This window comes from Neltuma alba, unplaced genomic scaffold (genome assembly GCF_004799145.2).
Source record: "Neltuma alba isolate B1F8T4 unplaced genomic scaffold, ASM479914v2 tig00000917_pilon, whole genome shotgun sequence".
In the NCBI taxonomy this organism is placed as follows: domain Eukaryota; kingdom Viridiplantae; phylum Streptophyta; class Magnoliopsida; order Fabales; family Fabaceae; genus Neltuma; species Neltuma alba.
In genome coordinates this window covers 93627-159661 of record NW_021632256.1, presented here as the reverse complement: position 1 = coordinate 159661, position 66035 = coordinate 93627, and the positions used below count along the sequence as shown (strand labels likewise).

The 66035-nt window shown below is 32.5% G+C and overlaps 3 protein-coding genes and 1 long non-coding RNA gene across 4 annotated transcripts; 3 read left to right on the top strand and 1 right to left on the bottom strand.

Moving 5' to 3' along the window:
* The first annotated feature begins 16505 nt into the window (after window positions 1-16505).
* LOC114748349 (protein NUCLEAR FUSION DEFECTIVE 4-like) lies at window positions 16506-23564 on the top strand. The gene is made up of 3 exons (XM_028936725.1): window positions 16506-16941; window positions 21451-22370; window positions 23081-23564. The coding sequence occupies exons 1-3, from the start codon at window positions 16633-16635 to the stop codon at window positions 23562-23564; spliced, it is 1713 nt and encodes a 570-aa protein (XP_028792558.1). The 5' UTR covers window positions 16506-16632.
* A 7424-nt stretch (window positions 23565-30988) lies between these two features.
* Window positions 30989-32722, top strand: LOC114748357 (uncharacterized). Its single transcript, XR_003740462.1, has 3 exons — window positions 30989-31065; window positions 32194-32273; window positions 32704-32722. It is a non-coding gene; the product is annotated as an uncharacterized LOC114748357 (long non-coding RNA).
* A 9437-nt stretch (window positions 32723-42159) lies between these two features.
* On the bottom strand, window positions 42160-44163 carry LOC114748344 (putative F-box/FBD/LRR-repeat protein At5g52460). The gene is made up of 4 exons (XM_028936711.1): window positions 44144-44163; window positions 42904-43648; window positions 42659-42802; window positions 42160-42540 (listed from the first exon to the last, which is right to left on the bottom strand). The coding sequence occupies exons 2-4, from the start codon at window positions 43636-43638 to the stop codon at window positions 42160-42162; spliced, it is 1260 nt and encodes a 419-aa protein (XP_028792544.1). The 5' UTR covers window positions 43639-43648; window positions 44144-44163.
* A 10244-nt stretch (window positions 44164-54407) lies between these two features.
* On the top strand, window positions 54408-54937 carry LOC114748335 (putative FBD-associated F-box protein At3g50710). The gene is made up of 2 exons (XM_028936700.1): window positions 54408-54820; window positions 54922-54937. The coding sequence occupies exons 1-2, from the start codon at window positions 54408-54410 to the stop codon at window positions 54935-54937; spliced, it is 429 nt and encodes a 142-aa protein (XP_028792533.1).
* The last annotated feature ends 11098 nt before the right edge of the window (window positions 54938-66035 follow it).

The window sequence follows — 66035 nt, the reverse complement described above, 5'->3', positions numbered from 1 at the left end:
AAACTGAAAGGTTGAAGGGTCGTGACTTGAAAGGGAATGGAGCATTACGACTAAAGAGGAGACTGGAGGAAGGGCCGTGTGATTTTACAAGAGGGATTTAGGGTTTTGGGTCCTTGGAACGAACAAGGCTGGAATCTAGGACAGGTTTAAGGGGTAAAAGGTAATTAGGGTAGTAATAAGGTAAAGAGGTGAACTCAAAAGAAAATCCTAACTTTTCATGTCAGGCCGCCACTTGAAGGATGTGAGGTCACGACTTCAGCAGACAGAGAGGGATTTAAGGTTTCAGAAAGGCTCTAGGTCCGACCTGAAGGAAGCAAGGTTGCGACCTTAACTTATAGAGAGCCTTTACCCAGTTTCTTGTCCAAGTCATGACCTGATAAAGCAAGGTCACGACTTCAGCTCACAGAGAGCTCCTCTCCTTAAACTAACCTCCAGGTCACGACTTGAAAGCAGCTAGGTCACGACCTGGGGTCACAGAGAGGTTTCTGACACTCTAGGTCCTGAAAAACCTCAAAATGAAGACCTCATACCAAAACCACTTACCAAAATACCTATTAAAACAACCCAACTTAGCAATCCATCACCAAATTCTCAATAATTTAACACTAATCTTCAAAAACAAGTGATAGAAGATTGGGGAAACCTCAAAGGTTTTAAAAATTTCTCAAAAATTTTGGCAAGTTTCCACAAGAAATACCTATGACAAGGAACAACCCAACAAACAAAACACAAAACCACTTTTAAACCTCCCTCCCCCATACACTCTAAGTAATATCCGCATTGCAACATAGAGTTACATACCAAAACACAAAGCTAAAAACAAAAGTATGAACATAGAAGTTGTGAAGTTTAATTCAAGACTAAAGCAACACATAACCTGTCTAGAAAGAAGAAAAGAGCTAAGTGTAAGGATGGGAAAACTAAAGAATGTAATTAAGTGTGTGGTGATGACAGAGTAGAAGCACAATCACAACCACATCAAACTTAAGGCCAGGGGAGATTATTCAAAACACTCAAAACAATAGAATTTAAAACTACTTCTACCGAGGACATCCCTTTCACAATCTCAAACAGTCATAGCAAGATAATTTAGGTATAAGTAAATTTATGTGAATAGTAAGAGGTAAAGGAAAAGGACGACCTGACCTTAAGAAAGTAGTGCGACCTCTTCATAGAGCTTAAGGAGGTGACCGTTGCACTAGAACTTTTCCCGTCGCTTCCTCCCTTAGCTCATCATCCTGAAGTCATGCACTTTTATAACAATGTATGGTCCATCTCAGCTCGTCTTGAATTTGCCCTTCTTGAATTTGAATCGATCTTGGTATCTTAAACACCTTGTCACCCTCCCTAAACTTCTTCCTCAAGATGTTGGCATCATGAGCAAGCTTGGTTTCTACTTTTAGATGTTAGAGCTGTGGTAGGCATCTAACCGTATTTATTTAAGTTCTTGAATTTAAAGGAGTCAGTTCAGGCCAGCTTCCTCCAAGTCAGCATTACAGCTCTTAACCGCCCAGTATGATCTGTGCTCTAGCTCTACCAGAATGTGATAGGACTTCCCACAGATAATTCGGTACGGAGACATTCCTATTAGCATCTTGGAGGTGGTGCGGTAGGCCTATAGTGCATCATTTAGTCACAAGCTCCAGTCTCTATTGGAAGGTTTGACAATCCATTCCAGGATGTGTTTAATTTCTCTATTTGATACCTCAGCTAGGCCATTGGTTTCAGGGTGGTATAAGGTGGACACTCTGTGGGAAACCCCATATTTAGCCAACAAGTTATTGAGTAACTTGTTGCAGAAGTGAGTTTCTTGATCACTGATTAGCACCTTAGGCACTCCAAATCTACTGAAGATAGTAGACTTCAGAAATTTAGACACCGTAGGTGCATTATCCTTTCACGTGGGGATGGCTTTGGCCCACCTAGAGAGGTAATCTACAGCTAGAAGGATGTAGGTGTAACCGTGAGAAGGTAGAAAGGGGCCCATAAAGTCTATTCCCCAAGCATTGATGATCTCACAGAATAGGATGGGTTGCTATGACATTTGATTCCTTCTACTAACCCCCCCAAATTGTTGGTATTTATCACATACCTTACAAAAAGTGAATGCGTCTCTAAACAGGGTGGGCCAATAAAAACCTACATCTAGCACCTTCCTGGCTGTTTTTCTAGGACTAAAGTACCCCCCACAATAAGGTATCATGGCAAGCTTTTAGGATAGGCCGAGCCTCTACTTTAGGAATGCACCGTTTAATCACTTGGTCAGCACATATTCTCTATAGATACGGTAGGTCCCAAATATAATAAGAAGCTTCGCTCTTAACCTTTTGAGCCTAAAAAAGTAGTCAGGTAAGAAGGGATTAAACCAATAGCAAGCTAGTTAACTTAGTGAGCAACCCATGGCTGAGAAACAGATAATGCACAAAAAAACTAGTCAGAGAAGGAATCACAAATGATGTCAGAATCTAATACTCCCCTTGTCTCTAGTGGTAGCCTGCTCAAGTGATCTGCTACATGGTTGATATTACCAGCTGTATCTTTCACTTCCACATCAAATTCTTATAGCAGCAACATCCACCTCAAGAGCCTCAGCTTCAATTGAGGTTTGTTGAAGAGATATTTCACTGCTGCGTGATCTATAAATACAACAACCTTGGAATTTATGAGATAGGGTCTAAACTTATCAAGTGCAAAATAATTGTAAACAATTCCTTTTTAGTAGTGGTGTAGTTTTTTGAGCTGTATCTAGAGTTTTAGAGCATAAGCAATTACTTTAGAAATAGAATTCTCCCTTTGACCTAACATTGTCCCCACACTCAAGTTCGAAGCATCACAAGAAATTTTGAAAGGCAAATCCTAGTTGGGAGAGGTCAAAATTAGAGGAGTAACTAGCCTATTCGTCAATTCATCAAAAGCAAGCTCACATGCATGGTCAAATTGAAAATCAACATCCTTTTACAGTAGTTTAAAAAGAGGTAAAGTGATTTTACTAAAATCCTTGATGAACCTTCTATAGAACCCCACATGTCCTAAAAAGGACCTCAACTCTTTCAAGTTGGGTAGAGTAAGGTAAAGAAGATATCACCTCCACCTTGGCTTTATCTACCTCAATTCCTTTTTCAAAGATCAAATGTCCTAGCACGATGCCTTAGTTAACATGAAATGGCATTTCTCGTAATTCAAAACCAGCTTTTTCTCAATACATCGTGCTAAGATTTTGTCATGGCTTTTCAAGCAATCTTCAAAAGAATTCCCATATGCAATAAAATCATCTATGAACACTTCCATGTATTTTTCAATAAATTTAGCAAAAATGGATAGCATACAGCGTTGGAATGTGCTAAGCATTGGAAAGACCAAAAGATATTCTTTTGTAAGCATAGGTTCCAAAAGGACAAGTGAAATCATTCTTATCCTGGTCCTTAAGGTCTATAGGAATTTGAAAATATCCAGAATATCTATCTAAGAAGCAATATTGACTCTTCCCTATTAACTATTTAAGCATTTAATCAATAAAGGGCAAGGGAAAGTGATCTTTCCTAGTGGATTCATTCAGTTTCCTATAGTCAATGCAAACTCTCCATGAGTTTTGCACCCTAGTTGGGATGAGTTCATTGTTCTCACTTTTAACTATTGTGATCCCACTCTTTTTCGGCACAATTTGTACTGGTGATACCCATTCGCTATCAAATATAGCATAAATAATTCCAGCCCTCAAGAGTTTATCTACTTATTTCCTAACCACATCAGAAATTAAAGGATTCAACCTCCTCTGGCTTTGTTTAATTGGCTTGAAATCCTCAGTCACTAAAATCCTCTAGGTACACACAGTAGAGTTAATTACCTTAATGACAACTAGTTGCCAACCCAAAGCCTCCCTATTTCTTGTAAGGACTCCCATTAGACTAGTCTCTTCATGTTCAATGAAAGAACTAGAAATAATGACAGGAAATTTATTCTCAAGCTCAAGATAAGCATATTTGAGGTTGGGAGGTAAATCTTTCAGTTCTAAAGGTGGGGGTTGAACAATAGAGGAAATTAGAGTAGGAAAATCAACAAAGTTAGAGAAACTCCCCTTTGTAGACCCTTATGAAATGCACTCACCAGTATTACTTGGATCCACTATGCTTGCTTCAGTCCTGTCAGACGTTGCACCAAGCTTGAGTTGGTTTACAACAGCAACAACCTTAGGTTGGTTCACCTCCGTACCTATATCATTATTAGAGATTAGATCATTCAAAAATCATAAGGTATGGGGTGTAATTTTAGAATGTGTATGAGTAACAATTGAGTTAGAAAGTGTTGGCCCTTTAACCAAAGTCTCCAAGACATGAGGTGGTGGTGAAGCAATTGAAGTCTGAAGTTTAGGAAGTGAAACAGGGGGCTCAGGTCACGACCTAACATTTCCAGGTTGCAACTTCACTTCACAGAGGCTACACTCTTGGCATGCTTAGGTTGAAGTCGCGACTTGAGAACCCTCAGGTCATGACCTCATGTCATAGAGTCTCTTATCCTCATATTTTGATCCACTCTTAGCACCGACCACATCTTGAATACTTGCATCACTAGTTAACATACCCTTTCCAAGGATAACATCAGTTGTAAACGTGAAGTGGTATCAAAACTTGATGGGAAAGAAAAGTCTTGAGAAATAGAAAGCATGCTATCAATTTCTAAAGAATGAATGCATGGTACTTCATCTCCACAAGAACTAGAAAATGAGTAAACAGAAGAGAGAGAATTGAAATATTCATTATTCGCACTCAAAGACGAGTCAAGCTCATAAGATTCTTGTGATGGTGCAGCAGAAGAATCAATCAATTTAGGTGAACACATATCATAACCATCATGCATATGTAGCTCATGCTTATCCCTAGCTTGCTCGACAGCTAAATCAGTGGCATTTAAACCCATGAATGTAGAACTATCAAAGGGGTAACGCATGGCTTCATTCATATTAAAGGTTACAACATAATCCCCTACATCCATTGTTATACAGCTATACTTCATGCTTATAATGGTTTTCAAAGTTTATAAGAAAAGTCTTCCTAGAATCAGAGTACTCTCATTTGCAAGCTCATTTGACATGTCCAAAACATAGAAATCAACGGGGAATACTAAGTCTTTAACCTAAACTAGAATATCTTTTATGATTCCTTTGGGTACCTGATAGACCTATCTGCTAGTTAGAGTACTACGCTTATGTCTTTGATGCTATTTATCCCTAAAGCCAAATAAACCAACCAAGGCATGACATTTATAGCAGCTCCTAAATCTAACAATGCTCCCTTAATGTGAACATTTCCTATCATATAGGAGATGGTGTAAGATCCAAGATCTTGGCACTTAACTGGTAGTTCAGCTTTGAATAAAGATGACACATTGGCACTCACTTGAATTCTCTCAAGAGGCCTAAACCTTTACTTGCCATTACACAGTTCCTTTAATAGTTTAAAGTATTTAGGGTTTTCTCTCAAGAATTGAATTATGAGCACATTAATTTCTAGCTTGTTAAAAAGAGTGTAAGCATCAGTGGCAAACTCAGCATCAAACTTTTTCTTACTAGAGAAATAAGCTTGAGGGAAAGGGAGATCTTTAGCACTTACCTCCTTACCTGAAGGCTTAGAGGCTCCTTGCATGCTTGTCTCTATCTTGTCCTCTTTCTGTTTGCCTTTGTAAGTGGGGCTCTCCATAATATTTTCATCTTCTAGCACAGCTTTCTTGAATTACTTGGCCATGTGCTTGAGTTGACTTCTCTTCTGGACCAGTTTATGCTCTTGCCCTCTTCATGAGCTCTTCTTCTTTTGAGCTTTTAGACTTGCCAAGTCTCATTAGGGAAAGTAGAGGGCTTACTACATCTTGATCACTTTCAGCCCTATCAGTTCTTTCACTTTCAAAATGAACCTTCCTACCACTTCTTAGGGTAATTGCATTGAGGCCTTTTGGGTTGATCACTATATTAGAGGGAATGCTTCATCCACTCTTGGCTTGTATGTCATTAACCATGTTAGACAGTTGGGTCAAATGACTAGTGATATCAATGTTCTTCAAAGTGAGCTCCTCTAATTTCTTGTGCACACCCGAGTTATCCTTCTGCATCCCTTTTAAGATGGTGGTTATAGAGACGAACTTATCATCACTCTCCTTGGTTCGCCCCTCTATGTATGTCACCGAAATAGCTATACTCTTGAAGAGTCAAGAAGTGTCATCCCCTCTTGGCGATGGTTGAGATACCATAGTGTTTTGTGGAGTTGTCACTACTGCCCTTAAAGGATCTTGAAAATTGCTTGAGGAAGCTCCAGCATTGTGAAACTGATTGCCTTAAAACTGATTTAGTCTATTTGCTCCTCCTTCCTATTTTAAGTTTGAGTGGTCTCTCTAACTGGGATTGTACATATTCGAGTAGGGGTCCTTTTCTGATATTGCCTCTCTCTACCTTGGTACATAACATTAACTTCTTCAACAGGCCTAAGACTGAGTGGTATGCATTAGAGAGCCACAAACCCCACAACTTGTAGCTACCAAAGTAAGAGACTGTGGCTTTTTGGAGCGGAGGCTTTCAACTATATTTGCAAGCTTAGACATATCTTGGGCTAGCTTGACCAAAAGTGGATCTCTCTCAAATTTGTGGTCCCTTGAATCCCTTGAGCTCACATGTTGTCTATTAAGACCAAAGGTCCTTATTAACTCCCATGCAGCCCTTGGTTCCATATTCTCCACAGATCTATTCGCAGCAGCATCCAAGACTTGGGCATCATAGGGCAACAATCCATTATAGAAATACTGTACCAAGTGCTCCTCAAGGATTTGATGATTAGGGCACCGGGTAAGCATTTCTTGAAACTGGCTCCAGAATTTGAAGAATGACTCGAATGGTTCTTACTTAGCAGCAGAAATTTCCTTCTGGGCAGCTGAGATCTTGGTAGAGGGAAAATATTTGTCCAAAAATGCTCTCTTCACACTAGTCCATGACTCATAAGCATTGTCCATATAGAGTGGCAAGTTCATGTACCATTCTTTCGCTTTTCCCTCTAAGGATAAGTGAAACACCTTCACATGACATCATTGATGCTTACCCCCACTGGCTTCATGGACAAGCACTGCATGTAGAGAGTCCGGAGATGAAGGAACGGGTTTTCTCTTACAAGACCATGAAACTTAGGTAATGAGTGGATCAATTAACCTTTAATTTCAAAATCTGTATTAAAAGTAGGAAAAGCACCAGGTTCAAAATTCCCATCACACTGAGTTAATTCCTTAATAGTTCTACCCCTAAGTTGTCCAGGGATCCTATTCTAGCCATTATTCTCTCCCTCCCCCTCATGACCACCATTATTAGGTCTATTATGTTTGCCATTCCCATTTCCACCATTCAAAGGTATTTCAGCCATGATTTCCTATTCTACTTCCTCACTCTCACTAGATGAATGGGATTGGTCTTGTAAAAGAAGTGGGCTACGGGATCCTGTATGTCTACCTCTCCTACCTTTACCTGCTCTAGGCATGCACAATTACTCAAAATCAAGCACAAATAGAGTGAAAGAGAAAAGTAGTGTCAAAACTTTGATATTTACCAAGTGTATATTTTAAAACTAAGGCAAACTCAATGATTTCAAACAATGCTTAGGGAGTTTAAGGTGTCTAAAGTGCTATACACTCTTAAAGTATGTGCAAAAAGCAAAGCTATGCAAAAGAGCAAGTCGGGACACTCAGAAAAAACTTTTAGTGCAAAACCAGCTCAGGTTACGACTTGAGGTCACAAAGAGCAACCTTGAAAGGAAAAAGAACTAAGGTCGCAACGTGAAAGAGTCCAGGTCATAACTTGAATGGACTGAGAGAAACACCAGAAAACAGAAGGTTGAGGTCGTGACAAGCCACAAGTTAGGTCGCGACTTAAGCACTGAGGTCGTGACTTCAAAGATTTGAGGTCGTGATTTCAAGTCACAGAGAGCTACTTTCACAAAACCTTTGAAAAATTCACTAAGTTTTTTAACTAGATTCTCAACAAACTATGTACAGAGTTCAAAACTTCAAGTGATTGGCCATAACACCTAGGATCAAGTCAGAACAAAATACAAAATACGGTGCAAGAATGCAAATGCCAAAATATAGAAAAGCAAGATATTTGTTTCTATTTGTAAAAATTTGTATGCTATGAAATGCAGAAGCTAAGTTCAAAAACTAAAACTCAATGAGAATCGACCCAAATCATAATGGTATGGAAAACCAATTACTAGGAACAGCGCCATTGATCGGACCGAGATATCACCTTCCGGGTCATCAAAAATTGTGATTGCACCAGATAATGTAGTATAGGGTGCAACCAATCAGAGCGTTTTATTGGAAAACAACTTAATCTAAATTGGTAATAAAAAACATGATAATTTGGGTAAAGAAAAATGGAGCTTTCAACTATTTAAGGGTGGTGCAATAAATGTAAAATGCAGAGAATTAAATGTTTTTGGTATTTTAATTGAATAAAAAATGTTTTGGATTAAAAGAGAATTATGGTGAAACAGTTTCTTAATGATAAAAACTCAGTTATCACTGCTCTTTAAAATGATTAGGAGTTTTAGAAAGTCTCTAAGTCTAAAGAAAAACCCAAGCAATCACTTAGGTCCAATGTCTTAATTAATGAAAACTCACTTTAATTAAAGTTAATTAACATCTCTTAAAACATTGTTAGAAACCACTTAGAGTGTATATGAATAGATGATGCAAATGTCCTTAGAAATCCAATCAACAATCATTAAATACCACGCACACAAATTAATCACCAATGGTCACTAACAATTAAATGAACACAAGGATTCAAAACTGATATAAATAAATATATGAATGATCCAACATTAACAACATCCAATCCAAATACATTCAATAGTCTAAACACAACATTTACAATCATAAATCAAGTCTAAAACAGATACAGAAATTCCTAAATCTAGAAATCTCTAACACAAAATCAAACACAAGTTTAGACTGATAATTACCCTATTAGGTCCTTGAGCTCAAACTTTGTCTTCCATCACTAAGACGCTAAGGGTTTAGCCTCTCATGTCTTCAAACTAATCACAATCACTCCAGGAATGAACAGCCATGGTTGATGCTAAAAATGGGGTTGGAAAAATGGAGAAGAAGGTGGTTAAAGTGGTTTAATCAATTCAGAAATGCAGAAAATGATGAAGAGGTGAAGAAAAATGGAGGTTTTAGGTGTAATATCAATGGAGACTTGAGAGGATATGATGGTGGCTCAGCCCTATACAAATCTATAGAATGGGAGACTACCTATTCGTGGTGGCTTCCCCCTATTAGGTGTAGAAGCTCATAAACCTATTCCAAAACGTACAGCTTCACTTAACACACTCAGGTCGCGACCTTAGGAGTGTCAGGTAGCGACTTGGGGGACCCAGGTTGCGACCTCAGAAGTTTCATGTCACGACTTGGGAAGACAGAAAGCATTCAGTCTTGACTCAAGTCCAAAACGCGTAGTTTCATTAAAAGAGCATCCAGGTCACGACCTCAGCAATCCATGTCATGACCTGGGGAGGTAGAACATTCCAAACTCTTGTGTTTTGGTCCTTGTAACATTGTGACTCCATGAATGCTTTATCTTAGGTCTTAAGTCCTCCCCCAATTGTCTGAAAATCACAACAAGGGAGCTTTGTAAAGACTAAATTACAGATCAAGACAATTACAATTAAGGAAGGAGAATTGACCCTGTTTTTTTACCCCTTAAATAGCAAAATGTAATGCATGAACCAATGTAATCAAAAAGCTATAAATGCATGCATAATGAGGGTAAAAGTGTTGCAAAACATCAGAAAATACTTGAGAAAACCATATAAAGATAGAGTTCTATTAGTCACAAAATCAGGCCTTCATTAGGCTGAATGTGGGGCTCACAAATAGTCTAGGCTGGCCAAAAAGGATGGCCCATAAACCAACTCACAATCCTAAACCATTTTGAAACTTTATTGGTTACTATTCACTAGTAACGTTCCATAATTTTTCTAGGCCTTGAAAAATTCATTTCTCTTCATGAAAAATTCCTTTTTCATATAATCATATGATCTGGAAATTTTCAGAATTTGTTTCCAGCTCTAACTATTTATTTTGAATTTTTTCCGATTAGGCCTCTGTTGGTGTAATTGCTAGAAAATAAATTTCTTAAAATTAATTCTTGAGCTCCCAAGGCCTAAAACCAATTTTATAAATTCAAAAAAATAATTAGATAATTTATCCATATTTTTCTCAAAACTATTGAGGCCTCTCACTAATTAAAATAGTTATTTTCCTCCAATTTTCCACTATTTTTCCGGAAAACCTCTGTTTATGAGAAATTTCATAATAATTCATTTCTCTATGATTTTTACCTTTAGGGCCTCCATCAAGGTTCCAAAACCTCTAATTTATTTTTTTCCTATTTCTGTAGAATTTTCTAAAAATTTTCTCAAATTTTCCCATTTTGCCCTTTCTAGATCAATAATTCTGAATTGCCGGCCCAGGTCCTATCAGGGTTTCACATCAAAAGTTGTTTTATTTCTCGATCTACTTTCTATATTAGCTCTCATCCCAATTTTTAATTTCCTATGTCCACATAAAATTTCTAAGATGTGACATTCACTATACCCCAAGATTGAATGGGCTATTAGCGCCACAGTACAGTAATTGAGCTCACTCTCAATCTCTTCCCCTTACTTCCTGCAAGGTTATAATTCCCTCAAGAGTCTCACACTCTTGAGTCACTCACTGAATTGAGTAAAAGAATTACAGACTCTCTCTTAGACTTTATTATATTTTTAAAGCAAAGGTGCTAAGAAATGAGACGAAGGATTTTGAGATAACTCAAGAAGGGATCCTGAAATGTAAGGGAAGAACTTACATTCCCCCAAATTCAAAAGTTAAGGGGCAAATTTTAGAAGAGACACACAAGAGTCGATACACTATACATCCAAGTATGACTAAGATGTATCGAGATCTTAAAGGATCCTTCTAGTGGCCTGGTATGAAAAAGGATGTGACAGACTACGTACTTAACAATCCACTGCTATAGTGTATCAGGTTCTATAGCAGGTTGGAGTCTCACAGGAGCTGTCACTACTACAAAAAGTTCCATTTTTGTCTCCTATTTTTGTTTGAAATTGAAAACAGGTGAATATAGGGGCCCATACTCGTCTGTTGGGCTAAAACAGATGCATTTGGGCCTCTATATTCGTTTGGTCAGACAACCAGATGAAAATGGAGGCCCATATTCCTCTGGTCTACCCCATTCTCATACTCCTTAGATGTTCTCAAAGTAGTCATCCAACTACGATCCATGGCATGCTGACTATGTGAAATTGTGAAACTATGAAAAACAGAACACGTGATAGGGTTAAGTTTAAAACTTTCCATGGCAATTATTAAGATAACCACCATGGAAAGTACTTTTCATAGCGATTATTCTTCTTAACCACCATTAAAAGTACTTTACACAGTGGTTATTTTAATAACCGCTGTGGAAAGTTAAATGTCAAGCAATTTATTTACAAAAATACCACCGTCTTTTGTTCCATGGCATTTTTCTTTTTAACAGCCAATGTTCCCTGATGTTATATGCCTTTTTTTGTAGCGGTGGCAAACTCAAGAAACCTTTCAACCCCATCCTCATATTCTTTTCCAATTCTCCTAACTTTCATCTAACTATGATCTATTGTTTTTCATAGTCAAGGAACATAGTTGTGAAGCTTAACTCTAGCTACTTAAGTCAAATATTCAAATAAATCAAATAATAAGTATTAGTCGATAAATTAACTTGACTAATACCTAATTTTCAAATACAACGAATGCCTTTTTTATTTTATAAAAATTTTGGTAGAAGGAATACGAAATAATTTACACGATTTTCAAATCAACCGACCAACCAATCAAAAATATAAATCAACCAACCAACAATATAGTGAATAAGATAAAAAGGCAAATTTCAGCAATCATAACTGACAAAACAAAAACAACAATCTCAAATCAACATATAAAGTTCACTAAGACTAACTTTTGAATCTAAAACAAGACTAATCAAAGTTCCTAACCAAAAAAAGATTTGGCCAAACATTCAACATATTATTCATAACAAAAATTTGTCAAAAAATTTAGAATGAATATATGCAAATTATGAAAAAATTACAAAATTGAAAAATAATCAACTATAAAAGTTTTCACAAGCATCTCATGATGTGTATAGCAAGCAATTAACTATAACAAATAACTAGCAAACAAACATAATCCCAATGAACCCCGAATTCGCACACAAAACTCTCTAACAATCAAACAACTAAATACAATCACTCTAACACTATAATAAAAATACCTATTTGATTAATCATTGTTTTCAATAACCAAACATGCCAAAAGAATGGAAAAAGAAGCATCAGAAAGAAGAGGAAGAAGAGAGAAGAGAGAGCTTACCATGTAATGACGAATAGACAACATCAAAACAACGCAAAACAATGACAATGATGATGTCGAGAGTGATGAAAGATAGTTGTTTGGTCGAAAATTTGGTGGAAACGTCAAATTTTTTTGGTGGAGCAACTTTCTAGTGGGATTAAGGTTGGCGACCACGATGACAGAACAATGGGGTAAAAGTGAAAAGTGAATACATGAGCTACATTAAAATATTTTTGGAAAAAATTCATGACAGTTTTAGCAATAATTATTGTGAAAAATATTTTCCACGATGTTTATTTTCTTAATTGCCATAAATCGTATAAACCATGGCGTTTTTCCACATGTACGCTGTAAAAAGTTGAAGGTAACGTTGCTTTTTTACCTGTAATGCTTGAACATTTTACAAACGTTTTTTATATAACCACCATAAGAAGCAAAAATTACTCTACATTAATTACAAAAATGTCACCGCCTTTTCTTTTTTTACGTTTGTTCTTAAAACCGCTATTAATAAGCGTCGTTAAAAGCTTATTTTCTAGTAGTTCATATTCCATTGGCTTCTAAATTCTACTTTTATCTTCTAAACCTTGAATAATGTATTTCATCATCTCTCTCAAATAAATTTCATCCTAATATAATTTCAATATTGAAAAAACCTCTTCTTAATACATAATTATAAAACTATTTTTTTTAAAATGATAACCATGGTAGGAAAAGAATTGAGTTAGAGTGTTAAAATGCTACCATGGTTATAAAGAGTTTGACTTATTTCGAAAACATCCCAAATGGCTCAGGATACATAAAACACCCATGGGTTTAACAACGTAGAACAAAGCCTCAAGGCACAGTAACTGCCCACAAGCCCAACATAATATTCATCCCACAAAAACTTAAAGCACAAGAAACATAGGGTGCTCAACCCAGCCCACAAGTCATACACATAAGAATATCACATATAGCAGAGTCTTATGGCCTTTAGCCATTTTAACAGCATTCTATCAAATACAGTCATCCAAACAAAAGAAAATATATGTCAACACAGTTGTGGGCTCTAAGATGGCAATATACATAACATTACATGCCTAAACCAAAAGAGGACTACTAGGCTATGCCCGCCTATGCCTCTGGTTGTTTCCCTTCACGTCGAGCCAAACTAGATGGCTCTCCTGAAAAGTATTGATGAATAGCAGGGTGAGACGTAAAGTCCCAGTAACCAAGTATTAATTTATGACATATACAAGTAGGATGGCAAGTTGGTGAAGTAGTGCTTAAATATAGTTTAAGAAATAAATGGTACTTTAATAGATACAATCACATAAAAAGAGTATATCTCTCCATCCACAACACATTTCATATAAAAGTACATATATGCAACAACACAATGAAATATGTCCTCCCATCACCTTACTCCTCCTTATGACTCCTTGACAAGGACCCGGGCTTTCTGTGCTGAGTAACCCGGCCAAAGGTCGCCCCACTCACATCAAGCAACGGGCCCCTCCTGTACCTACACCGCCCAAGAATGGACTATGGTGCAAGAGGTGTCTACCCAAGAGTTCATTCTCAGTTCCGGGCCAAGGAAAAGGAAAAACTACAAGGGATCTAACAAAAAGGCCAAACACTGGGATCAATAGTGTAGGCATGCCGCGCGGGCTTCAAGAACAATTATTCTCCACATAACAAAATCCCAACCTCCACATATGACCCCATGCATAGTCACAATATAAATCAAAATATCATAATCTTCAAAGTAAGATGATATAATTTCAAACAAAGTACGACACATTTTCATCATTTTTTTTAATAACAAAATATTAGTATATTAAATTCAGCACCACAAGAAAACAAAATTTACAATAAAACCCAACTCAAGCATACTTAAATCAACATACTTCCCACTTCACCAAAATTTGTCATATAAGAAAATATACACTTTATTCACAGGCATAATTTCACAAATTAACTTGAGAAAACATAATAAACACCTTACAATACAAAGCATGTATATAAAATAAATTAACCCCAGTTACCTCTACTCCAAGCTTAATCTCACAGCTTGAGAAATAAGAGCACAAATTATAAACTCCGAAGTACAAGATAATCTACAAATAATATAGATACAATTTAATTTATATACAAATAATTAACTTAAATTACATAGAATTTATTATTAATAATATCTATACATATATTTACTATCCAAAAATTCTTACTTCAAATAACAATTTTTCTCTACCCAAATAACTCATTTAAATTATAAATATTTATAAAATATTGTTTTTATCTAATATTGTAAGAATCTCAATTTATAACTTAAGTTTCTAGTTTCAAAATTTTTCTAATAATATAGTCTTAACCTATTTTACATTTTAAACCGATTAAAATATCAATAATATATTAAGTAACCCAAGTAAGTTATTTAACTTAAATTTAATCGGTAAAAAACATTCTATATATCTTGAATGATACATTTTCCAACCAAAATCTTAGTTTAAAATTCTCAAAACAATCAATAAACAACTATAAACCGATTAAAATTTCAATAATATATCAAACAACCCAAATAAATTATTTAACTTAGTTTTAAACGGTATAAATATGATATATATCATAAGTGACAGATTTTTCAACAAAATAAATTTGATTTTAAATACCATAGGTAATAAATGGACAAATCTAAACCGATTAAAATTTCTTAATAATAAATCTTTAAATTCCTACGGTCAAATATTTTCGAAACTCAATACTTACTCTATACCCAAATCACAAAATTTTCTCTAAACATTATAATGATACTACTAATATAAAGCTCTAAATATATAGGAAATATTCATAGAGAAAAATTTAATAGAAAGAAGTGTTTAATGTACCTATATGATCCCCAAATGCTAGCACGTCCTTGCAGAAATCTTCACTCAATCTCTTGTTCTTTGTTTTTCTTCCTGCGTCTCTCACCTCTCTTTCTCTACTCTACACAAAACTCACACTCTTTTATTTATCCTTTAACATGCCAACCATCCTTCCTTAATTTTTCTTCCTTCATTTATTATTCCTCCCCATTTTTCCTCCTCCCTCTTTAATAACCCGCGTCAAATTCTTCTTCGCCTTCAATTCACCCTGCTTTTCCACCGACTTAGGTGGAAAAGTTGGGGTGTGTTATTTTTTTTTTAATATTAATAAAATATTATTATTTAATACTAATAAAATATTATTTTACATTATTTAATTATTTTTTTGAATAATAATTTAAATTTTTTTTATAATAATATTTAGGATGTTACAAATATGATGAATAAAAAATGAGATGTTACATTTTCTGCACTCATTATTTGTGAATAGACTAAGTGCATCCAATACCCTAAACTAATTTTTAAATGCATTTAGTATCTAAAAGTATGTTGTAGTTTACCTATCATCTTGAAATATTTCTTTTAAAGATATGTCCAGCATTCTAAAGTACTTTTTCATTTGCATTTGATATCCTAAAATAAATAATGAAAGGATGAGATTGCACCAAATTTAAAAGATCATGGGCTAAACCGCACTACCAAAAAATTAGGATGCTGGATATACCTAAGAAATAAGATTGAGATGCTAGTTGCTACTTTTTTTTTTTTTTTCTGCCAACCCTACTTTAAGTTTTTATTTTTATGTTGGTAACAAATACTATTTATTCTATCATTTTTTTTTTAAATTTTGAATTTTGTATTTTGTGACATCTTCTCCATCCATAGTGGTCCTAGCTAATTAATAATTTGTGAGGATAAAAAGTAAAGACTAATGCCTATAATTGAAAAAATTAAAGGAATAAAATAATTAAATAATCTGATTAAAAATCAGTTAAAACTATAAGAACGACAAATTATTATTTTTATTTATAAACAATGAATAATTTATTTTTTCCAAATGATTTTGTTTTTACAAAATTTCGTATTCCGTGTATTGAAGTTATTAACATGATATCAATCACCATCACTTGAATATGACCAGAAAGACGCCATCAAACAAAGCAACAAACATTTCATAGGAAAATTGAAAAGGAAAAAAAAAACTATATAGGCGTCTTAAAAGGTCTTGCAATTTCTTCTCTCTTCTCATTCCTCCCCAAGCTGTAAACAATTCCCAGCATCAAATCCGCAAGATATATGAATTGAACACGACGAGGAGGAAGGTAGGATCAGATCAACATCAAGAACTCGCTATAGTATGGGTGAAGAATCGAGGAAGTGGATCCTACTCATAGCGTCGATATGGGTTCAAGCATTCACAGGAACTAACTTCGACTTCTCGTCCTACTCGTCGGATCTGAAATCGGTGCTTGACATAACTCAGCTTCAGCTCAATTATCTGGCGGTGGCTTCCGACATGGGCAAGCTATTTGGATGGTGCTCTGGTCTGTGTTTGCTGTATCTTCCTCTGTGGATCATCACGCTCATATCTGCGTTTCTCGGCGTTGTTGGTAACGGCCTTCAGTGGCTCGTCATTCAGAAAATCATCTCTTTGCCTTATGTTCTGGTCAGTAACTTCCAGTTCCAACTCGCCTTTCATCTTTGCTCTCTGTTAAAAATGCTGAATTCTCTTCTTAGGTCCATGAATCGTTGTTATTTCAGTTTCGGCGAAATTCTACTCACCCACCCTGAACTTTATATTATCTACAGTTAACTTGTTAAAGTTCAAAACATTAGAATGAATTCTCAGAGACTGTTAGATTTAGGAAGATATGACTTTTTTATTAGTAGTGTTATTCACTATTTATCTGCCCATGTAATAAAATTTAGAGGCTTATATACGCACACGTATAACTCAACTTGAGCAGATATATGCACACACCCAAAAATATAATTTAATGACGTACAGAATTGATGGTTGAAATTTTGGTTGGGTTCCTTATTAGGTGCTAAAAGTTAAGATTTCATTGGGCCATCAAAAAATAAATTTACCTATTATAATATTAAAATAGGACACTAGACACTGTAATAAAATGTTAGGTGCAAAAACATAGGGGCAAAAATATAATCTCTGTTAATTCTTTCAAACGGCCTTACCTTTTATTTTTTTTAGGTCCCCCGTTGTTTAAGTCAGCTTTTTGCTCTCTTCTATCCCTGTCAATCTCTCTCCCTCTCATCCTTCTTCGATCTTTCTTCTCTCTCTCTCCCCTCCCCTCTTATCCTTCCACTCTCTCTCCCAGTTACCCAATATGCAAGAGGTGATTCATATGTGAGAAGTGGAGCGTAATAGGTTGCGGTGATACCATTTTTGAATTCCTCAAACTAGGAGGAGGTGGAAGAATAGTGGTGGTGGGTGAAGTTCTAGTCCATTTCTCAACCAATCACGCACATTTCGTGTGAGTGCATATAGGGTGTCGCCGTGGAATGAGAAACGGGAGAAAGAGACGGTGCATATTAGGTAAGTAGAGAGAGAGAGAGAAAGAATAAGAGGGGGAAGAGAGAGAAGAAAGAGAGAGGAAGGATGAGAGGAAGAGATTTTGACAAAAACAAGAGAGGAGACAGCTGACCTGAACAAAATGGGACCCACAAAAGTAGAAAGTAACAAATGTTTGGGAGAATTAACATTTTATAATGCCAATAACTTTTTTTATATATTATAATAGGTAAATTTGTCTTTTTACTCTATTTGATAATATAAAAAAAATTTGTGTGATTTAACTTTTGATTTATGTAGTTCTATATTTTGTATTGAATTTCAATGTTTAAGAATTTTAGGAAAGTATTTAATTAACATTGAATTAAAGTTTGATTTCTGCAGTTCTATTTTGTGTTTAAATTCAATAGCTTGTGTATTTTATTATAGTTGGCGTACGAGTTTAACTTGTCAGAAAAAGAAAAGTTCTACTTAGAAAAAAGTATGTTTTAGATTTTTTATCTTCATGGATCATTTCATTTTAATTTTTTAATTTGATAAAATAATTTTTCAATTCTTTAACCCTAATACTGCTAGTTTTATTTAAAAAATACTGACATTGAGATATTAAATATTTAAAAACAAACATTAACGAATATTGAAAATTATGTTTAATTATTCAAATTAATAATATTTAGAAAAACATGTAGATATAGACGACGAATATAATTCTTTATTAAATTATGGATCAAAGATGTGTCCCATGTACTATTTCTGCTCGTTAGTATAAACGACAGATAATTAATTTATGAAGTTAATTTAGTTATATATAATAAATATAACTTTATTAAACTATCCTATTAAGATCGTATATCTAAAATCACTGCTAAAAAAAAATCTTATATTTAGAATCAAATTCAATCTTTAAATTAATTCTTATTAAAACTTGAAGTAGTATATATTTTACTTTGCTCATAAGTCTCACGTTTATGGGTCTTAATTTTTCTGGAAAATCTTTTAAGGAAATGTGTGAGCCTCTTGAAGCCACACAACAACAATTCTGACCGCAAATTTAAGCGGTGATGAAGGTGAAATTCAAACACACAATTATAGCTTTGGGGCCTACAAGTTTTGTTTTTATTCTGTACCAAATTTAAAAATTGCTTTAAGAAATTTCTACGGAGCTTCTGCCTTCAAAAGTTAAAAACAACCCAGAGTGGTGGAAATTACTCATACTCATCATTAAAACGAGAAATGGGGTCTATAAAAAAATTGCAAAGTGAGAATTTTAGGTTAGATTGGATTGGATATTAATTTTTTAAGAACTTTTAATCTGGTACGAGTAAATTCTACTGTTTAAAATGTTGATAATAAACTCTGACTTTTAAAATTAGTGGGATATATATAATGCTAAATTGTTTTTACTTGACTTCATATTTCAGATAATTTTATGGACGCAATATATAATTTAAGAAAATTAATTTGGAAAATATAATAGAAAATTTGTTTTTAGGACTAAAACTTCATGGAAAAATCTAAATGTTTAAGACTTATCTTTTGTGAAAGTATTTATTGGTGAGAATCTTAATTTTTTTTGCCAACGGTGAGAATTTTAATGGCGTTCTTGTATTGATACAAGGATTTATGACTTTATTTATGTACGACCTAATACTTGATAAAATTTTGTATAACTTAGTCTTAACTTCCTACCAAAAGAATAAAATGAAAACTTATCACTCATCGTCCCCCGTGTCCCATGGCCCTTAATCATTTGCTTTGTTTCTTTTCAAATAATAAAATTAAAAAAAGTTATCTTTATTTGTAATTTAAATTTATACATTTTATTCGGCAACATGTTGTGATTGTTGTCCCTTACATACTTTTATCCTTTTACTAAAATATAGGCATCCCTTTTATTAGAGATAGTTTTATTTAAGGCACTATTGAGCACTAAATATAGGCATATTTTCAACTAATTTAATTGAAGACTTTGGGCCTGAACAAATTAATTTAATTGAACAAATGTGTGTTGGATGGACGTCTTTTGTACTTGTAAAATTTTAGTTCACGCATGCTATGCTCATTTCTAACAAAATTTGAAATTTCAAAATAAATGAATTATATTAAAGACACACAACACAATACAAGTCTTTCTTTTGGTTTTTGTTTCACTTATCATAATTTCTAGACACATCTGATCTAAATAATATAGTAAATTTTGAAGTCTTTTATAATAGGAAAAATGACAAAAAAAGAATTTGAAAATTTGTAAATATTAAATAAGAAATGTCAACAAAAGTTTCTTATTATTTACAAATTCAATGTTGTCAGTACCAAATAAAGTGATGCTACGAAACCTGATTTGGGATTTAGTAATTTTCAGCTTCCTTTTTGTCATTCTTCCTTTATAATACTACCTCCGGCCTTTAATTTAAGAGCAAGTTGACTAATTTGAGTACATTAAAAAAATTGATTAAGTTAGTTATGGTAATAAATATAGATGTTGTCTTTCCTAAAATACCTTTACTAATCAAATATATTAGTTAATACTACCATTTGATGAAACCTTCAACATATACAACTACTACAGGAACTACCTTTAAAAAAAAGATAAATATAAGAGATAAAGTGCATTGAGACCGGTTTTATATTTAGGATTAAATTGAAAGTCAAACTAGCTCTTATATTAAAGAACAGAGGTATTAATATATAACAAAATTATGTGATAGAAATAGTTTACTAATGTAATTTAGGAGTGATTAGTTATGAATAACTTTAAATTAATTAATAATTAATGGATAATAATCTGAATATTTCCGTGTAGACAAACCCTTGTACCTTTATGACATTGCTGGCAAGTTGTTGGCCACAATACCTAAACTATTAAGATGATTCTTGTAAAGCAAGAAATTAATAAACTTGTTTTTTTGCCTTCCAAGCTAGGAAATAACACAAGAAATGATCAACCACCTATCCCTTACCTAATTTTGTTTATATAATTTGTTGGCTGCAAGTTTATGTTCTAGACTTCTAGTATAAAAAACATGTAACTATAATATTCCTAGTCTAATGTCAGCGTATATACTAAACTTCATTGCAATATATACCGAAATTCGTTCCAACATATTTTTTCATGCTTGGAAAATCATCACCCTAGTTAAATGATGATGATAAATCTTTTCACTAAAAAGTCTTGACGACTTTTGCTTTTGGCATATGTCCTTTTTGAAAAACAAAACAACCAGAATCATTAGCATATCATTTTCACATAACAGCTGAGAATCTTGAAATATATTGGGTGCTCCCCAAATCTAAACCATCTAGAACAAAACTGAAGGGTCCAGATTTAATACAAGTTCATTTTATATTTTAATTTATACATATCTAAAATAAATATCTTAATTAACTATCACTTTTCAAAAGATAATCTTTTACTTAAAAACCATGAATTAAAAATTCTAAATCAAAATTGTCAAAGTTATATATTTGCATAGTAGATATTTTATCATAGTGATGAGCATTAAGATGCTAGTCACTAGGGTATATAGTTTCGTTCTTTTTTTATAACATATATAGTTTCATTCTTGTTTCTTACATATGCGACTCACACCAATTTATGAATTTTAGCAACCTAGTAAAATTTGATAATTATAAACCACGCAGGTATTTCTTTCATGTTTGGCAGCCGGGTGCAGTATCTGCTGGTTCAACACAGTGTGCTATGTCATTTGCATAAAAAATTTCACATCAAGTATTCCTCTTGCATTATCTCTAAGCATCAGCTTCAATGGTGTAACTGCAGCATTATACACTTTCCTTGTCAACTCAGTAAATTCCAGCGATGACGCTCTCTACCTCTTGCTTAACGCACTCATTCCTCTACTAATTTCAAGCGTCACACTAATCCCGATCGCGATTCTCTATCAGCCGGCACGTCCCCTTCCATCATCCGACTCCATTCACCACCGCGACTTTCCCGTCTTCATCGGCCTCTACATCCTTTCTCTCATCACAGGCCTCTATCTCCTTATCCTTGATGATATTTCCACTAGCACGACTTGGGCACGTATTACCCTTGTAGGTGCTATTTTTCTGCTAGTGCTTCCATTGTTCATGCCTAGGATTGTGTATGCCAGAGATCAATGGACTTGTCTGCGAAACTTGAGTTTGGATGTGACTAAACCGGATGATGGTGATTATGATAATGATGAGCTTAATAAAGGGCTGATTGGTAGTGGTGATAATGATGATGGTGATGAGGAAAGTACAGGAAATGGGAGTGTTGGTGTGAGTTTCACAAGGAAGAAGAAGTGTGGTTTTGTGAAGGAGATGATGGAGAGAGACAAGATGAGAGTCATTTGTGAAGAACATTCAGCGAGGCTCTTGTTGAGAAGGTGGGACTTTTGGTTGTACTATGTAGCATATTTGTGTGGAGCTACGACTAGCTTGGTTTACTGTAACAACTTGGGGCAAATTACGAAGTCATTGGGATTCAGTTCGGAGACTAGTTCTGTGATTTCGTTATATTCCATTTGTTCTTTCTTTGGTCGTCTTCTTGCTGCTGGCCCTGACTTCTTGAGCAAGTATGTGACTCGAAAAGCATATTCTTTCTCTCAAATCATTTTCATGTTCTTTACAAATTACTCAACTTTCAATTGGATCGTCCACTAAAATGTTCTTTTGATCCTGTATATACAGTGGTTTTATTATTCTTTCAACTGGGCAATTCGTTCAGTTGAAAGAGATAGACATAGTAATGGAAAATATCCAATGACCTCTCTAGATGAACAAAAAATAGGCTCTTTTTTCCTCTTGTGTATAAGAAATCTTGTTTAAGAAATGATTGAGTATTAAATGTAGGCACCTCTTGTAGTGGGAATTCTAGAATTTGAATCTTAGTTTATCATGTTATGAGAGACCAACTTCTTTCATTAGACCCAGCACTTGTCAATGAAAATAGGCCAACTTTGTGTTCATCAAAAGATGTTAATACTAAACCACAAACTTAGAGATCAATTAGTCTTAGTAATGATTCCCATTTGAGAACTTGAATTCAAAAGTATAAATTTCTACCGCTTTTTAACTCTATGCCTGGAATGCATTGTTGAAGAGAAGTCTAGCTAACTTATTTTACCTTGATCTAAAAGTAAGCATAATTAAATCTTATGACTTTACTCATTGATCACTTAAGTGGGATAAAACATCAATTTTATAGTCAATTTGGTTTTAAATTTTATGTAGGAATGTGATTAAAATATATGTTAGCCTAGTTAACTTTTAATTAATAATGCAGCTGGAACATACACTTTGCAAGGACAGGATGGTACACAATTGGCATGGTTCCAACACCAATTGCATTCACATTGCTTGCAGCATCTGGAAGTGAAGCGTCTCTGAGAATAAGCACTGGCATGTTAGGATTAAGTTCTGGCTTCCTCTTCTCTGAAGCAGTGTCCATTACTTCTGAGTTGTTTGGTCCAAACAGTGCTCCTGTGAATCACAACATCCTCATCACAAACATACCCATAGGTTCATGTCTTTTTGGCCTTATTGCCGCTTTGGTTTATGACTCCAACGCCGAGTCCTCGACGCGCATAAGCTGGATGCTTAGTATGTCTATGTGCACAGGAAGGAAGTGTTACTTCCAAACTTTCATATGGTGGGGCTGTATTTCCATGGCAGGTTTGGTTTCAAGCTTGCTGCTTTTCGTGCGAACTAGGATAGCTTATGACAATTTTGAAAGAAACAGAAAGAGAAATACAACACAAACTGATTAGTTTTAGAATGTAGGATAGGACATCTTGTTTTGTACTGTGTCCACAAATACGATATAAAGGAATGTTGAAAAGTCTCATGATGAGGTCTTTGAATGCATGTATAATGACATGTAAAAACATTGTCATTTGCATTTAATTAGATAAATATTAGGCTTGGAAAATTATTAGGCCTGATACAGAAAGTTTCAGGGTGGATTGGTGGAAAGAAACCACGTACTGGTCCACTTTCGCTTGATGGATATAACCCAAGCTCATTATAAGCAGGACACAAATAAACAAGGGTGGGAACAGTTACACAGGTCAAAATTAATTTTCAAAGTGTGTGTATCGGGGTTAAAAGTACAGGACAGCGAATGAAAACTAAAAATTGAGATAAAATAGTTCTCTCCACACCCAGACTCTATTTCTTTCATCAGCGTTATTTGCTGTGAGATCGAAAATAGAATTCGAGTGATTCTACTTATTTGCGTGGGTTTAAGATCAGAGAGCAAAAATTTGAATATGATTTCTGTATCAACACGTACTTTATATATGTTACGTTCAATTGAGTCTTAAACATGTTATGGGAAGAAATCTTTTCAAACATCCTGCCATTAGAGTCCAGGTACATGTTCAAGATTCATCGGTTTCAAAAATCATGAATCAGAGTTAAACTAATAATAATTTTCATATCACGGCATGCTTTAATCATAAAGATCACATTGGTATATAATTGAATCTCAAAAAACGGGTGTAAAAAATTAACATCTTCTGCCTATTCCGGCAAACACATTTTTGAGATTCTAAAAAGTTTCCCTTCTTGTATGTGTGACACCTCTGTTAATGTATGAAATGAGTTTTATATATATATATATATATATATATATATATATAACGTATTTTCAAGGTATTTTTTAGCAATTTTCCCGGACATAATCTCCCACAATTTTCCCGAACATAATCTCCTACAAATTAGAACCCACAATATTGGTATTGATTTTGACAACAATTGATAAACAAATAACAATTTTTGTAAACGGCTCCCTATATACAATTTTTCAATTTTCAAGGTCTTCTTTTATGATTTTTTTCATTATGTTTTGCAATGTCCACAAAACACATTTAGAATCAATCATAGCTTCTTCTTTTTTCTGCCTTGTAGAATCAAGTATAATTCGTAACATTCCGAATTTTCAGGCTTTAAGAGAACAGGAAAAAGTAATTACTAAAATTATTTAATATCTAAAGAAATTAAAAAATTATGGAATATTAATTTTGAGTATTTAGGAAGCTCATGGAAAAGTTTATTTCTCCAAAAATGACTTAAATAATTTTAGAATTAATTTCCGTAGTTAAAAGGGGTCGATTTTCCTGAAAATCCAAAAAAGATAGCTAGAGATTAATTTTTTTAGCTGATATTTTTATGATAATTATTATATAAGATGAAGAAGCTAATTAAGACAGAAAATCCTTATAATGTATTAAGAATTAATTTATGGGATTAAGGCTTATTTTCTTTGAAAATTCAAGAAAAATAGTTAGGAGTCAATTTTTGACCTGAAATTTTCAAAGAAATTATTTTATGAGCTAAAAAAGCTAATAGAAAAGGAAAATCCATATAAAATACTATGTATTGATTTCTAGGTTTATTTAATAATTTCAGAAAATGGATGAAGGGGTGAAGTTGGAAACAAGAAAATATAGAAGCGCAAAATGGTCCAGAAATTTTGACAAACACACCACAGGTGCTGTTCTCTCATTTAACCATCTGATCACCTCTTCTCTCTTCATTTTTCACCTGCAACTCGGAGAGGAAAAGTGAGAAATAGAGAGAGAGAGAGAGTGGTTGAGAGATTGAAAGGAGGAGGAGGTGAACGGTGAGGGCTGTTGGGCAGGCAAACGGTGATTCCCACTAAGGTAAGCCTCCTAATCCATCTTCTACCTTCTGTTTCGCTGGTTGTGCAAAGTTTTGGAAGTTTTCGGTTTCTAAAATTTCAGGGGAAGTGAAAAAATTAATGATCAAGTTAAGACTAACGCAGCCATTGGCGGAGTAAACCTTGTTAAAGTGAATTATGGTTTTGCATGTAACTTATCCCTTCTGCATGTTGCTTGTTGCTCTGGCTTTTGCTGGCCTAAACAGGGAAGCTCTTTGCTTGATGTTGGCGTCATGTTTCGGGGGAAATTGAAGAGAAATGATGCAATATATACGTATATATATGGGACTGCACAAAGTTTGCTCCTCCTCCCAGTGGTTTTGTCATTATTTTGGGAGTATGTTGGAATCCGGAGAATTCCAGATTTTGGTAGAGGCGGCGTGTTGTGTATAGGAGAGTGAAGATTGAGAACAATATAAATTTATATATGTATATATTTATATATTTATATTGTGCGTGTGCGTGTCGCTTGAAGGAGGTGAGTTTGGTTGTGAATACTGAATTTTATGTCAGCAAGGAGAGGTGGCTGTTTGGAAGCTTTGAAGAAGAGAGGATTATGGTGTAAAGTTAGTTCGGTAAAGGGAGGAAAAGAATACACTATATATGTAAATGCTGTGAAATAATTAAGAATTAAGAGGAAATGATTTTAGGGAAAATTATCCACCGGTCCCAAAGAGTAGAATTTATTCTTGTAAGGGCCTACAAACGTCAAAATTATTAGCAAGTCTCACGGGACTCTAGAGTATTATATTCTAATTATAAAATGACATTACTACCCCTCAAATTCGCAATTCATATTTTTTCTGCCATTACGATTGATAATCTCAGCAGTGATTATTAACAACTCAATCAGAAACTGTTGACAACCTAAACAGTATCTACTGACAACTTACTGTATATGATCACATAACCTCCACATAAGAGAAAATTATAACTAAATAATATAAGCCAACCAATTTATCATTGAAATGGGAAGCTTTTTGAAGGTATTAAGTACTTTAACTAAAACTAATAGTGTTAAAGTTGTTATGTTATACTATTTAATTATAATTTGATCTTATATAGATATTATATTATCTTATAAAGTCAATTGTCAACAAACACTATCTAGGTTGTCAGCAGTTCTTTTTGAGTTGTTAATACTTACTGTTGAGGTTGTCAATAGATCTTCATATTAAAATTCTGTTATAATTTTATTAGGTTTAATTAAAGTTCTTTTTAAAAAAACTTTCTATTTTAGTGATAAAATTATTGTATTAAATGGAGGCTACCACGATGTCAGATAAAGCGACGTAGGCAGCTTACTAATATGAGGTGACTGCTGGTGCTTTGCCTCTTGCTTGTTTGGTTCTGTGTAGTTTCCTTCCTCCAATAACCAAGTGAAGACAGCGAAAGGAGCAGATCCTCCGCTGACGATGATGATTGACAATTGATTCTGTGAATAAATGTGTAAATAAATGCGCAAATCAATGTATATACTCGTCTCATGTTATTTATAAGATAGATAAAGAGAGTTTTTTTTAAAATGTGTATATATTAAATATGAATAAAATTAAAAATTATTATATTTTAATGGAAAGTTAATGTATTTTAAAATTTTTCTTAATCTGTATAAAATATGCTGAAAGTATTTTATAAATAGGATCAAAGAAGTATGCTACAGTGCCTTCCCTTTTAGCTCAGCCTTGATTAAGATAATACTACCTCCGATTCAAAATATAAGTTAAACTTTTTTAAAATGGTAGGTTTTTTAATAAGATAACATTTATTTTTGTCCAAGCATTTAATGATTTTTTTTTCTAATTTTACTCCCATATATTCTCTTTTCTTTTTAATTTTTTTATTATATTTTTTTATTTATTCTCTTTATTAATAAGGGTATATTAGAAAAACAAATATATACATTACATATTTATTGTTTTAAATTGATTTTAATTAGTTTCTTGATAAATATAATAGAAAAAATTTAACTTATATTTTGAACGGAAGAGAGTAATAGCTAAAATTTGAAGATAAGAATAAAATATGAGCTCTAGGTAACAATAAAAAGTTATATTAGGTGATTCATATTTAAAGTTAAAGGAAAGTAACCTGTGACACTAAAATCCCAAAAAAAAAAATCAATTAAAGCAAAGTAACTCTATCAGTATATTATCATTATTATTTTGATTACCAAATAACCTTATTTTTAATTAATTTTATTGATATTTATCATCATCGTTTATTTTGCCGATTCATAATATTCTTTCTGAAATTGTGGACGCGTGAAGATCACTGAAAATATATTTCTGCCCAGGCATTTATTGAGGCGATCAACAAGAGTCAAAAGCTATCGTAAATAGGATCGTTGGAGGGGACTGGGCAATACTTTACTATTGCTGTTTTGTTGAGACTGAACTCAGTAACTAAAACCTTTCTCTTCCGCCTTCCTAGCCTTTCTTCAAAACACAGAAGCCGAAGAAAAAATGAGGGACAGGATCAGCAAACTGCCGGACTCATTGCTTCTGCATATTCTCTCTTCTAAATCTCTCCAAACCAAAGATGTTGCTGCGACGATGCTCTTGTCAAAGATGTGGAAACCACTTGTGCATATTCTGTAGTTAGGTTGCCCTTACCCTCTACCATTTTCAACAACAATACCATTAGGATCCTAAAGTTGGTTAGGGTGAAGGTGAGCAATCTTTCTTCTGTTCATCTGCCATCTCTTAAGGCCTTGCACATGATGTATGTTGAGTTCTCGGACGCTGAAAGTTTAGGAATGCTTCTTTCTAAATGTGTTCGTCTACAAGAATTGTTTCTACTGTATGTGGATTTACCTGATGATGAGACCACTACGCTGGACATTGGAAGACTTCATCACTTGGATACTGCACTGGTTCAGGCAGATCTATTCCCAATGAAAGTGTTTTCTAATGTTACACTTTTATGCTTAGGGTGTGTTTGGATGACTTCAAACCGTGGTTTGGAAAAGTGATTCTGGAGAATAGATTCTGTGGAGAATAGATTCTGAGAAAAAGTGATTCTGAGAAGTGAGAGTATTTGGATAGTTATTACCAGAAGTGCTTTTTACATGTGAAAATTACCAAAAAGGGTATAAGTTAATATGATAATTATATAAAGGATAGATTTTATGATTTATTTTGATTTGAAGAAATAAAATTGTTAATGAAAATTTTTTTACTAACATAATTAATAATATATAAGATAATATAATTACTACATAATTAATATGTGTACATATATTTATAAAACATAATATTAAACATGTTTATAGAAAAATGATTTTTTTATAACAGAAAAATATTAATTTGGTTTAAAGATTGTAAACATGAAATCCCATAACATTTTTTCACAACTACTTTTTGTAATAACATACTACATATATAATAACCTCTGATGTTTAATACAATTAATTAATTACTTGTCACCACACATATATATTCATAAAATATAAGAGTGAAAAATATTTTTAGAGAAGATGAATTATTTTGTTGCAAACAGAAAGTCATGTATTTTTCATGAAGATTATAAACATAAAATGGGATGATATTGTTTGATAAAATAGAATAAACATGTCTTAAAATAATTTATTAATTATTCAAGTAAGTAATAATTAGCTTGAGAATATAAGGCATAATATTAATAAGAGAAATATAAATAAAGAAGTGTCATAATCATTAAGATGATGCATCGATACAAAGCATGTGTAATAGGTTTTGTTTTTAACTACATATTATAATCTATGATAAAAGGAAATAAATAAGACATGACTACTATCCTCGTATTGAATTAACAAGTTCGTCTCTTATGCTGTCACGAACCTGAGCCATGTAAGATGAAGATTGAATTGATGAATGTATACGTGAAAATCTAACCCCATCATCATCATCTTCTGCATAAGTACCTTCTTCTTCCAACTGAACGAATCCAGGATCAGTAATAGATGTCGTTCTAATAAAATTATGTATAGCCATCATTGCACAAACGATTTTAACTTGTGTTTCAAAATTATAAGATGGCATGTTTTGTAAGATTGCGAACTTTTTTTTCCACACTCCGAAAGTTCTTTCAATTGTACTCCTTAAACTTGAATGGAAATAATTAAAGATCTCATTGTCATTTTCAAACTCAGATGTTCTTCGAAAATCAGGCAAATGGTAACGCTCCCGTCTGTATGGGCCGAGATATCCATTCGGTGTTGGGTATCCAGCATCCACCAAATAATATTTTCCTATATAAAAAATGAAATTATTGTAAATTATGTTTCTATTGTTAAGCTAAATATAAAAAAAATATAGGAAATAAAAAAATACCTTCAGGTGGATGGGGAAAGTTCATTGAAGGAGTTGTAAGGGCATGATCAAATATCCGAGCATCATGTGCGCTACCTTCCCATCTGGCCAAGACAAAAGTAAAACACATGTCCCAATCACAAACCGCCATGACATTTTGTGACACTGTTCCTTTCCTAGAGATAAATTTAGTTTGATCTGTTGCACTGACAACGCAGGAAACATGTGTGCCGTCAATTGCTCCAATAGCATGTTTAAAAAAAGGCCAGTATTTACCAAACCGAATTTTTGTATGAACATGCCGGAATGTTGGATCTTTTGGTTTGATATTAGACATGGCAAGTCTACAGCATGCCATTAGGACATTATGAAAATGTCTGCTAATTGTCTCCCCTGAATGTTGAAATCTTTCTTGCTGCATTCTGCTACTAAGTGCATGCCCAACGGTATGTAAAAACATTGCAACTGATTCATGTATCCCTATATTTTTAGTTTCTTTTAGACCATGTTGTTGCAATTGTTCCACCAGACTTAAGAACACATCCCGTTCTGTAACACCCCGAATTTTCTGACTCAGGATGAGCAGAAAAGAGAAATTTCATTAAAATTATTTAATAGCTCAAGCACAATTAGGAAAAATTATGGAATATTGATTTTTCAAGGTTTAGAAATATTTTGGAAAAGTTCATTCCCCAAAAAGTGGCTTAAATAAATTTAATAGATAATTTTAAGAGAAAAATGGTTTATTTTCTCTGAAAATTAGGGAAAAATACTTAGAGGTTTCTAAATAACTAGAAAATTTTAGGGAAATTATCTTATGATGTAGAGAATTTATTTGAGGCATAAAATCCTTAAAATGGGTTAAGGATTAATTTCTGAAATTAAGAACTATTTTCTTGAAAATTCTAGAAAAACAGTTAGGAATTGACTTTTGACCCGAAATTTTTAGAGAAATTATTTTATGGGTCAAAGAAGATAATGGAGAAGGAAAATCCAAACAAAACATCATGGAAAATTTTTGGATTTATTCTATGATTTCAGAAATTTAGTGAGAGGATGAAATTGGAAGTAAGAATGGTTAGAGGGGCAATTTGGTCCAAGAATATCTCTCACCTCATACGTGTACCCTGCCCTTTTAACCATCAGACACTCACCCACTTCTTCATTCATTTCGGTGTCCGTGGAAAATCAAAGTGAGAGCGCGAGCGAGAGAGGGAGAGCAGGGGAGAAGATGCTGTGCTGAATCTTGGTGATCGGAGGTGATTCAATTGCATGCAAACCGGTTAAACTGTCAAGGTGAGCATCCTGATCAAACTCCCACCATTTTCTTTTCTGTTATCGGCGTAGTTGGGTTGTAATGGAAGAGAGAGAGAGATGAGTTAGTGAGAGAAAATGGACGAAAGAAGAGGAGGACCGGTTGGTTCGTGTCCTGAGGCGAGAATGAGGTATATGATACCGGTTTTTGGGCTTGCATGTAAGGTTGATACTCTGTTTTGAGATTACCGAACTGATATAACATATTGGTATACTTTGACGTCGTTGCATGCGCTGCTTTGCTCTGTTTATGATTACCAAACAGGTGGTTATTTCTGCAAGTTGTTGGCTTCGGGTATAGCTTGTGAAAGTGAAGTATAATAATCCAAGCTTGTAGTTGCTGATTTAAATTCATGTGTTTCGAATCTGAAACTTTGTTTGACGGCATGCCATTCAGTTTTTACTGAAGTTAAAACAGAGCATTAATATGTGAATCTATACTCCCAAAGCTGGAAAAAAAATCAGATTTATTCAGTGGGGCTGTCCGAATTTTTAAGGAGAGAATGGTACCCAAAAGCTAATGGACTTGTATTATAGAGTTGTATGATATTTAGAGGACCAGGACGTGTATGTGCGTGCGTGTGACGTAATGAGTGAAATTGGGAGCTTTATATATTAGATGGTTAAGTTTTCAAATGTAGAGAGATATTAGTGGGTTGAATTATGAATGTTCAAGTATGTTCGTAAATTTGGAAAATATTTCCAGATTAAGTGCAAGGTTATGTGAATCATTGGAGATATAAACATACATGTTTATAGGGATTGCTGTAATGAAAACTCAATATATAGTTACTGTTTAGTATCTCCAGATGTTGAACAAGTATTGTAGGTTATTAAATTGAGTTTAGAAACTTCAAATGAAGTGGTGCTGGTATGTTTTAGGGACGTGGCATAGTTTGATTGAGATGCTAGTTACTAAGTAAGGTAATATTATGGGTTGAGATAAGGAAGGAAACGTTCCAAAGATAATAGTTCAAATAAGAAAAATTGTCCAGGATAACCAACTATTAAGTAAGGGTAGAGATTGAAAGAGATTGGGATTTAAAGAGAGTTATTTAATTTATAAATTATGTTGGATCAAGTATTAACCAACCCTTACTAATATAATAGGTTTTTATATCTGCTCAAGCCCACCAAGAAGCAGAAAGAAAGGAGAACGGTAAGGTTTGATTTGGAGGGATGCGGACCAGGTAGTAGTTCTTTCCTCCCTTACACTTGTGTATGATTGCTGCATGTCTGTTTGTACCATATTGCTATTCAAAAAGCATGAGAACATGTAATCCTTAATTCCTTGCATGGATTATTTAGCCGTGATCACGTGCAGCTGATAGACATGGGGCAGTGATTGCCAATTATTTGCGCTTTACTTATTCAGCTTGTCTAACAGACATGGGGCAGTGATTGCCAATTATATGCGCGGCAGTGATTGCCAATTATTTGCGCATTATTTATTCAGCTTGTCTATCTGTCATTGCGCATAAATGCTTAATTGCATTAGCTTGCAAGGTTTTGTTCCATATGGCTTGTTTTGCATGTTTTATGTGATCTGCACATTTGTTTGATGGAAATTACTACTACGGGGATTCTTCGGAATCTCACCCCCCAATTTATGATGAACAGTGAAGGCTAGTAGCTAGAAGGACAAGGAGGTTATTTAAGAAGGTGGGCTGATTGAAGAGCAGAGATACCTGTTATAATTCTGTAAATTGTATAGTAAAATATTCGGGCAAGTAACTTTACTTGCTTTATGGAAATATTATTTTGTATCCTTTAGAAGAAGGAGGTGAGCATTGTCAGGTGCACGTATATGCTGTCAACCAAGAGCGTTACTTTATTTTTAATATAATATTATAAGATTGTATAGTATGAAATTATTTTAGGTGATAATAGATTGAGTTGAAAGCAGGGTTGATATTGGATCACTAATCTGTTATCTGAAGGTTTGAAACATTTGATCAACGGATTCAAATGTTAAAGGGAAAAAAAAAATTCCCTATCTTTTCCCAGGACGGAAACCTGGCGTTAGTGATTCACAGACGTTAAAATGATCCTATTAGTATATAAAAGTGAGGTGTTGCACGTTCCATCCTAAACATGTTATAACAACGACTGGAGTTGCCATCTAAAACATCCCTTACCCATATGCAGCCTGTATAAGCACTTGTATGCCGAGGCTCCTTACACAAGTTCAAAGTAGCGTATGCACCAACCAATGCTGCAACTTTGTTAACCCTTTTTTTCCGTCCCTTAGCATGCTCTTCCACATGTTTAATTTCATCATCCATATTCGTTTTATCCTGTGCACATACACATAAAGTTTAGAATTCCTACGTAGAAATTACGAAACATTTATAAAAGTTACAGAGTTGTCTGATTCATATAACAATCCACTGGTCACATAAAACATACACATATGGAACTGTCTAATATAATAAACAAGTCATAAATCCCTAGTATAATGCTCTAAAATGGGTAGAAGTTGTTCCTTCTGATCCTTCAGAGCTGCATACATTTCTCGTGCCTCCGGCCGTTCCATAAGGAGTTGTGTGCACCGTCTAAAGAAATCAGGATCTCTGACAACTTCAGGAACTGTTTTCAGGTGAGACAGGACTCCCCTAATTGAAATCTCATAAGCACGCGCTTCTTCTTCCAACCTTCTAGCTTCTGCTCGTGAAATGACCTCATTTCCACGCTCGGCCTCAGAAATATTTGTTTCAGCAATTTTGCTAATTGCATCCGCTATTTTCATAGAGGGAGATGTGCGTTTCTTCTTGACTTCACCCTTCCTTCTGACCCCCAGTGAGCTACTAGGTCGACTCCTACCTCTGCTTGTACCCCCACCACTGGTATCCTGCCTCAATTCAATGTTGCCTCCACTACCTCCACTATTATCATTGAAGTTCACTGTGTTAAATTCCCCACTTATACCAGTTGGTGCACCTAAAATTTCATCACTATCTCCGGACCCTTCTTCCAAATCTTCATTCGGTGTTCCTTCACTTGGAAGTGTCATGGAAGAAGGTGTCCATGCTTGTGGTCCAGTTGCAGCCACACTTCCAAATAGTTGAGTCAATTCATCCCTAAATTGAAGTCCTCTTTCTCTGAATTTTTCGTAGTTTGGAACTTCCTACACATTAGACACCAATAATATCATAAAATATTCCAAGAATAGTAAATATACACAAAACATTAACAAGTAGAGAAAATGTAAGATCAAAAGGTTGAATAATTACCCTTATTTTTCTCTCCCACCAATCATCAGTTGCACTGACAGTATTCCTTTCAGTATCCCATCCCAATCTTGTCTCACGAAGCAGCCTATCCCATGTCTGCCACTCCTTTCGTAGGGAATCATATTTATTCTTAAATTGACCTTTTTCATACACTCTTCCAGTTTTGGCAGTAAAGTTATCACCAAGAATATCCCAAGCTTTCTTTGTTAAGCTAGTACCTTTTCTTTCCCCTTGTTGCACAAGTTCAATGCAAAGGTCAATAAACACTTTTGTGGTTCGTAGGTCCCAGGAAGCTTTCACCGTATTCTTACCCATTATGCTATAGCACAATTATAGCTCTTCAGTCATCACAGGTTAATTAACTCAAAATCAATTGAAATAACAAAAATCATATTGTCTACTGTAATAGGTGAAAAAGTTGATCACATTTTAAATCTCAATTCCTTCCTACCAAACCAAGTGTGACAAAAATCAACAAATACAAGAAAATTCTAATTTTACATGGTTGGAAAAAATACACCCCCTCCTTTCTAAACTTCATTATCTGTTTTTACTTCAAAATACTAAAACTTTTAAAACGTCCAAAATAACATGTTAATTAAATAACATTATAAAGCACATTATTGTTTTTAAAAAATAACATGTTGCACAAGCCTTTCATAATATTTTTTAAAAATTATATCCTTATCAGATTTGTCAACCGAAAATAAAAAAAAACTACCAACATAAACCTCTGACCAAAATACAAATCACTTCCTTCAATATATATACATGGATTTCAGTTGTGATTTCATTTTTCCTCACTCTCAAAAGTTGGCCATAAATTTATCAAAATCCTTAATACAACAATACAGAACAATACAATTTTTATCTCATCCCAAATCAGATCAACTCTTAACAAATAATGTTCATTATCACAAGTACTATCCACGGCCAAAAAAAAAAAAACCAAAGTCTCGACTTCACAGCTTCTTCTCCGGGGGAAATCTGGACAGAAAAAACGATCCCAAACAACAACAGGAAAAACAAATTGCATTTAATTTATATAACAATTGCCATCCATATAAGTCCCCTGCCTCCAGAACCAGACATTGATTACCAGAATTTGTTCCCTCTTCGTTTCATAAAATCAGAACCAATTTACCAAACGAACATTATGAACACAAATCCAACAGATTCTCGCAAGGAAATCTTGGAGGAGGACGACGCTGAGGCCGGGGGATGGGGCTGAGGGCGAAAGTCCAAACAAAATTCTCCGCCCTTCTCCAATAAATGTATATGTCTGGCTAATTTCTCGTCAATATTATGAACACAGTTAACTGACTTCGAACAACAAAAACCTAGTTTGGATAGTTCAAAAATGGAACCGAGAGGAAGCTTGCAATTGAAGAGGATATACAGCCAAATCATTCCAATTCAACATACCACAGTCAAAATACTAATAGCCACGGTTCTAAAAAAATTAATATCACTTGCAACCGGATGACAGACCGAAAACAAAGGAGGAACCGAACCAGAACCACCGAACCAGAATCATAAGCAAGAAGATACGAACAAAATTTTGGGCAATCACCAGAGAGAGCTCACCGGGCGAACTGAAGAACGAAGATTGGAGACAGAGGATGGATGGATCGGACTACCCAACGCTTCCTTTGGTTTTGGCGAGCCGAGAAACGCACAACCACCCCTGTTTTCGCGAGGCCAGGACGATCTCACCGGTGTCGAGTTTCAGAGCAGCGACGGCGAACACTCGAGCTGGCGAAGAGGCGAGCTGGCGATGAAGCACGGCCGAAGACGCGACCTGATGATGAAGCGGCGAATAGACGAGCTGATGATAAGGGGCGAAGGGTCGAGCTTCGAGCTGAGTCCGATCGTTCGGCGAAGAGGAGGAGTGTCGGCCGAAGAAGAGAAGGATCTGGGAAATTGCCTACCGGAGCCGTCCCAAATTTTTTTCCAGAAGCGAATAGCCAGAGGAGGAGTGTCGGCCTTGAGCTGAGTAGCGAATAGCGAATAGCTTCTGCTGAGGGTCGACCTTGAGCTGAGTAGCAAGAGGAGGAGTGTCGGCCAGCGAAGAGAAAAGAGGGATCTCGTAGCAATGTTCGAGCTGAGTAGCAAGAGCAGGAGTGTCGGCCAGCGAAGAGAAGAGAAGGATCTCTGGGGTGTTTTTGGAATGAACATTAGCCGTCCCCGATTTTTTCCCACAAGCAAATAATATCAGCTTCTGGTGAAACCATGGTTTCAGATGAAACCAAGGTTTGCAATTTTTTAGGGTCTGTTTGGGTAGCATTTTCCCCAAACCATGGTTTGGGCCCCCAAACCATGGTTTGGGGTGCTACCCAAACAGGCCCTTAGTTGAGGTTTGAATGACTTACTATGAGTTTTTTTTTTTTTTAATAGTTTTTAACTTAATATTATGTACACAAGTCTTTTCAACTTGGCCTGGTCTTTGCTCGTGCAGCGTGGTTTTTTTCCAGGTGATTATAAGTTTCCGACGTTTTACAATTTGACCCATCTGGAAATTCAGTACTTAACTCAGAAGGGGTGGAGTAGCATGGTGAGCTGCCTCCGAAGTTTCCCCAATCTTGAAACTCTCCTAATTGATGAGGTTTGAGAGTTAACTAAAAAAAGTCTGTGATCTTATCCTACTATCTATCTATATTTCTAAACTATGACAGAACACTTGTGTACGTGGTCAGGGTTGCAAGGGGCTGGATTGGACTATGGAAGCAAGTCTTGAAGAAGATGAAGTTCCTCCATGCGTGTCATCAAATCTGAAGACGTTCGCTCTTTATGGCTTTAACTACTTGAAAAGTGAGTTGGAAATTGTAGGATTTATAATGAAGTATGCGACAGTTTTGAGGTCTGTGGTGATTAGGACTAGAGATCATCCAAGGCAAGAGGCTAAGATCTTGGAATTGCTGGAAATATTATCATCATATCCCAGGCGTTCTGAGAATGGCGGGCTGTTTGTTGATGTTCCTGCCGGAAGTATATTTGAGAATGTGTATAGCAAGTTAGTGTCAGATGAGGACTTCAATTACTACTTCCAAGATCGGATGGAATCTTAATTCGTCCTTGAATTTAGTCTGGTTAATTATCTTCATTATAATTAATGGATATATGCTGATTGGAGGGTAAGAAATTGTATTCTCTGGGAAGGTACTCCTGAAAGTCTGAGATGATTTAGTCTTTTGTGCAAGAACTCTGTGAATTTATTGTATTACTATTTCGTTCCTTTAATTCATCCCAGACTTATTTCGTAATGGTCACACTCTTTGTATCCCCTTTATTTTACTTTCTCTGAATATTTTCCGTTATATCCTAAACCCGAGTTCTGCTAAAGGATGGTTCATTTAGGCTTTTTGAAGTTGGCCTTTTTATGTAATTTTTTTTTAATCTCGTTTTTTGTGGGTTTGAATAAAATCAATGTTTTATTTAAAGAAATCAACATGTTTTTGACTAATACTAATCAATATTTTTGAACTTATAATTGAACTTCCTAAATTGTAAATGAGTCCCATGGGAAAGAGACATTATGATATCATTCAAGTTTTCCCTCGGCGAGAAATATGCATATGCCCATAGTTTTTTATTGGGGAAAATTGAGCATAAATTCTTCAGTGAAAAATTAATTAGTAAATAGTTGTTAAGATGATGAATTGGAGGAGAGAACTTAGATTGTGCCACAAGAGAGCGTGATACGAAGTTAAGGTGCATAGCAGGAAAATTAAGTTGTATAAAATTACCATTTGCTACCTTATCCACAGTTTCCACTTTCCCGTCCAGTTAATCATTGCCAAATAAACAATAATTAAAAGAATAAAGGTTAAACTATGCATTTCATTGTTTATTTTTATATAAGATTTCAGTTTAATCTTTTAACTTTACAAAGCATATTTTTAGTTATTTAACTCTGAAATTATTAGTGCTAAGTGATGATTTTTTGTAACAATCATAATTGTTTTAAAAATTAAACTTAATATGGTAATATTTAAAAATGTTCATCAACACTTTAACTAAAAAAATTATGACAAACAAACGTGAAATTATGTAATTTTAAACAAGTGAATAGAGATTATTAGATTATATGCAACGGTTAATATATTCTCCTTATTCTTGTGAAAAAAAACTCCAACTTTAATTTCATTTTGTGATCATCCTTTTGTCGGATATGAGTCGTGTTCATACTAACTAGACTAATTTATATTTTCCGTCCAACCACTTTGGTAGAATAAATGAATGATCCATTTTTATCAAGAAACAAGTTAGGACGTGTTTGGAATGCTATTGGGAAGGGAAAATAACCCTTGGAAAGAGTGAAACTTTAATTAGTACTCCCTCCATTTCTTATTATAAGAGACAAATAATCAAATTACGTTGATAAAAAAAACAGTTAAAATTAGTTGAGGATAATTAATATGTAAAAAGTATAATATTTTTTCCAACAATACCCCTATTAATAAGGAGAGAGAGTATGAGAGAGAATAATTAAATTATTAAAAGAAAGAGAAGTGAGAGGGAGAGAGAGTATGAGTTGGAGACAAAATAAATAGGAGTAAAATAGGAAATCAATACAAAAAACTAGAGACAACTTTTAAGTGTCTCTTATATATAAAAACATGCTATAAACATTAAATATCTCTTATAATAAGGAATGGAGGGAGTAGCTTATTTAAAGCTAAGATATTGTTTGGATTGATTTTTTAGTAAATGGGCTTTTAAGAAAAAGTTAGGCCGGAGCAAAAGCCAAAACTTGTAACTTGGGGGGACGGGGGAACCATCATGGAGAGAGAAAAAGGGTAACAATGAGATGAGATATGAGTGTCCTAAGGTGAGTCCTATTTTACTTTAACAAAAATAAAAATTACTCTAAAAATACTCAATAATTATATTTATAAGGTAGAAAGAAAAGATTTTTCCTGATTATATTTATAAGTCACTTTATTAAATTGTTAACATAAATGTATAATTTTATCTTTCATTTATTATAATGTATATAGTTACTTTTTTTTAAAAGGTGTATATATTAAATAGAGTAAAGTTAAAAAGTTATTAATATATTTTAATAAAGACTTAATACAGTTTAAAATTTTCTTTTTAATATGTGTTAAACAAACTAAAAGTGTCTTATAAATAACAAAAAAACTGTCTTCATTAAAAATTTAATTGGTGACAAACACTTAATAAATTTTTATACATAGAGTAGTGGCACTTTGCAAATTAATTTTGTACACAAACCCTTTAATTTAAATCCTTTTTATTAATTTAAAATCCCTATTATAATTTTCTCAATAGCAAATATTTTCATTTTATAATTATAATTTTAATTTTCTTGAATAATTATCACATTAAAATCATATAATATAAAACACTACTATTCAATAAAATTCATGTCCGTTTTAGTTATTTCACATATAAATTTATTTTTTTTATTAATTATCTAAATAAGTTTTAACTTTTTTAACTAACTTTTTATAACCATCAATTCAAACATAAATCATATTATACTGATTGATTTTTATCCTAACTTAAATTTGTAAAAATGAATTAGAATAAAAGTCAATTTTATCACCGCTAATCCAAACACACCCTTAGTATGCTTCCAGTGGAGCAGGTCATGAATAAAGTTATGAGAAGCTAAATTTTTCTTTCGTTTTTTTTTTTTTAATCAAACAGAGATGCCGCCAAATAATCAACCATTGAAATCATTTATGATTTACAATATCTGCTAAGCCCAATATATATAGTACTCATTTTGATATTTAATATAAAAGTTAGTTATAAATTCAATTTAATCATAGATATAAAGATTTTAATTTATTTTGTTTTTTATATTGCATGATGTTATGTAATTTTTATTTTCTTTAGTTTTTTGTCGTAGCTCATAGCCTATTGCTTCTTCGTCATGAGGCCTTTTCAAGGCTCACGCCTCACGAGAAAAATCATTGAGAACTCCCATCAGCATTTACATAAGCACCAATATAATCAATACTCAAATATTACTATTGTAATCCTCAATGCTCCTCCTCTAAATATTTTTAGAAAAAAATCCATTAAAAAATATAAAAAAACTTAAATAATCTAAATTCTTATTTGTGTCATTAAATTTGTCAAACTTGTAATTAGATCACATGACGCAAATAAGAATTTTAAAATTTTATCAAATGACTTTAATGCCTTTTTAATTAAAAACCATAAGAGAATTTTAAATTAACTTGTTTCATTTCACAGTTAACACAATAATTTTTTGAATAAAACTTGATCACTGTACAATGAACACGTGGCGAGGTGGCCGGTGATGAGGTGGCGGTCACCAACATGGCATGTGACGACAATCAGCAGTTGTCACATGGTATTTTAAAATTACAAAATAAAAAAAATTTAGCAACGGATTAGTAAGGCAATTTTCTGTCACAAATCCGTCACTATTTTATGACAAAATTTATGCTAGATATCCATCACTAATTAATGACAAATTTGGTGACAAAGTTTATGTCACTAATTTTGGTTCCTAATCTGTCAGTAATCCATCACTAATTAGCAACAGAATTTTAAATTCCATCACTAAATAATTAGTGACAGTGGAATTAGTGACAGAAAAATTCTGTCACTAACAAAATTCCATCACTAATCTATCACTAATTTTGATTAGTGACGGAAATTTTGTCACTAATTTTCATCGCTAATTTGGTTTTTTTTTTTGGTAGTGTTGGTGATTGCTGTAATCAACTTATAATCCAACCTATTTTAACTGAGATGCCACTAAATAATCGATGCATTTCCTTCTGCCTTGCTTGTCTGTTTGATCATTAGATTCTCAATTTTTAGTGGACTTCTGATGAGAATGAGAGGCTAGTTCTGGCAATTACTAATATGAATTTTTTGTGGGTATAAGTTTATATTAACTAGTTCATATCCATCCCATCAAACGAAGAATTTTTTTTCCAATTATGATGAATTTTTAAATAATGAGAATATAAGGTCTAGCATAAAGACAGATATAGGAAAGCGGTCTAAAATCTGCTTCTTCTTTTTTTCCAAACGATTCCAAAATCTACTAATACATTATGATTCTGGTTTTTTTAATTAAAAAAAAAGTTTTACTTCAAAACATTATCAATTTAATAGTTTTCGAGTTAAATAAAAGGTGTTTGTTCCTATAAATTTCTTGCCGATATATTAGATTTGGTTGAAAAATGTTATATATAAATGGATTGTCAAGTTTTCGCCACGGGTATTTCCAATTTTTCTGACATAAATTATTTTTTATAAACAAATATTATAATGTCAAGTTTTCATGGTTTAATTTTTAGTTTTTCAAAATTATTATTTTATTATAAAAGGAAATTTTAGTCCTATAATAACATTTGAAAAATTCTAGTAAGACCTAAAAATATTAACTTTAATTTGAATTTTGATATTTTAATTTACTTTGATTGAAACTCTTGCTAAATTGAATCCATTATTCAATTGATATTACATATCATTAGATAGATAATTATATTAAATAATTTAATCCATTAAAAGCGGATCCAAATCTAACCGTTAACATTTATATTTTACATCTTCATATCGTGGAATTAACTATGAATAATTTACTGCCTCTATTTTAGATATAAGAGGAATGATCCAGAGTGCAATGTCAATGTATCAACATACAAGGCAATTTACGATTTTGAAAGATAATTAATTTCCTTTTACTTGAAATATTTCTAAAAGTATTACCTCTTTGATTACCATTTCAGGAACAAAATGGAGTTGAAGGGATTCACGTACGCATAAGTTTGATTAAAGGAACCAGAGACAAGAAATCATCTGAAACTCCCAGAAGAATGTGACCGAGTTAGAACCAATAGGATCGAACTGCAAACTTGCTAATTGTCATAAACTTTCTCATCACCTCCTCAGGACGTTCCCTAAAAACGCCATAAATAAGTCTACAATCTGCAGAACATCTGGGGTATGACGATAATTCTTCGAGCATCTCACAGTCTTTCTCTTTACTTTCACTTTCACTTTCGCAAGTGCTCCCCACAACGACAGCCCTCAAAACAGTCGCATTCTCCATTATATACTTCACAATTTCAAGTTCACGTTTGGAGCCTCTGAATTCAAAAAGAGCAAACTCCTTCAGCTGAGACGAAACACAGGGAGGAACATCAGGTGCTGACAACTCCCTCAGGTCCGAGTCATCATCCGAGTCACCATCCGAGTCACGCTCATCCTGACAACAAAAATGCATACCCACACACACACACACACACACGGGGTTATAGAAACTGAACAGAGAGAATGCATTGCGCATATAAATCAAGCCATCAAACCATTGTTTAATTCCAAACCTGATAAATTACAAGACTCTGAAGCTTGGGAAAGGCTCGGAGCATGCTCACTATGGTCCAGTCGATAATAGGAGGTTTGTCAATTTGTAGATGGATGACGTTGGCAAATGTTGAGGTATCGTCAAAACGGTACCCTCCATCCTCCTGCACCAGGAATGAGCAACACAAGTTAAAAACAAACATTATCATATGAACTCTTGGAAGGAAAGAAAGAAACAGTATGAACTTGTTCATCATGTTCATACCGCACGTAAGCTGAGAAATTGAACATTAGAAATGGCTTCCATTAGGTGTTTATTTGCTGGAACAGGAACATCTGCGGACAACAAATGTTCAAACCTTGCAATGTTGTGCCATGAATCCTCAGGACTTACAATGCTGTGCCTCCTATGCTCAACATCCCATACTACAATTAGTTCCAATTCTTGAAGACGAGCACAATTAGAAAGAAGCCTTCTCAGAAGTTCAAAATTTGAAAACACAGCCACCCTAAAATGCAAGACTTCAAGTGAAGGCAAATTAACCCCAGAAAGATCAGTCAATTTCACCGCAGTTAACTTTAAAACTCGCAAGGTATTGCAGATGAAAATGCTAGAGGGCAACGAAACAGGCTCTAATGCTTTTAGCTCTAGATGCGTTAATTTGTGACTGACGAGTGCATTGATCCAAATCTTAGCCATATCACGGGCCAGACGGGAATGCCTACAATCGAGAATAAACATTTGAACAGAATTCAAATGAGCTAAGCGGAGGGCCGCATTTACAAACAGAATGAAGGATCTAAGACTGCCAAAGCTTCTATCATCAAATTCAAGCTTGGGAAGAGAGCGCCAAAGTGTTCTCCACCTCTTGGACAAGAGACTTGTGGCGACGGCTTCTTTTAGGGGAAGAAAACAAAGAATATGAAGAAGTAATGGCTCTGGCAAATCACTGATCATAAGCCTCCTTTCTTTTCTTTTTTCTGATGCAATGCGCTCCATTTCTACTTTGCTACAAAAGAGAAGTCTGGTTTTAGTTGTGTATGTGTGTGGACATATATTTATACAAAAGCTCAAACAAATTGTCCTCATCATTCCCCACGGCCCAGTGTGCTCATTTAAGTCTTCACCTGGAAGACTATTTCACAGCGTGTGACCAAATACTATGAAATTGGCACTAGATTAACAAACATGGAAAAATCGAAACACGCAAGACCATAAATTAAAATAACTGAAAATGCGAAACAAATGATTCATAATGAATATGACCCTTTTTACCCAATTGACCCAGCAGAAAAACGAGAAAGGTCATCATGGTTATGAGTTTCCAAATATTTCTTCAAAACCCACTTATCAAGCTAAATATAAACTGTTACAAACCATTTTGCAGAAAATGAGACTGAAAATGCAAATCTTTTGAACTGAACCTAATTCGTGAAGGGAAGGTACATATTTAAAGTGTTCTAACGAATAAGAAATCAGTGGAAATCGAAGAAAGTAACCTTACCTCTCTTCTCCAGATGATGACACGGAACTGGGCGACGGTGACGAACACTAAAACGAACAGCGACGGGGGAATGATGAGGGGATGAGGAAACTGTTTTGAGTTTTGCAGCCAAAGAATACAACTACAATCTACAAGAAGAAGCTGAATGATGCAGGGGAATCATGGAAAATGCCAGAAGTCAAGCGAAAGAAATCATTCACAATGGGTTTAGCTCAACTTATGGAATCCACTATCTACGGACAAACTCAAACAGTACACCAGATTTTCAAGCGTGATGGTTTTGATGATAGTCACCGGAAACCGCCACCAGAGGAATATGTTCGACTGGATACCGAAGGATCTGTCTACACTGACTCAATGGAAGCTTTCAACCTTATTTTCAAGGATGGTTGCCATGATCACCCACTCAGATCAGAAATTAACGAGATCAGAGACCTCCTTTGCTCTGACTGGGAGATTGAATTGCGTATTGCTCCACGCGTTGCACTCAAGCATGCAGATTTTCTTGCCAAAGACGCTCACCAACTGAGTAGCAACATGCAGCTTTTGCTGAGTACATGCCTCACATTTATGAGAGCCGACATTTCCCAGCGGTTCTTCTCGAGTTTTCGATCTGTTTCTTTCCACTGGTTCTTCTAACTTGCTTTTTGTATTTCCAAAAAACAAAACAAAACAAAAAGAAAAGGGCGAGAGAACCCTGTATTCTCCTGCGCAGGCCTAGAATATAGAGTAGGCAACTGGAAGAAATCTATCAGATATCATGTTTTTAATGCCATTCAAAATTTGCTCTCAACAGTCCTCCTTTTTTTTTTTTTTTGAACTCTCTTTTTTCTCCTCCTAGAATGATCAATTCTCAACTTTCGAAGTATTCGGAGAAGATCAAAATCAAAATTTCATAAATACTTTTACATATATAAAGTAAATATGTAAAAAAATTTATTTCGATTTACAAAAAAATACTTCTAAAAAGTTATTATTGGGATATCTAAACACCCCTTAATACCTAAAAAATAGTATTCAACATGATATTTTGTAAATACAATTAAATAATTAAAATATTTATATTTGTTGTTTAATATTTATTATTGTCAAAATTTACAATTTGTTAATAAATATTATTTTGATCTTTAATATAAAACATATTTAACTAATTTGATTAGATTAAAAAAGTTAGCTAAGTTAGTTAATTATAAAACATATGATATTAATTTTCCAAAACAACATAATCATCTTCTTTAATATCATCCTCTCCTCTTCTACTTGATCATAGTTGGGAGAGTATCTATAGGGATAATTTAGAAAAAATTGATAAATATAAAAAATAGGTATTATATTTAGGATCAAAATTAATTCAACAATTAGTCCTGTATTAAAGATTAGAGGAATAATTTGTCAATAGATTTCTTATTCTTTGCTATTCAACATTTGTCATTATCAATTAAGAACTTATTAATAAGGTTTTTTAATATAATGATATTTTATGGTCTGTTTTGGATAGCGGTGAAAATCCCTTATAATTATATTTCACATAAATCGAAATAAAATTTCTCTCATATACTTGTCTTATATTTTGTAAATCACAATTAAAAAGTTACTTATAAACTATTTCAAATAGGCCCTTAGTTATTTAACTACATTTGCAAAATATTATATCAGATATCACTTTCTTTTTTTATCATTTTCAAATTTTAAATACCTAATTTAAAATATCACATTTTTGAACTATTTTATTTTGGAAAAATTCCAGAAAAAACCCTTAGAATATAGGAAATTTCAGATTGGGTCCTGGAATTTTGAAAATGACAGAAAGGGTCGATGACCCTATCTGCCATTTGCAAAATCAAGAAAAATTGACAACTTTACCCTCATTTGTATTCACTACAATGATTTAAGGAATCACTGTAAGGGTTTAGGTGTTACCTAGATTTGTGTAGAGAATAACTATTCACTTTTGTTATTAACTACAAAGCACATGACTGTAAAAAAGTAAGTAGTTATTCTCTACACAAATCTAGGTAACACCTAAACCCTTATAGTGATTCCTTAAATCATTGTAGTGAATATAAATGAGAGTAAAGTTATCAATTCTTCTTGATTTTTCAAATGACAGATTGAGTCATTGACCCTTTCTGTCATTTGAAAACTTTTAGAACCCAATCTGAAATTTCTTATATTCCAAGTGTTTTTTTTTTTTTTAGATTTTCCCTTTTATTTTTCATTTTCTCATTGTCAGTTCCTATTAGGCTACTCCTCCTTTCTGCACTTTTCGGATCATATTAAAATTTGAATTAAATTGATCCTATTTATTTATAAAATCTTTTAAATATTAAATATGTTTTTATAATTATTATTTTGTTCTCTCCGGTCTTTCATTATCTTTCCTCATATCACGCTATCTTGCGTCGTTTATCCCATTGCTAAGATTTCTGTCTCTCATTTGACCTTTATTAATTAAAGATATATTTTAAAAAATTTACTTTTTTTACAAATTTATTTTTTATTTTTAATTAATTTTAACTATTTTATTAAACATGATATTATCAAAAAAAACATAGGGGGGAACATTAAATTACTAAATAAACGGTTGAAGTGTACTCATTTATAAAGTTAGAGTAAAATACATTGACTACCCCTCTATTTTACTTAAATTACAGAAACATCCTTTTTATTTTGAAAACATATATAAACTTCCTTTCAAATTAAAATATATGTTACACAAACCTCTCTTATATTTTTAAGATTTAATTTCCATCTATCCAACCGTTAGTTGAACGCTAAATTTAACTTTTAAATTTTTATTTTGACTAAAATATCCCTCTTTAAACATTTATATCTATTTTAAAATAATTTTCGATACAACAAAAAATAATTATAGTACATACATTTTCAAAATTTTTAATATATTATAAAGTTTTTAATTTCAATTATATTATAGAATTATATAATTTTAGTTCCTCATGAAATATTGAAACTTAAGATTTTTTTTCGATGGTTATAAAATATTTTGAATGCTTATTTTCTTATCACATAATATAAGTTATGCAAGTTTAAAAACTTATATAAATCATTTAAATTTATGTTTTCATTAACTAAATTACTTAATCTTTTTAGCCCAATACGATAAAAACATTAAACAAACAACAATTTTTAAAAATAAAAAAATAAAATTAAAGTAAAGGAGAAAATCTTAAATTCTTGGATATAGTTTTAACCAAGATTTTGGGATTTTATATTATGAATGGTAATTTAGCAAATAAAAAGTATTTCAATATGAATTTGAATTAAAAAAAATTCTTTTTGAAATATTCTTAACAGAGTTAACAGTTTGGAATTAAATGTATGTTTTCAAAATAAAGAAGATGTCTGTGTAATTAAGACAAAATACAAGGGAGTTTAGAGTATTTTACTCATAAAATTATGATTATAATACTATATAAAAATTAAATATATAAATTCAATTTATAGAAATTTACTTTAGACAATTCTCGACTAAGAAGTACCTAAAAATAAAAATTGATCTTATTAAATACTCTTGAATATCAACCGTTCTATTTTTTTATTTAGAAGATAAAAAGGATGAGGAGAGGATCGAAATCCATTGGCTATAGTAGGAAGAGCCGCAGCTGTTTAAGCATGAGGCTTTGAGTTTCCACATGACCAAGTACTGAAGTTGTTAATAAAGATTTCCTCCACCACCCTTTGTTTGCCCTCCTTTTTTTTTCATTAGCACTGGGATAAAATATAATGATAAATATTTAATATTTATAAAATTAAATATTATAATAATTTTACTTAAAAATATGTAAATAAATTTAAACCATTAAAGTTTAATATGAAAAAGATTGAAGATGAGGATAGAGGAGGGGAATAACAGAGGAAAGATCTTGAGAAAATACCTATAAAAATACCTCTAAAATTTTACAATTTCAAATTAAAAATGATTATAAAAATGTGTTATCATTTATTTTTTAAATTTAATCAATTATTATTAAATCATAATAAAATTTTAAAATTTGATTATATTTTTTCAAATTATTGATCTTTTTTCATAATTAAATTAGCTTCTAATACAAGAATGCGATGAAGTTGGAACACAAGTCTGCACTGAAACGAAAGTGATAGCCATTTTCTAAAATTATATTTTTCGTATAATAATAATATATTTTAAAATATATTTGTTAGTTTAGATAAAAAATAATAATAAAAAACTAAATGCTAAATAATAATATATACTCGACCACAATTTTTTTTTTGAGAAAATCACATATAAAGACTCCTGAATTATCAAAATTACGCAGAAGCACCTGAATCAGTAAAATTACCATGAGGGACCCAATCCCATATTGTAAATATAAAATGTTGATGAAATGTCTAAAATACCCTTAGCCAAATGACAAGTTCATTTTAGCGAATGACAACTCCAATAGACCAAATCACAACTTGGTTAAAGGTATGCTAAATGACAAGTTGACTATGAAAAATAACAAGTTTACTTTAACCAATGACAACTTTAGTAAACCAAATCACAACTTGGTTGTGGAGTATTTCATACATTTCGTCAAGATTTCATATTTATAATATGAGACTGGGTCTTTCATGATAATTTTACTTGTTCAGATGACCTCTACGTAATTTTGACAATTCGAAAGTCTTTATTTATTATTTTTCCTATTTTTTTCATTGATGACAAAAACTTGCATTTTCAATAACAAACCATTGCCTTACTGCTTGTACGGGGAAAGTGTAGTCCTATCCGGAGAAATAAATAACGTGTAGTCCCGTCACTTTAAGCCTACTTTTATAGCTCTAGATCAGATGGCTCAGTGTACTTCTTCCGTCAGGCAATAATTATTATCCACTTCTTACATTTAAATATAAGTACGTAAATTTTAGGAGAATTTTAATTAAGAACCACGGTAACCAATTAATTTTAAAAAGCCTCAAAACAATATGAAATGTCATTACAGAATTAAAAGAGCAAATTAAAATTAATTTAAGAATTAAAAAAACTGTTACCCCTCAAAACTATGACCCTGATATTAGGTCAAGTTTTTTCCCTTTTCACTCTCTTAAACTCAAAAAAAAAAAATCAGATCGGACCGGTTAGTTCAATGGAAACCGCGAACACTTATTTATTAGTTTTTTTTTTAAAATTTTACTTTTTAATACTTTTTCTCATACAATATTAAAAAAAATAATAAAATTTTTCTTTTTTATTAAAATATTTGATTGAAATCACCAAATAAATTATATAGGTATTTTTTGAAAACTTTTTAGTTAGGATATAATATATAATAACATAATTATAATAATTAGAAATTTTTCAAAAAAATAAAAGAAGATAAATGTAGGTTAGCCTGCTGGTTGGTGAGCTAACCCGTGATAAGTTGCGGGTCTGACAGTGCGGGTTAAAAAAGCTTATTTATTGACAGGGTGGCTTTTGGCCAACCCAACCCATTATTTTTGGCAGTTGGTAGATTAAATTTGTGAATTCAACTTATATTACCAGCTCTCCTAATTACCTGTCTCAAATAATTTCTTATGACAATAAAAAAGGTTGTTGATGGAAAAAGAAAAAAACCTACTTGCAGGCCGCAGCCACCACATCGGTGGCTCGCTAGCGGCGGCCAGCTGTCTGTGTTGGCCTCCAACTAGGGGTTAAAATTTTTAAAATAAAAAAAAATAAAGGAGCAGTTTTGTTATTTTATTTGAATTTTAAAATTTTAATTTGTATTTTTTTTCCTGTCATTTTCAACCTTTTAACTTTTTGAATTGGGATTTCACAATTTCAGTTTTTTTTCTTATTTTTCCTTCGGTATATTAAATTACCATGTGTTTTTTCGTGTCAAAATTACCATGTGTTTATCTTTTTTGGTTCCTTTAATCTCTGGCTTATTTCGTAGCGGTCATGCTCTGATATCTATTTTGTTTTATTTTGCTTTTTTGTGTCAAAATTACCGTGTGTTTATCTTTTTTGGTTCCTTTAATCTCTGGCTTATTTCGTAGCGGTCATGCTCTGATATCTATTTTGTTTTATTTTGTTTAAAAAAATATTTGCCATTATCCCAAACAAGTTTCATTAGAAGAAAAAAAATCTGCAGCCTTCCACTTTGCTTGAATTGACACTTTGCCTTAATTATGGTTCCTAATATTGACTTTAATTCCAATTTATTTTATTTTGAACAAAAAATTTGTATGGATTAAGTCAAAATCTGGGGAAAAAAGCTGCTTTAACTTGACTTTTGGTTTAAAAATTTCTCTTTTTTCCTCCACGAATTCATTCCAAAGGGCCAAAGAGTTTTTTTTTTTTTACTGTAATAAAGTCCGTTTGGCTTGTAACTTTGATTCAGATCCCCCATCAGGTTGAATGACCTGTCTATTGAGACCAAAATTAAAAAAAAAAAAAAAAAGATTTTTATGTGGCCTGAAGATACTGAGAAAAATAAGTCTCTACTTTTCCGATGACAGGGATACCTATCTAGAAGAGAAAGCAGAAGATTGTGATGGTGAAACCACAACATGTGTTATGCTTAAGGTTGCACATGGGCAGGGCTAGGCAGGGCAAGCCTCTTACCCGATGCCCAGCCCAAAAGATGAGCGGGCTGCGTTTTGTAGCCCGCTGCCCCGCCCTGCTCGATAGAAACCATAACCATTTTGGACAGGGCAAGGGCGGGCTGGGCAGGACAGGGTTTTCTGCCTGGCTTAATGACACCATGCCCTATATCACATGTAGAAAAAAAATTCAATTACCGTGTTTTGAGACAAGTGAGAGGAAAAAAAAATTATCACGAATGAGTCTGTCACTCATATATAAATCTATATATATAAGGCCTATGTAGTCTTGTTCTTTAGCTTTCGATTTCTTATGGAAGGTAAAAAAATATATTTACTAATTAGAACATTTAATAATTAAGCTAAATCAGTAGTTCAATTCCTTAGTTTATTCATATAGTTGGTTGGTTCTTATAATCATGTGAAAGCTCAAAATTTAAAAGGTGGTTTTATTTTTCTTTTTTTTTGTTTTAAAAAATGAATGTAAGAGAAAAATAAGGATATTTGACTTGGAGTAATTTAACATAGTGAATCTTATATTTTAATATTTGGCTCTTTTATATAATTATAATTTTTATGTTCCTTTCATTTTTTTCTAATTTTACCTTATTTTTTTAGCCAAAATAAAAGAGATAATTGCTTAAAATAATATTATCTTATATATATATAATTATATATTTTTTCAAGCAGGGCCAAATAGGCAGGGCAGCATACCCTGCCCGCGGCCCTGCCCTACCCGTGAATCAGCCTGGCCCAAAGATGCCCATTTTTGCTTGGGCAGCTTTTTACTGAGCTGGGCTAAGCACTTTTCTTGCCAGCTTGGGCGGGCTTATTGGACATACAGGCCACATGCACACCCCTAGTTACGCTGATCATCGTAGACCATGGTGCATTAGACGTAACCTAAAAGTATGGACCAAACAGACAACCAAAATAAAAAAGAATTTCCTAGGAATGAGAACCTTTAATAGTCAAGACGAAGCGTGGGTGGCAACTGGCTCGGAATGTCTCCACTGCGTTATCTCTCCCCTACCGCCCTACGCCTTAAGGAAAACGTTGTCGTTTCCTCATTCAGTGGAATATGGGCCCTTTGTTTCAGTGAACATACATCTCTTTCCCTCCCTCCCGATCAGCTGAGCCTCCCAAAGCAAGCCATTTTACCTCCCCCCCCCAAACAACACGTTTTATTTGTTTCAAGTTCAAACTCCTGTGACTTCCTGTGTGAGAAATTGGTTGCTTCTTCATATCTTTCTTCTTTCATTTTTTTTTAATTTTCATTGTGTTATATATATATATATATATATATATATACTGCGGTGTTTTTCTGGTGTCCATTGCCTTTCTTTAATTCAATTGTGTTTTGGTGAAATAAAATCCATTTGTGTCACTGCAGGGTGTATTCATTGAAATGAGTGGCTGAGATTTTACAGAATAAGATAACGACGTCGTTTTTCTTCAGTGGAGGAGAAGTGGAGAGACAATGTAGTGGGGACATTCCAGGGTTACAACAGAGGTTAAGATATTCTAAGCAGGGCTGTTCACGGACCCTTCCTCGATGAATAGTAACAGAACAAGAAATTTGTCCCGTGTCCAGTCCCGTCCCGATATTGTCCCACCCTAACCGGTACTTTTTTTTTTAAAAAAAAAAAGCTCTGGGCCTTGTAAAAAACGCTATGGGCATTCTAAATATAACTCATAATAAATATAATATAAAATATTTAAAAATATATATATACAAATCGGGATGGGCCGTGTCCCGTCCCGTCCTAGTCCCATTTTTATTCCGTCTCGGTTTGTCTCATTCCATAAAATTTCAAGACGGGAACGGGCTAGCTATGAACACCCATAATTCTAAGGGACTGGAATTTATTACTTGTGACAGAGACTCAAGCTATAAACTCAAAAATCAAAGAAAACGTTTTCCCACACGTGATTGAATGAAAAGGCCAAAAATCTAGTAGGGGTTGGCCTTATTTATTTAGGTGTGTTTGGTAATCCCAAAAATACTTTTAAAAAAAATACTTTTTGATAAATTTTTCTACATAGTTATTTCGTATATTATAAAAATAATTTTAAAATTATAGTTTTATTTCTACTCAAATACTCCCTATTTCTTTAGTCTATTTCTTTAGTGTTGTTTACATTACAGGTCATTTTTAATATATTTTATGCAGATTAAAAAAATTAAAAAGTTTATTACTTTTTATTTAAAATTTAATAAGTTTTTAACTTTATCTTTATTCATTTAATATATATTATACCTTATATAAATAAAGTTAACTTAATAATAAATAAAAGATAAATTATATATTTATATAAAAAAAATTTTCAGCTTTTTATAAATAGGATCAAAAATAATTTTTTTTACCCTATAAGCATAAAAAAAATTTCTTAATATTTTATAAATAAGATTAAAAATATTTTTTTTTCCTGTTTTATAAATAAGATAGTTATTACCGTTTTAGAAAAGAAGATGAAAAATTTTGAAAAAAAAGACGAAAAAGTAGGCTATGGAGGCTATCACGATGTCAGATAAAGTGAAGTAGGCAGCCTACTAATCGGAGGTGACCGCTGATGCTCCGCCTCTTGCTTGTGTGGTTCTGTGTAATTTCTTTCCTCCAATAACCAAATGAAGACAGAGAAAGAACAGCAGATCCTCCGCTGACGATGATGATTAACAATTGATTCTGTGAATAAATGTGTAAATTAATGCACAAATCAATAAATAAATTTTTTTTCTATTTATAAATTATCTCATTAAATTTTCAGTAGTGTATATATTATTTTTTCATTTATTTATTATAATGTGACTAGTTATTTTTTTAAAATTTGTATATATTAAATATGGATAAAATTAGAAAATTATTATATTTTAATGGAGAGTTAATGCATTTTAAGATTTTTCTAGATCTGTACGAAATATGCTGAAAGTATCTTATAAATAGGATCACAGGAGTATGCTACAGTGCCTTTTCCTTTTAGCTCAGCCTTGATTAAGACAATACTATGTCCGGTTCAAAATATAAGTTAAATTTTGTTAAAAAGGTTATTTTTTTTAATAAGATAACATTCATTTTTATCTAAGCATTTAATGATGTTTTTTAATTTTATTCTCATATATTCTCTTTTCTCCTTAATTCATTTATTACATCTTTTACTTATTCTCTTTATTAATAAGGGTATATTAGAAAAAATAAATACATGTATTACTTATTTATTGTTTTAAATTGATTTTAATTAGTTTCTTGATAAATATAATAAATAAAATTTAATTTATATTTTGAATCGGAACCAGTAATGGCTAAAATTTGAAGATAAGAATAAAATATGAGCTCTAGGTAACAATAAAAAGTTATATTAGGTGATTCATATTTAAAGTTAAAGGAAAGTAACCTGTGACCCTAAAATCCCCAAAAAAATCAATTAAAGCATCTTATTGATATTTATCATCATCCTTTATTTTGCCGATTCATAATATTCTTTCTGAAATTGTGGACGCGTGAAGATCACTCAAATTATATTTCTGTCCAGGCATTTATTGAGGCGATCAACGAGAAGCAAAACCTATCGTAAATAGGATCGTTGGAGGGGACTGGGCAATACTTTACTATTGCTGTTCTGTTGAGACTGAACTCAGTAACTAAAACGTTTGCCTTCCGCCTTCCTGCCTCTCCGTTCAGCCTTTCTTCAAAACACAGAAGCCGAAGAAACAATGAGGGACAGGATCAGCAACCTACCGGACTCACTGCTTCTGCATATTCTCTCTTCTAAATCTCTCCAAACCAAAGATGTTGCTGCGACGATGCTCTTGTCAAAGATGTGGAAACCACTTTGGCTCTCCATTCCTAAGCTTCAGTTTCACGATAAAGGGTTTAATAGTTATGAATCTTTCCTTCAATTTATAGACGGTACCCTCAACTTTGTTGATCCCAAATCTCTCAAAATGTTTGCTCTCAAGTGTGACTATTTTGATGTGTCCCCTGATAAGGTTGACATTTGGATTAACGCAGTGCTCAAGAGCAAACTTGAGTATCTGAATCTCTGTTTTGCACCTGGTTTTAATTCTGAAGTTAGGTTGCCCTTACCCTCTACTATTTTCAACAACAACGCCATTAGGATCCTAAAGTTGGTCAGGGTGAAGGTGAGCAATCTTTCTATTGTTCATATGCCATCTCTTAAGGCCTTGCACATGATATATGCTAAGTTCTCGGATGCTAAAACTTTAGGCATGCTTCTTTCTAAATTTGTTTGTCTACAAGAATTATTTCTACTATATGTGGATTTACCTTATGATGGGCACACGACGCTGGACATTGGAAGGCTTCATCGCTTGGATACTGCATTGGTTCAGGCAGATCTATTCCCAATGCAAGTGTTTACTAATGTTACATTTCTAAGCTTAGTTGAGGTATGGATGACCTACTATGAGTTTTTTTCTTAAAAAAAAAAAAGTTTTTGATGTAACATTATGTACACAAATCTTTTAAACTTGGCCTGGTCTTTGCCCGTGCAGCGTTGTTTTTTTGTAGGTAAATGTCCAACATTTTACAATTTGACCCACCTGGAAATTCATTACTTAACTCAGAAGGGGTGGAGTAGTATGGTCAACTGCCTCCGAAGCTTCCCCAAGCTTGAAACTCTCATAATTCATGAGGTTTGAAGAGTCAATTAGAATCTCTTTTTATTCTACGATCTAGTTTTCTAGAAGTATTACAGAGCACTTTTGCGTACGTGGCCAGGGTTGCAAGGGGCTGGATTGGACTATGGAAGCAAGTCCTGATGAAGATGAAGTTCCTCCATGCGTGTCATCAAATCTGAAGACGTTTGCTCTTTATGGCTTTAACTACTTGAAAGGTGAGTTGGAAATTGTAGGATTTATAATGAAGTATGCGACAGTTTTGAGGTCTGTGGTGATTAGGACTACAGATCATCAAAGGCAAGAGGCTAAGATCTTGGAATTGCTGGAAATATTATCATCACATCCCAGGCGTTCTGAGAATTGCGGGCTGTTTGTTGATGTTCCTGCTGGAAGTATATTTGAGAATGTGTATAGTAAGTTAGTGTCAGATGAGGACTTCAATTACTACTTCCAAGATGGGATGCAATCTTAATTCGTCCTTGAATTTAGTCTGGTTAATTATCTTCATTATAATTAATGGATATATGCTGAGTGGAGGGTAAGAAATTGTATTCTCTGGGAAGGTATTCCTGAAAGTTTCAGATGATTTAGTCTTTTGTGCAAGAACTCTGAATTTATTGTATTACTATTTCGTTCCTTTAATTCATCCCAGACTTATTTCGTAATGGTCACACTCTTGTATTCAATTTATTTTTCTTTCTTTGAATATTTTCCATTATATGCTAAACCCGAGTTCTGCTAGAGGTTGGTTCATTTAGGCTTTTTGAAGTTGGCCTTTTTATGTAATTTTCTAATCTATTTTTTCTGTGGGTTTGAATAAAATTAATGTTTTATAAAAAAATCAACATCTTTTTGACTAATACTAATCAATATTTTTTGAACGTATAATTGAACTTCCTAAATCGTAAATGTGTCCCGCGGGAAAGAGACATTATTATATTATTGAAGTTTTCCCTCGGCCAGAAATATGTATATGCCCACAGTTTTTTATTTGGGAAAATTGAGCATAAATTTTTCAGTGAAAAATTAATTAGTAAATACTATTTTTTATTTTTAATATAAGAGTTAGTTAACTAATTTAAATAGATTAAAAAAATTAATTAAATTAATTGTTGGTAATAGTTGTTGGTAATAAATGGGTGGTTTTTTTTAAAACATCCTTATTAATTAAGTGTCACTTGATTAAACATTTAATATGTGTAATTACGTTTGATAAAAAAATATATGTAACTACTATAAAGATTATCTAAAAAAATAGATAAATATAAAAAAAATAAAATAGATTTAAATTTTATATTTAGGACTAAATTAAAAATTAAATAAATTCTTATATTAAGTAGTTCCTAAGATGATGGATAAAGAACGTGGATTGGGCGCACGCACATCCTGAATTGAAGTTAAGTTGCATAGGAGGAAAATTAAGCTGTATAAAATACCATTTGCTAATTAATTCCACGTTCAGGGCCTTATCCACAGTTTCCACTTTCCCGTCCAGTTAACCATTGCTAAATAAACAATAATAAAAAGAATAAAGGTTAAACTATACATTTGATTCTTTATTTTTATATAAGATCTCAGTTCAATCTTTTAACTTTATAAAGCATATTTTTAATTATTTAACCATGAAATTATTAGTGCTACGTGATGATTTTTTTGACAATTATAATTGTTTTAAAAATTAAACTTAATATGCTAGGATTTAAAAATATTTTATTAACACTCTAATTAAAAAAATTATGACAAGCAAACATGGAATTATTTAATTTTAAACAAGTGAATAGAGATTATTAGATTATGCAACAGTTAATATATTCTCGTTATTGTTGTGAGAAAAAAAATCCAGCTTTAATTTCATTTTGTGATCATGCTTTTGTCGGATATGAGTCGTGTTCAGACTAATTAGACTAATTTATTTTGTCAATCGAATCACTTTGGCAGAATAATCCAATTTTATCCAGAAACAACTTAGTTTGCTGCCAAAGAAGCAGGCAATGAATAAAGTTATAAGAAGCTAAATTTTTCTTTTTTTATCAAACAGAGATGCAGCCAAATAATTAACCGTTGAAATAATTTATGATTTACAATATCTGCTAAGCCCAATATATAGTACTAAATTCGGTATTTGATATAAGAGTTAGTTATAAATTCAATTTAATCATAAATATAAAGACCTCAATCTATTTTATTTCTTATACTGTGTGACGCTGTATGATTTTTATTTTGTTTAGTTCTTTATCATAACTCATCGCCTACTGCTCGTTCGTCATGAGGCCTTTTCGAGGCACCATCTTCCCCTCTTACACAGCTCAGGTGAAAAATCAAGGGTTAAGGTGCACTCAGCACCCCCAAGTATTTTGTCAGGTTCTTGAATCAAACTTAATCATAATACAACTTTAAAAATTAACATGTTCTATTTCACAGCTAATACATTTTAATTTTGAATTCACAATTTTTTGTTTCCACAATACTTGCAATAAGTATTTGCATATAGTGATAAACCTTGATCACAGTATAACCTTGAAAATTAACATTTTCGTTTCACAATTAACACGTTTAAGTTTTAAATTCACAACTTTCTATTTTCATAATACACTTGCTTGATCAATTTTCTGACTTCACAATAATGAATATCAAGTTTGCCTGGCTAAGAGCTTTCATGCAAAGCAAAAATGATAGCAAATCATAATCTCTCCAAGTTTCTAATAAAAAAGATATTAAAATTGTTTCATAAAACTTTAAAATTCTTCTATGAATAATGTGGTCTAGTTAAGATTTTAATAAATTTAATGATCCAAATAAATATTTGGATTATTCAAATATTTTTAAAGAGATTTTTCTATAATTTTATGTATTCATGAGGATATTGTACAAAAATAAGCTTATACTTCCCTAATTACTTATCAAAGAGCAGATACGGGGCCTATTTGCCAAGGCGTTTTGGTGGGTAATCGTGCGGTGACAAACCGTGCGATTTATGAAATTTGATTGTTTGTGTTAGCTGTAAGGACATTATGCTTTTACGTCAAAAGAAAAAATGAGAGTTGGTGGAACTGTTAAAAAGGTCGAAAGAGAAGTTTAAAAAAAAATTGGGTTACTTTCTCTAATTTTTATTATAAGTTTCAAATAATTAATTTATAAATAACAAAAAATTAATCAAAATTAATTGAAAATAATAAATAGGTTGCAAATATATTTTTGATTTCAAATATTCCTATGATCTTTTTTTATAAGTCAGAAAGGGAAGGTTTTCTTAGTTTTATTTATAAGTCACTGCATGAAATTTTTAGTATGAATGTCCCTCATTTATTATAGTGTAAATGATTATTTTTTGAAGTATATATATTAAACAAGGATTAAGTTAAAAAATTATTATATTTTAGATAAAATTTAATATAGTTTAAGGTTTTTCTTTATTTATATGAAATATGTTAAAAGTGTCATATAAATACGACGAGATGAGTATGCCCTTATAATAAATTAAAAAAGATTAAAAAAAAGTATGGAAAAATGTCACCAAAGAGTATAGTAAACAACATCGAATTGAACCACTATTTTTCCATAGAGTTTTCTTGCCTCTATTTACATGAAAATACACTAGATGAATAGTTATTGGATGAAAAATCTCTTTTGAATATTTCATTTCCTATCACAATAAACATATAAATCCAATCATTAGGATTATTAACTAATAACAAGTGAGTGGATATTTAAAAAACGATTCTTTTTCTTGAGAACCCAGAGTATCGTTTCGCTATATATGTCACTATACGTACTGGAACTCTTTTATATTTCAATTCTATTACAAAATCTTCAATTACATATATTATTTAATAAAATTTATATCTTTTTGGTCATTTTACAACTAAATTTATTTTTTCAAATATGTTAAAAGTGTCTTATAAATACGACGCGATGAGTATGCTTTTATAATAAATTAAAAAAAAAGGTGAAAAAAAAGTATGAAAAAATGTCACCAAAAAGTATAGCAGATGAGAGAAAATAAATTACATATATTATTTAATAAAATTTATATCTTTTTGGTCATTTTACAATTAAATTTACTTTTTCAATAATAATTCAAACAACTTTGTTTTTACAAACTAACTTATTTACAAAAACTAATCCAAACATAAATCACAATATGTAATCTAATTTTTATCTAATCAAACTTTTTTAAAAATCAAATTAAAAATAAGTTACTTCTTCTACCTTGGATCCAAACTTATTACTTGTACTGTGAATAAGCATGGATGAGACGGCCTAAATATCCCAGGAAATATGAACTTTAGACAAAACGTGGGTTGTATTAAGGAAAGAGATGAAATACGCTTGTGATGGAGTGCCCTCCAGCAGCCGTCCATAAACTCCTTATAATTCATTTCTGTTATTCATAAAATAAGTTCGATTTAACTACGATTAAAAAATAATAATCATTAATCCATCTCCTCTTATCAAAACTTAATATTACATTAATTATAAAGTTCAAGTGCATAAATTTGTTGGCAAAAATTGTACAAAGGATACAAATAAGAAAAATTAATAAATACTTTGCATATTATCAAACTGAATTTATATTTTAAAATAGTTGGCGAAAAAAATCTATAATTTCCAATTTCCAAGCGTCTATAATTAAAAATGTCCCTTCATCATCTCCATTTTGTTTCTGAAATTGTGCTTCTGAATCCGAGCTTGAGTTTCACGATAAAGGCTTTCGTACTTATGAATCCTTCCTCCGTTACCCTAGAACAAAGTTCAAAGTTCTTTCAAATTTGAAGTCTTTCACCTTTGTTTGAATTAAACATCTTGCTTGAATTAAAGTTGGCAATATGAATTTTTATGTCAACCTAGTTTTAAACTTAAGTTGTTTAAAGAGCTATAGATCTTTATGAAAAATTATTTCAACTAAATTTGTTTGGATTAAGATGAAATAAAAAAGGTCAAAAGCCAAAAACAAAGTTGAAATCGGCTTTTGCCTTTTGGTTTGAAAATCTCATACTTTTAAAAATTATTACCAACATCAAGCCTGTCGTCTCTTGCAGGCTGGGAGTGATGTCCATACCAACTAGGTTAGTCTTTATACAGTCAATCCAACCATTATTCGTAGAATAATCCAATTTTATCAAGAAACAACTTAATTATATATTTCAACTATTTGCTTCCAATCAATTTATTATGAATGAATTTAATTTTTTTTAAATTAAGGGGGCAAATCCTGGATCAAAAAATACACATTTTCTTTTTTATTATTGAAAACAAATACCACAATGATGGTTAAAAAGAAAAAAGAAAAAAAAAACAAGTATCACAAAGTTTTTTTTTTGATATAAACCATCCGGTATCCAACCGCGCCTTTTCTGGGCCCCAGCCTCTTTGGGCCAGTTGTACCCGAGCGATCGACTAGTCCGGATTCGGGCCGGGCGACAAGTAAAGCCCTCCCCGGTACCCTTTTTAACAAGTGAGGATTCGAACCCCCGCCCTCAAAGAGCAGAGACTCGCCTCACTTGTGGCCTAGCCAGTCACCACTAGGCCAGGAGTATTCGGGTAACAAGTATCACAAAGTTTGTGTGTGTGTGTGTGTAAGTTTTACTTTGACTAAGGATCAACTAATCAAGTTATATTATAAGCGAAGAAAAACTTACGGAAAAACCAAATAAAAAGTGACATTATACTAAAATAAAATTATTATTACATAAAGCCTCTTTGCTATATGCTCCTTGGCCACGGCTCAAGCACAATCAATGGGAAATACAATCTAACATTCACATTAATAATTAATAATAATGATTAATAAGATAACATATTACTTGCCTGCAACTGAAAAAAGCACGAACTAATGCACCAATTGTAAGTAACAACTATTTGAGGAGAAATTTTATATTACTATTGTAATCTGAAATCATCCTCCTTTAAGCTACCGCAACTACCGCTGCTTTGCGACCTTGCAAACTTGCCAAAAATACTTTTAGGGCCCAAATTATGATTTAGCCTAAAAAATATCTAAACATCCCATAATTTTTTGAAACTGTGGTTTGCCTCAAAACCATAGTTTAGGCTACCAAAACCATGATTTCGTCCAAAGCAAGAAAATTTCACTTCGAACGGTAAAAATACAGCTATTGCATAATTATGATGGGCATTAGAGAGGAGAGAAAGGTGGAGTGGATGAATTGAAGCTTAGCTCCCCCCCTCTCTGGGGCGATCATGACATGTTATTCAATATGATAGTTATTTACATGCAAGCAATGGTCTCTCTTGGGAAAAAAATTCCTCACATCAATTGTTATGCTATTCTAATCCTAATTAGAAGAGCTAGTTGACTAATTTGAGAAGATTAGGAAAAAATTAAGTTAGTTATTTGTAACAAATAGGTATTATCTTTTATAAAATATCCTTACTAATCAAGTGTATTGGTTAGAACTACCATTGTTAGAAAGATTACTTTGAAAAAAATGCATAAATATGAGAGACAAAATGGATTGAGATCTTATATTTAGAATTAAAATAAAAGTCAAATAAGGTTTTATATTAAAGAACAGAGGTAGTACAATGAATTTCAAATTCAATTTTGCAAAAAAAAAATCATGAAATTTTATGTTTAAAATCTTCAAGATAAAATAATATCTTCTAGTTGGCAAAAAAATTATTTTTTAAAAACATGTTTAATCTTATATTTTATAAATACATATAGACATATTAATTATTTATTAATTATATTTTTTATATATTATTTATTATGTTAACAAAAAATATATTATTAACAAATTTATTACTTTAAATGAAAATATATTATAAAATCTATCTTTTATGTAATTATGATATTAACTTATGTTTTTTTAGTAATTTGTAGATATAAAAAGTATTTTTAATAATAGATATCCAAACACTCTCACTTTATCAGAATCACTTCTTCACAAAATATAGTCTTCCAAAATCTATTTTTAAAAATAATTTTTTTTCAAAATCTATTTTTTAAACTATAGTTTGATTTCATCCAAACACTTTCTAAATATGCCCAGGAAATCGCACAAACACGTTGGTGGGTCATTTAGAGATAATTTATTATTTGGATCAATTGTGGCTGAAAAGCTCATTTGCTTCCTAACGTGGCCAAAACTGAAGCTATTTTTTCTTACTTCTAATACATTGGTTGCGTTGAGTGGCTCACTTTTATCATATTTATTGCAACCCATTATTACACCACTTTTCATATTTTTTTTGTAAGAAAATTTTTGGAAAGGGGTTGGGCTCACCCATGATACAAGGACAGGGCGAAATCTCCCTTCCTCCTAGGTCATACCAATGTTGGGCAGGGTGAGCCGTCAATTACCCTCAGGCGTTTACCTAGGCACCCAGAAGCTAGGATGCCTCCTCAAGCGCCGCGACTAGAACCACAACAAAGTGGTACTTCCCAGGGATCGAACACATGCCAACTTGGCTATATGTCTCACCCTTTCACCAACTGAACCCACAGACGATGGATACACCACTTTTCATATTTACCCTTTTCTTCCTTCTGCGAACAAGTCCTCTCTCCCCTCTCCTCTCTCTTGTTGTATTGCGTGGGTATGTTGAATGGGTTTTTTTTTTTAATTTTATGTGTTATAATTTATAAATGATCCTTTATTAAATGAGATTTTTTATTAGATTTTTTGCCACCTTTGATTTTTAATTATTTTTTATTATTTGTAATTAGTATATATTTATTTATTAAATATATCTAATTAAATATGCTTAAGTATTTACAGATTTTTCTCAATAATATGTTAAATCCTTTTATTTTTATAATGATAACATTTTTAAATTTATCAAATTATATATCTATAATGTTTTTTTTAAAGCTCAAGCCTTTTTTAGTCATTTCATGTCCAAACTTACTTTCTTACTTCTTATTCAAACAATTTTTAATTTATCAAACTGATTTTTCTACAAATATTAATCTAAACATTAATCATATTACACTAGCTGACTTTTAATTTAACTGATTTTTACAAAAGTCATATTGTAAAAAAATTATTTCTACTACCGCTGTTTCAAACACATCTAATAATATTAGGTAACATGAACATATTTACAAAACTAAGGCTCTGCTTTTCGAATCACCGGCTTATCTAGAATAGGGAGGTAGACAAGAGTTCAAAGCCTGCTATGATTTTAAGAAAAGAGAAGAGATTGTGATAATGGGACCGTGCCATGTTAAGTTGATAATAGTCAACCACATTGGATGTCTTTTCAGATCCTACTTAAGTATTATTGTAGTTTTCTCTTGTGTAAAAAAACCTTTTTAAAAAATAATTTTAGAATATATAAAATAAATATATAAAAAAATTATCTCAATTTACATAAAAATAATTTTTTTAAGGGGTAGTTGTTTGTTACCTAACTCTCTTTAAGCATGGATAAGACGGAGATAACGTGGGTCGTACAAAAGAGATGAAATACAAAGAATGGGCAAAGGAGAGGTTATGGGATACTCTCTTTTATTTCTGGTGGTAAGAGAAACAAATAAAATCGCACTAAAAACTAAGTTGTACTGGGAGATGTTTAGATAGAATTAAAATCATAGTTTTAAAAATACTTTACAATGTATGAAGTAAATATGAGAAAAAATTTATCTCAATTTGCAGAATAGTATTTTTCACTTGGTGTTTGGGTAACAGGAAAAGTGCTTTTAAAACCCAAGAAGTGGTGTGTTTGGATTAGCGATGGCTGAAGTAACTTTTTTTCAATATGATTTTTACAGAAGTCAGATTGGATAAAAGTCATATAGTATAATGTGATTTATATTTGAGTTAAGTTTTGTAAACAAGTCAATTTCAGAAACTAAAACTTGTTTGGATAATAAATGTCAAACTAAGTTTGGAAGCAAAATAACTTAAAAGAAAATGAAGTTTATTAAGTAGTACATATCTAATATTATTTAAATATAATGTGACCATTTTAAAAAAAAGTAAGGAAAATAAAATTATTAAAAATAAAGAAACTTAATTTATTATTAGAAGGAAATTGAAAAATACTAAAATACTTAATTAAATATATGTAATGGATAAATATATATAAATTAGAAATCATACAAATGTAGTATTTTTAAACTAAATACATCACATAACTAATTGGATGCCATGCTCAATACAATTTGGTTTCTGATTGTGTCATGCACATGATTCATTTATCTTGATCTAGGTAAATTTGACGAGGATGTCTCACCACCTTAATCATCATTGTCTTCCTCAATTATACTTTCAGATTGAGCTTGTATGAAATCTCTATCAGTTTCAAAATTTCTTCGGAGAAAATCATGTATAGCCATTGTAGCACAAACTATTTGGACTTCATTTTTATACTTGTATTTGGGCAACTTGTCTAAGATTCGAAACTTATTCTTCCACAACCCAAAAGTCCTTTATATAGTGCACCTCAAACTTGAATGATAATAATTGAAGACTTCGTTATAATTTTTGAATCTCGGTTGTTGCCTAAAGTCTGGAAGGTGATAGCGTTCATATCTGTACAGACCAAAATATCCTAGTAGTGTTGGATAACCAGCATCAACCAAATAATACTTCCCTAATAAATCATAAAATTATGTTGACATTGTGAAATTAATGGAAATATAAAACGAATTCGACCTAATTAAAATTGAAACTAATCAAAATATACCTTGAAGTGGATGAGGAAAATCCAAGGATGGAGTTGAGACAGCAGTGTTAAACACACGAGCATCATGTGCAGTACTTTCCTATCCTGTCAACACAAAAGTAAAGCACATATCCCAATCATATACAGCCATTAGGGGTGAAAACAGGTCAGGCGGCCTGTCAAGAATTTATGGTTAGGCCTGGCCTGTATTTGGTCTGACTTGTTTTCTAAAAAAGACAGGTTCAGGCCTTTTTGAAGGCCTGTTTAACTAAACAGGTCAGGTTTAGGCTCTCCAAAAAACTTGTTAAGTTTGTTAGGCTGGCCTAAGCCTATTAGAAATTAATAATTATAATATATAAAAAAAATTAGTTAATGGTATTATTGTTAATGTGCTCTTTTAATTTATTTTTTGATTTTAATATATAGTTAATAGCTTAGTCCTTTATTAGATTTTGAAATTTAGTTGACAAGTAAAAATAAAATATAATTTGAAATAATAATATCAATAAATAATGTGATCTTTAAATCTTAAAAATATAAATAAAATAGGAAAGAAAAATTTGTTTTGAGAATGATAAATAATTAGCTTATGTATTATGTTAATTAAAATATGATACCCTATTTATTTATTGTAAATTAATAGTTTTTTTCTCTTTATTTAGTTGTCTTAATTTTAATTTTTTTGTGGATTTAAATGTAATCTTGTTTCAAATTTTAACATACAATTACAACTAGTTTTTAATAATATCTTTGTAAATTGCAATTAAGATTTAAAATAATACTTATAATATTAAAATTTAAATAAAAGACAAGACTAAAAAATTAATTATTATGTTTTTTTTAATCTTAGCTTTTTTAAAAAAATATATAATTGTAATTTGAATTTTTTTAAAATACAGGTTTTTTAGCGGGTTTCAAACCAGGCCAGACCTTTATACAAGTCAGGCTCAGGTTAAAAAATAAACATGTAATAGGCCACAGGCTAGATTCAGGCTAATAGACTCCAAAACAGGCTTAGCCTGTTAAAAGCAAGGCCTGGCTTGGCCTGACCTGTTTCTACCCTTA

Bases quoted from the DNA above. Each gene is read 5' to 3' on its own strand.
- LOC114748344 (XM_028936711.1), bottom strand. From the start codon at position 43,638: ATGGAGCGCATTGCATCAGAAAAAAGAAAAGAAAGGAGGCTTATGATC. The intron at 42,803-42,903 runs GTATGAACATGA...TTCCTGGTGCAG, and splicing joins AATTTCTCAGCTTACGTGCG to GAGGATGGAGGGTACCGTTT. The intron at 42,541-42,658 runs GTTTGGAATTAA...TTTTGTTGTCAG, and splicing joins AGAGTCTTGTAATTTATCAG to GATGAGCGTGACTCGGATGG.
- LOC114748335 (XM_028936700.1), top strand. From the start codon at position 54,408: ATGAGGGACAGGATCAGCAACCTACCGGACTCACTGCTTCTGCATATT.
- LOC114748349 (XM_028936725.1), top strand. From the start codon at position 16,633: ATGGGTGAAGAATCGAGGAAGTGGATCCTACTCATAGCGTCGATATGG. The intron at 16,942-21,450 runs GTCAGTAACTTC...TAAACCACGCAG, and splicing joins TCTCTTTGCCTTATGTTCTG to GTATTTCTTTCATGTTTGGC. The intron at 22,371-23,080 runs GTATGTGACTCG...TTAATAATGCAG, and splicing joins GGCCCTGACTTCTTGAGCAA to CTGGAACATACACTTTGCAA.